A 72,089-nucleotide genomic window follows, 5' to 3' on the forward strand; every position below is an offset into this window, starting at 1 on the left:
GGAAGGTGTTGAAGTGGATGAACTGTTCAACCTCCTCGTGGGAGCATGAGGCGGCGCCGATGCAGTCATCGATGTAGCGGAGGAAAAGGTGGTGGGTGGGGCCAGTGTAGTTGTGGAAGATGGACTGTTCCACATAACCTACGAAGAGGCAGGCATAGCTGGGGCCCATGAGGGTGCTGATGGCTACTCCTTTAGTTTGGAGGAAGTGGGAGGATTGGAAAGAGAAGTTGTTCAGGGTGAGGACCAGTTCAGTCAGTCGAAGGAGGGTGTCAGTGGAAGGGTACTGGTTGGGACAGCGGGAAAGGAAGAAGCGGAGGGCTTTGAATCCTTCGTGAAGGGGGATGGAGGTGTACAGGGACTGGATGTCCATGGTGAAGATAAGGCGTTGGGGACTGGGGAAGCGAAAATCATGGAGGAGGTGGAGGGCATGGGTGGTGTCCTGAACGTAGGTGGGGAGTTCTTGGACTAAGGGGGACAGGACCGTGTCAAGGTATGCGGAGATGAGTTCGGTGGGGCAGGAGCAGGCGGAGACAATGGGTCGGCCGGGGCAGTCAGGTTTGTGGATTTTGGGCAGGAGGTAGAAGCGGGCGGTGTGGGGTTGTGGGACTATGAGGTTGGAGGCGGTGGATGGGAGATCCCCCGAAGTGATGAGGTTATGGATGGTCTGGGAGATGATGGTTTGGTGGTGGGGGGTGGGGTCATGGTAAAGGGGGCAGTAGGAGGAGGTATCTGCGAGCTGGCATTGGGCCTCAGCGGTGTAAAGGTCGGTGCGCCAAACTACTACCGCGCCTCCCTTGTCTGCTGGTTTGATAGTGAGGTTGGGGTTGCAACGGAGGGAGTGGAGGGCTGCACGTTCCGAGGGTGAGAGGTTGAAGTGGGTGAGAGGGGTGGGGGAGTTCAGGTGGCGGTTAATATCGTGGCGGCAGTTGGCTATGAAGAGGTCGAGGGCAGGTAGGAGGCCAGCACGAAGTGTCCAGGTGGATGGGGTGTGTTGGAGGCGTGAGAAAGGGTCGTCAGAGGGTGGGCGGGAGTCTTGGTTGGCGAAGGCGGCGGAAGAATTGTTCGATGTCATGCCGCGTGTTGAACTCATTAATCCGAGAGCGTAGGGGAATGAAGGTGAGGCCTCTGCTGAGGACTGATCCTGTGAGCATGTTAGGGTGTGCGTATATGAGAGAGGTATGAATAAAAGCAAGGGATTGCATTTTACTAAAACGAGGAAGGACAGGACTTGTATCGTTAAAACAGAGACCTGGGAGGGTTCAGATACATAGTTATGCAACCTGCAAAGAACTGGTAGACTGGATGGTTAAGAAGGCATTCAGCACCATTGCTACCCAGACCCACCCCCTTACTTCATATTTCTCATAGCTAATCCACCCTACCTTGCATATCCTGAACAATAAGGGTAATTTAGCATGGCCAATCCAGCCTAACCTACACCCTAATCTCAGAACTACCTTCTCAAGAATGTGATTTAAATGCACAACATTTCTAAGAAAAATGTCCATCTGACTCAACACTGGGACCCATACAGAATTCGCACCTATTGTTAGAAAAACTGTGCATTTGAATGACTTTCTTGCGAAGGTAATTAAAAACAAGTTCTGGAATTAACATGCCAAAGAGCAGAAACCCATTCTAAAAGATGAAAGATTTAATCTAAAATTGTTTAATATATCACATCTCCATGGCACTGGACTCCTTTGGCTATAAATGCCATGATCATGATCTCATTCTCCACAACCAACCTGATAAAAGAGTGGTGCTCCAAACGTTAGTGTTTCCAAATAAATCTGTTGGTTTATAACCTGGTGTTGTGAGATTTTTAACTTTGTCCAAGGAAACACGTGTTGTGGGACTGGTAACAGTTGTTATTTTGTGATCTGTTCCTCCTGAAATTTCTCCTCTGCGCAGGCACGGGTGAACAGTCTGTTTTTGTGCTTTGCGCGAGATCAGGCTAGCAGCTTTGAAATCCTTTAAAAGATAACTGTAGGTTAGCAATCGTATTTCGAGAATGGTACTTCCAGCTCTGGTAGTCCTGTTGGGTCACCAGAGAGGGATGGAGAGAAGATGTCACATCTAAAAAGCAAACGGAAAAGTTGTTTTGTTTGTTCCGTCAGTTGAGTTGGTTCTGCACTCCGATGAGACTGGAAACTGATTTTAATGGATCAGAATTGAACCCTACAATGGAACACCTTAAATTTCAAGAACGTTAAAAGGGCAAATCAAACTGTAACCTTGAAGAGAGATGCTTCCATTTCTAACCTTGGGTGATCCAAATGAGACATTGTTACTGATCACTCCATTTCAGAGTGCTGCTCTTTCATCAGGTGGTCGTGGACAGTAAGGTCATGATCACAGAATTTATAGCCAAAGGAGTCCACGGTCATGGAGATGTCCTTCACTAAACAATTTTAGATTAAATCTTTCATATTTTAGAATGGGCTTCTGTTCTTTGGTATGTTAATCCCAGAACTTGTTTCAAATTACCTTCAAGAATTTTACTTAAATGCAGAGCTTTTCGAACAACAATGTCAGTCTGACTCGATATTGGGACACAGACAGAATTCACACCTATTGTTAGAAAAGCTCTACATTTAAATGACATTCTGAAATGACTGATCTTTAACATTGAGAATAGTTACATTGATATATTCAGAAACATGGTGAAAGTCTGAAAGCATGTTCACTTTTTGAAAAGAGCTGCTGAAATCTTTCTGAAACTTGCATTGAAACGTGCGCAGTTAGCCCACAGCCCAAGACAGGCTGTAAAGGATGAATGGCCCAATCCTAGTTTTGTGAAATTGATTCTGACTATGTAGAAATAGAGTCACAGAGTTGTAGAGCACAGAAGCAAACCCTTCAGTCCAGACAACCAAATATCCTAAATTAATCTAGTGACCCATTTGCCAGCATTTGGTCCATAGCCCTCTGAATCTTTTCTATTCATGTCTCCAACCAGATGCATTTTTTTCTTCTTCAGCTAATTGAAGCTGGAGAAGCCTGAAATCTTTAAAGGATTTCCTGAAAAAAACTTTTATTCAAGATTTGGCTCAGTGGTGGATTTTCTAAAGCTTTGCTATTATAGTTTTCAATTTGTCAAAAAAACTTTGTTGTCCAAGGCAGAGTAAATATTCATTTAAGATATAATTGAGATATATACATTCTTTACAATGTTTTTCCATCATTACCAGTGATTGTCCATCATTTGGTACATTGAGCATCATCTTTTTGTGATTCAACAGATATGATTTGAAGTGAATTCTGCAAGATACTTTTGTATTTTATCTAACTTTGCTTTGTATGAAAGATTTCCTTTGTGACGTTTTAATTAAAATATCTCGATGAATAATAATGAAACAGCTAATTTATTCTGAAATTATTTCAATTAGTTGGTCGATTGCCAAATAATAGCTGCATAACTGTTGTAAATATTGACACCCAGGAAAGCTATTTTGTTTAATATATTTCCTTTGTAAAGATTTTATAAAATGATTGTATTTTCATATGAAATAAAATTTGCAGTGTTTTATTAAATGGTTGAAAGTAACTTTGCACTTAATTGCTCCATTTAGGATTAAACATAGATTATTTTTTATCAAAATCATTCACAATTTATGGTGAGTGTATTAACAAACAAATGTTGCCATTGAATTGCCTCAAACACAATTTGAAATTCTTGAATGAGTTGAATAAGGGGTACACTGTGAATATTTATTGTGCATTTTTGAAATTCTCTGCACCGCCATTGCATTTGGTTAAACAAGATATGTAACCCTCCTCATAACTTTGTATTTCTTTGATATTTCATTTGCTATTGCCCAAATAACTTCATCAAATGCCAAAACGTGTTTTAAGCTGTGAATTTTCGGTCTGGTAATGTCATTCAGTTGTGAACAATCTGAAGATTAATTTAAATACATATAAAAATGTCAAAGAGATTGTGATAATAGAAAGTCAACATGTCGAATTGCCAATGAAATGTAAACCAAGGCTGCTCTTAATTTGGTACAGACTAAATTGCAATCAAAATGATAAGAATAAGTAGAAATAACAGCATTGTGCACAAACTGTTTGTAGTGAGTTCAGAATTTTTCTGATCATTTAATTCTGACACATGCAGTGTGCAGCACTTATTTGTTCATGGAATGTGAGCAGCACTGGCAGAGCCAGTATTTTTCATCATCCCCTCTTTCCCTTGAAAACTTGACTGCTAAGCACCCATATGAATATTGGGTGAGGACACAATGAGGTTGAGTTGCAAGGCCTACTGTGGCATAACAAATTGTACTGGCTCAGACTGCACCCTGACAAGACAGATTTTTGGGAGGAGAACAAAAATTGGAATTCCTACTTAAATATTGATGCTCCCATTTCTATCTCTCAAAAAGATATTGTTTGCTCCATAAATTTGTAATGGCTCTTTTGTTGAATTATTTTCCTGCATCCGCATATATCTGGAATCATTTTCTTTTCAAGAATTTTGTATTAATGTTTGCCACTTACTGCTGCCATCATCCATTCAAGATCATTCCAAATCTTAATAACTTGCTTATTTTCTTAAAAATTAAATCTTACCCCCCCCCCCCCCCCCCGCTCCTTCTCCCCCACACCCCAGCCCAAATCCCTTTTCTTATAAAGTGGCTGCACTATTTCGAACATGGTCACGCTTTCTAAATATTACCATGTACATTAAATTATGAGATTTCAATGTGTCTTTTTAAATATAAAAATGCCCCTTCAAATGTAGTTATGCCCTTTAAATGTGTTATGTTCCTCTAAGCGCAATCTTGCCCCTCGATAATGTATCTTAACCCCTTTAGATATGACTGTCTCTTAAAGGGTCATTTCTATTTATAAATAGGGCAACGTCTCTTCGAAATGTAGACTCAATTAGATATGACTGCGTCATTTTGCATATTAAGATATCCCTTTGAATGTAATTTTGTCCATTTCAATCTATTTGCAGAAATAGCCCATTAAATCTCCACGTCCCTTTTAAAATGCAGATTTCCCGCTTCAGGTAGCAGCAGTTGTAGCGCGAGGTGGCTGTTGCTTGGTGACGGTGAGGATCCCCGGCCCGGACTATCCCCCCTGAGCTGACGTCACGCGAAGGCGGTTGGGAGGAGAAGGCGCTCGAGTGGCTGTGAGGAAAATGGCGCCGTGCGGCCCGGGGCAGACACCCGTCACTGGGCACCGCCGCCTTCCTGGCGCAGCTGCTGTGTCACGGCCACACCGGCCGGCTGTACAGCAGGCAGGAGCCGGTGAGCATTCTGGAGGCGGATGTTCCTCAGTCATTGAAGGGGTAGGACCTGTTGAGAATGGTTAGTGAAGTGTGTGGTGTACTGAGCCTTATTAACATGGCTATAGTTTGTAATTTGTCACAGTATACATTTTATTATTTAGAATGGTAGAGATGTACAGCACGGAAACAGACCGTTCGGTCCAACCCGTCCTTCCAACCAGATATCCTAAATTAATCCGGTCCCACTTGCCAGCACTTGGCTCATGCCTCTAAGCCCTTCCTAAACGTATACCCATCCAGAGACCTTTTAAGTGCTTTAATTGTAGCAGCCTCCACCACTTCCTCTGGCAGCACATTCCATTCACGCACCACCCTCTGCATGGAAACGTTGCCCCTTAGGTACCTTTTATATCTTTCTGCTCTCACCCTGAACCTAGGCCCTCTAGTGCAAACCTTCACCCCCTACACTAGGGAGAAGACAAAAGAAAGTTGAGCAGCCAGACAAGACGGAAAAGCCACAAAATATCGAACCAGATGGGGAAAAAAGTTGTGGTTCTATCTTTTTTTTCCTATTGGCATTTGGACACTTCAAAATCTGTCAATAATGCCAGCATCACCACTGAGCATATTGCATACGTTCCTCTGTGTCAACAAGCATTGCACATGTTCCTTGCTTTGGGTGTCACCCTTGTTCAGGACTGGGGGTGGGTGTTGGGAGAGCTGCAGAACAAAGGTGTGCTGGGAGCAGGGTGGTGAATTGGGGATAGGTGGAGACAAGTAGAAGGTACAAACTGGTTGGTCACTGGGAGGAAGGAATCTGGTTGGGGGCAGGGAGGGGTGAGGAGGACCCTGGGAAGGGATTTGAGGAGTGGGGAAGGAGGTTATTTGAAATTGGAGAACTCTGAGTCCTCCAGGCTGTAGGCTGCCCAGGTGGAAGATGTTGTGGTGTTCCTCCAATTTGTGGTTTGGTTTGTTGTGGCAATGGAGGCGGCCTAAGATGGGGTCATGTCAGAAAGGGAGTGGGAAGGGGAATTAAAATGGGTGGTGATTGGGAGGTCCGGTCGGCCTCTGTAGACCCAGCTGTGACGCTCGGCGAACCGTTCCCCACGTTTACCCTCTGTCTCCCGAATACCACAATTGGCAAACACATGGCAAATACAGTACCCCAATGTGAAGTTAGAGCCTTTGCTGTGTTTAAAAAAAAAGCAGAAAAGAGATGCATTGTTTAAATGGTGACATATTGGGATATGGAGAAAGTGAGGACAGCAGATGCTGGAGATCAGAATCGAAAGGTGTGGTGCTGGAAATGCTCAGTCAACACTCGATGAGCAGGAGAGTTGACGTTTCGGGCACAGGCCCTTCATCAGGAATGACGTGTAGATGTACAAAGGGGCCTCAGCGTCCTTCTACAACAGTCAATGCCAGTTGTCAGGTGCAGCGAGCAATGCAAGTGGTATATTAGCAAGTGGAAATGAGTTCAGAAGTCTGCAGTTAGGGGATCATTGAATATATTCAAGGCTGAGTTCATCTGATTTTTGAACAACAAAGAGGAGGATGTTTAGGGGGGGAAGGTGAGAAAATGGCTTTTAAGACCAGTACAGAATAGTTACAGAGTCATACAGCATAGAAACAGACCCTTCAGTCCAATTAATCCATGCTGACTATGTTCTCAAACTGAACTAGTCATACCTGCCTGTGTTTAGCCCATATCCCTCTGAACCTTTCCTCATGTACTTATCCAAATCTTTTAAATGTTGTTACTGTACCTGCATCCACCCCTGTGTCGGGATGTTCATTCCACACACAAACCCCTCTTTAAAAAAATAATGCTGCCCCTCAAGTCTTTTTAAAAATCTTTCTCCTCTCACCTTCAAAGTTTGCTCTCTAATCTTAAAATCCCTGCCCGTGGGGATTGACACCCACCATTCACCTTATTTACCCCCCTCATGATTTTATAAATCTCTAAGGTTACCTGTCAACCTCCTGTGCTCCAGTGAGAAAAGTCCCAGCCTATCCACCTAGATGTAGGTAGATTAATATCCAGTTATGTACGGGACTTTGGTGGAAAGTGGGAATTCACTGCACTGTCGGGATGAAACCCTACCCTATCCAGACATTTCTGCTGGTGGATGAGACTAGGCCACATAATTTGGAGAACTGGATTTCGGACAGAGATGAGGAGGAACTATTTTTCCTGGATAGTAGTCAATCTATGGAATTCTCTGCCCAAGGAAGCAGTAGAGACAGCCTCATTAAGTATATTGAAGACACAGTTGGTTAGGTTTTTGCACCGTAGGTTAATTAAGGATAGTTGGGATAATGCAGGGAGGAGGAGCTGAGACGATAGACAGTTTTACCAATATTTTAATGAATGGCGGAACAGGCTGGATGGGCCAAATGGCCTACTCCTGCTTCTATTACTATGAAACAATAACCCTGCATTTCCCATTGCTAACCCACCTAACCTGCACATCCCTGGACATGATGGGCAATTTTGCCTGGTCAATCCAAATCAAGGCTGGTGAGCAATGTAGTGATGTGGGAAATTAACATCAGAGAATGATAGAAAGGGACAAGGAGAGTAAATATACCAGCAATCAAAACTGGATTCTGAAGATCACAAAAATGGAAACAAAAAGTGGTGTTTCTGCATGTGTGCTGCACTGTAACAAAAGTAAATGAATTGCCTGCACACGTTGACGAGAATTATTATGATCTGAGACTCCTTACAGAAACATGGCTTCAGGATGACAAGGATTGGATCCTGAATATCGAGGTGGTAGTCAAATGGGAAGCTAGGTAAAGGTAGAGGGTTGCCACTGCTAATCAAAGCACTGACCACAGGGTAGTCTGGTGTCCGCTCTGATTTCAGGTCCTCATTTCTCTGTCCTCTGATCTCCCTGTTCCCACAGAATAAGATGTCAGTCTATTCTCAGTTCTACTGGATTTCTGCTGAAGCTTTGACCCCCACCCCCTCTTTGACTGACTTTACACCTTCTGGAACAATAAAATATTCAGTCAGTCAATCAAAGCCCAATGCACAATCTCCCAGTCTCCCAACCAACCAGACACAAAAGTGTAGTCATAGCAGGGAATCAAACAAGAAAAATGAAACAACATGAGAAACAAATAGGTGCTAGTGCTTAATGTCTGTTCATTAGGAAGCAAACCAGAAATAGGACTCTCCCAGGATTCTGATTGTGCCCAACTTGAGGATCCTCTCTCCCTTACATCGAACTGTTAGTACCCAGCTATGATTTACAATATTTACACCAGAAATGAAGCATCTTATCAAATAGAGATAGACACGTACAGCATGGAAGTAGACTTTCTCTCTCTCTCGCGCACGTACACACAAGTCCATGGGGGTGAAGTTTTATTTGCAGATACATCCTATTTTGCTTAAAAATGCACAATCTGCAGGCAGTCAATACGTATAATATTTTGTAAATTTGACTTTGGAAATAGAATCAGTTTGATTCAAGGTTTGAACTCTGACCTCACACATTTAATGCATTGTCTGAACTGAGATGTCATCTTTTGTTACAAAACCTTAAGTTATGTTGAGAAGTGCCTTACAGGAAGTTGTAAATTTACATATTAATGATGCCTGCAACCCATTTGAAAAGATGAAAGACTTAACAATCCAGGTTTGTTCAATATATCATTTCAGTGGCAGGACACTGCAATGTTTTTCCATAAATTCTGTCCCTTATGATCTTATTCTCCACAACCACTTGATGAAAGAGTTTCGTGCTGAAAGCCAGTGCTTCCAAATAGCTTGGTGTTATGTGATTTTTAACTTTGTCCAGGTTAGGGTGGATTGGCCATGCTCAAATTACCCATAGTGCCCAGGGATGTCCAGGTTAGGTGCATGAGTCAGGGGTGAATGTAGAGAAATGGGGGTAGGGGAGTTACTTTCTGGAGGGTCGGGTGGACTTGTTGGGTCGAGTAACCTGCTTCCAAACTGTGGGGATTCTCTGAAGAAAGAGATTTCTGCAAACTTGCAGGGCAGCACAGGTGTCTCCATGTGAGTTTGTGCGTGAGTGTGTTTTTGCATGTGTGCTTGCTTGGTGAAGTGAGTGTTATGGAGTATCAGCCTGTGCGAGGGTGAGTATTGGGGATGTGCGTGTGCCAGAGAGTATGTGCATAAGAGAAGTGTGGATAAAAGCCAGGGGTTGCATTTTGCTAAAACAAGGAAGGGCAAGAGGGTCTGCAGAGGCTGGCCAGATGTCCCAGTCACCACCTATTTTAATTCCTCTTCCCTCTCCCTTTCTGACATGACCAGCTTTGGCCTCCTTCATTGCCACAACGATCCAATCCACAAATTGGAGGAACAACACCTCATCTTCCACCTGGAGTTGTCTAATTTCTCCCCTCCCATCCCCCAACTCCCTTCATGGCCTCTGCCCCTCCCATTCACTCTTCCCTGCCACCAACCAGATTCCTTCCTCCCATCGACCATCAGGTTGTACCCTCTGTCTTCACCAATCCCCACTTCAACACCTTGCCCCCAGCACCCCTTTATCTGCATCTTGTTCTACACCCATCCGGCAGAAGGATTACACCTGAAACGTCGACTTCTCCACCTCCTGATGCTGCCTGGCTTGCTGTGTTCTTCCAGCCTCCTGACTGTCTATATTGTCAATCGAGACACAGACCTGGACCAACTGTTCCAGAGTCTGTCCCCTCCCTGGATTCACTCCCTTTCCATTCAGTTGCTGAAAGTCAACAATTGAACCCCAGAATTAAAATATAAATTGAAAAAGTGGGTGAGAAAAGAGAGTATTTTACTCACAGATGTTGGACAGAGGAAGAAAGTTGCAGTCTGGGGTGAAGCTCAATCTTCATTCAGAGAGAGGAGCAGCATCTGTAATCAAATAGACAGAGTCATAGATGTACAGCATAGAAACAGACCCTTCACTCGAACCTGTCCCACTTGCCAGCACCTGACCCATATCCCTCCAAACCCTTCCTATTCATAAACCCATCCAGATGCCTTTTAAATGTTGCAATTGTACGAGTGTCCACCACTTCCTCTGGCAGCTTACTCCTTAAATGCACCACACTCTGCGTGGAAAAGTTGCCCCTCAGAATTCTTATATCTTTCCCCTCTCACTGAAAACCTATGTCTCTAGTCCCCACCCCTCCGCCACTGACTCCAGGGAAACGACCTTGTCTATTTATCCTATCCTTGCTCTTCATAATTTTATAAACCTCTATAAGCCTCTGACCCTCCAGATAAAATATCCCTGGGCTACTCAGCCTTTCCTTGTAGCTGAAACCCTCCAACTCTGGCAACAGCCTTGTAAATCTTTTCTGATCCTTTTCAAAGTTTCACAACACCTTTCCGATAGAAAGGAGACAAGAGGTGGATGCAGCATTCCAAATGTGGCTTAACCAATGTCCTGCAAGTCACAACGTGACCTCCCAACTCCCATACTCAATGCTGTGACCAATAATGGAAAGTATACCAAACACTGCCTTCACTATTCTGTCTACCCGAGACTCCATTTTCAATGAAATATGAACCTGCACTTCAAGGTCTCTTTATTCTGCAACACTCCCCTGTCAGTCCTGCCTGGATTGCTTGACCAAAATGTATTTCTCTAAATTAAACTCCATCTCCCACTGGCCTAGCTGATCAATTCTAATTTATAGTGAACTCTTTTTCTTTCCTTCCACAGAAGCTGAAAGTCTCCATTCCTTCATACTCTCCCTTGATGCTGTTGTGCTTTTACAATACCACACTCTGATCTTCAGCATCTGCAGTAGTCGTTTTTCCAACATTTCCAGAGTCTGCCCCCCCTCCCCCCGATTCACTCTCTTCCGTTTCAGTTGCTGCAAGTCAACAACTGAAGCCCCGAATGAAAAATAAATGGAAAAAGAGGGTGAGAAAAGAGTGCCATACTCTCAGATGTTGGACAAAGGAAGGAAGTTAGTCTGGGGTGAAGCTCAATCTTCATTTAGAGAGAGAGGAACAGCAGCAGCTTCAGAAGGACATGGTCCACCTTCCACATTCAGGCAGTAGGGGGGGCTCTGATTGGCAGGAGGATAAGTTTCCTTCCAGTCTGCCAATGCTCCCCATTGGTCCATGAAGGTCGCGAGCCGTTTCCGGGGACAGTGATGAGCATGCAGTTTTTGCTGACACCGGCTAACCCGCACAGACCTTGCTGACACCGAGGAGCATGTGAAGTATGTTCTGGAGATGTTGCTGTTACTGACAGATTTTAAGTGGTCAAATGCCAATAGGGAAAAAAAAGAGTAGAGCCACAATTGTGTTCTCCTGTAGCTTGACGTAACCGTACATGCTTGTCGCTATTTTTGCTATTTGTCTTACCGACACCACTCATGATTTTCTAAGTCTCAATAAGGTCACCCCTCAACCTGCTGCACTCCATTGAAAAAAGTCCCAGTCTCTCCTTATAACTCAATCCCTCCAGTCCTGGCAACATCCTGGAAAATGTTTTCCAAACCCCCCCCAATAGTATTCTTCCTATTACAGGGTGACCAGAACTGTACTCAGTACTCAAAGTGGCTTCACCAACATCCTGGACATCCTCAACATGATGTCCCAAATCCTATCTCAACGGTGTGAACAATGAAGGCAATGCTGCTAAATGCCTTCTTAACCATCCTGTGTCCCAGCAATGCACCTTTCAAGAACAATGTACCTGAAAGCCACCATGGCTCTCTGTTCTACACGACCCAGTGCCCTACCATTACCTGTACAAGTCCTGCCCTTGTTTTAGCAAAATGCAACCCCTCGCTTTTATCCACAACTCTGTCATAAATATGCTGTCTCTCAGACACACACACATACGCACCACCCACCCCAGCCAAAATACTCACCCTCTTACAGACGTATACTCCAATCACACTCACACTTTACCAAGCATTCGGGGCAAACATATATATACACACACACGCAGATAATAGTCTATGGGGTGAATTTGCATTTGTAGATACATTGTGCACTTTTCGAGCAAAATACAATCTGCAGGCAGTTAATCCATGTAATATTTTATAAATTCCTACTTTGGAAATAGAACCAGTCTGATTTCAAGCAAGAGTGGGATACAGACAGACTTGAACCTCACACTTTTCATGCATTATATGAGCTGAGAGGTCACCTATTTTTATAAAACATTTGAGAATGGGGACTTAAAAGTAGTTCTGGGGTTTACATATGAATGAACTGAAACCTGCAACCCATTCTAAAAGATGAAAGACTTACTATCATTCTAGGTTTGTTCAATATATCCCATCAGTTGCACGACACAGTGATCTTTTGCTATAAATTGTGTCTTATGATCCTATTCTACAGCTACCCGATGAAGAGCAGCGCTCTGAAAGCGCGTGCTTCCAGATAAACCTATTGGACTATAACTGGTGTTGTGTTTTTAACTTTGTCTATCCCAGTCCAACACTGGCTCCTCCACATCATTTCTAGTGGAGACAGCCCATACCTCCCGGTGCTGTCTGTGAACATTATGATGCCGATGAAATGACACAGTAACCGCACTCCTGAAAAATTTACAATTTCAAATGATATTAGCTAGCCATTCACTGCTCCATCTGATACATGACATTGGAAACTTAGTGCAGGAGGCTGAAAGAAATGAGCAGCTTTAACACAAAAACCTCTTGGAGGTCAAAGCTTTCAACTGTACCATTCAAAATCAGAGACAATTACACAGAGTGGTGAACTTAGCCCAGACAATCACAAAGGTCAACCTCCCATCTATATAATCCATCTATCAGGCCCAATGTCAAGGAAAGGCCGCCAGCATTCTCAAAGACCCATCACAGCCGGGCAATGTTTTTCTTCAACCTCTACCATCGGGGTGGATAGTACAGAAACCTGAACACATGCACCAGCCGGTTTTGAAACAGTTCCTACCACACTGTCATTAGAATACTGAATGGACTCACAAACTCTTAACATTCACCTGGACTTTTGTTTTTGCAGCTGTTTATTTATTATTTACATATCTTTGCTACTTAACTCTGATCTGCCTGTACTGCTCACAAGACAAAGCTTTTCACTGTATCGCGGCGCACGTGACAATAAATTAATTCAATGAGAGTCTGAGCCCTTCAGTAAATTCAGGTAACCTTTACTGCGACCCAACTTTGTTACAACTGCAGATCCCCCCCAGCAAAAAAGGTGTTGAGAATGTAGCTTTTTCTTTTAAACAGCTCAAGGCCCAAGTGCTCACACTCCTCCCACCCCCCACTTTCTTTACTATTGGTCAGCACCAAGCTATCCCTTTGTAATTGGATCCTTGGTACAGCCTTAACCTGTATTGCCTCACTCAGCAATTTCAACCCACACCCTCTATCCAAGTACATTTACAGCAGGAAGGGCCTGTACACAACTGTGTGTGCAGCTGAAGCTTTAGCCATGAAGAAACCCGAGGAATCCCTCCCTGTGGAGAAACCGTGGAAGTGTGGCAACTGCGGGAAAGGCTTCTGTTTCCCATCTGTGTTGGAGACTCATTGGCACAGTCACACCGGGGAGAGGCCGTTCTCCTGCCCTGACGGAGTGAATCCTTTCCCACAACGGCAGTTTCCTTCCCTAAAAAGGACATGAGTGAATCAGATGGGGGTTTTCTCCAGCTCCCCCCACCCATGAAAACAGTTTCATCATTAGATTCTGAACCCAGATTTCTGACCAAATTCCAATTCCGCCATCTGACTCAGCGGGATTCGAACCCAGGAGTCTCCGGAACTGGGTTGATAATCCAGTCAATAACGGTACTGTTTCATCGCTCCTTTAATCCCCTGGCGATGGCACATGAACTCTCTGGTGCCTCCGCAGGTGGGAGGAGCGGGTGAAGCCTTTCTCAAAGTGAAAGCAGTTGAATGGCCTCTCCCTGGTGTGGACCCACCGGTGTTTCAGCAGGTTCGAGGAATCGCCGAAGGCCTTCCCACACTCGGGGCAACTGAAGGGCCTCTCCCCCGTGTGGACCCGCTGGTGTTTCAGCCTGTCTGAAGAATGGCTGAAGGCCTTCCCACACTTGGTGCAGGAGAAGGGCCTCTCCCCTGTGTGGACCCGCTGGTGGGTCAGTAGGTTGGAAGCCCAGATAAAGCCCTTCCTACCCATGGGGCAACTGAATGGCCTCTCCCTTGTGTGGACCCACTGGTGCCTCAGCAGGGCAGAGGCCTGGGTAAAGCCCTTTCTGCACGCGGGGCAGGTGAACGGCCTCTCCCCCGTGTGGACCCGCTGGTGAGTCAGTAGGTTGGAGGAATTGACGAAGCCCTTCTCACACTCAGGGCAGGAGAACGGCCTCTCCCTGGTGTGACTGTGCCGATGAGTCTCCAATACAGACAGGAAACAGAAGCCTTTCCCGCAGTTGCCACACTTCCACGGTTTCTCCACAGGGCAGGACTCCTTGGGTTTCTTCATGGCTAAAGCTTCAGCTGCACACAAAGTTGTGTACAGGCCCTTCCTGCTGTAAATTCCACTTTCCAGGCCCGTATAATCTGTTTCAGGCTGCACACTCAGTGCGCTGCAACAGTAGGGTCTCTCATCCAGTCCCACTGATACTGAAAACGCACTCAAGCAGGAACCAAAAGCTTTGCTCCTTCTCATAGATCCATAGTTGAAAATTGTTGCGGTCTCAATGACTGTCAGACATTGACATCAAAGTGAGGATTGAAGACACTGGATAGTCAGAGTCGGAAAGTGCGGCACTGGCAAAACACAGCAGGTCAGGCAGCATCTGAGCAGCAGCAAAGTCTGTTTCGGGCATAAGCTCTTCATCTGCTGCTGTTGAAATTTCCGTCTTCAGATCTTCAAATACTCTGTTAAAAGAGATTGCAAAAGTCGTCACTATCAGTCCAGGCTAGAAATTCAGAACAAGGAATTTTACTTGCCGTTGAACATTCTTTTCTTTTGTTATTTCATAAATTTGAAAGCACCATCCCATTCTCTCTCCCCTTCTGTTCTCACTCTGCTCTAACTAATTCTCCTGAAGGTGCTGATTCAGTATCTTACAGGGGCAGAAAAGCAAAAACGTCAGGACTGACATCACTGAATTTTGGATAACTCCACCTGAAAGTTAATATCTTTCACAACAACATTGGGATATTGCCGAGAGTGAGCAGGTCTGATTTTGGGGAGTAAAACAAGTGCAAATTCAGGTTGAACTTGCAATACAGCTTCTTGAGAAAAAAAAGACACAAAATGGTTAACATCCCGGGAAGTGGGAGTGGAATGAGATATTAAGGCTTTGACACCGACACCAGAGAGAGACTGAACATACAGACGTGGCAAATATCTAGTGGAAAGCCAGAGTCAGAGATATACAGCACAGAAACATTCCCCTCGGTCCAACTTGTCCATGCCGACCAGATATCCCAAATTAATATCGCCCCGTTTGCTAGCACATGGCCTCTATTCCTCTGTACCCTTCCAATTCATATACCCATCCAGATGCCTTTTAAATGCTGTAATTGTACCAGCCTCCACCACTTTCTCTGGTAGCTCATTCGTTGCAAGCACCACCCTCTGAATGAAAAAGATGCCCAAGGTCCCTTTTAAATCTGCACCCCCATCCCACAGCCCTCACCCTGAACCTGTTACCCTCTAGCTCTGGACTCTCCCATCCCAAGGAAAAGGCCTTGTCTATTTACCCTATCCATGCCTCTCATGATTTTATAAACATCTATAAGGTCACCTCTCAGCCTCCGGCGTGCAAGGGGAAATAGCCCCAGTCTGTTTGGCCTCTCGCTATCACTCAAACCCCCTGGCTACATCATTGTAAATCTTTTCTGAACCCTTTTCAGCTTCACAACATCTTTCCAATAGGAGGGAGACCCGAATTGCACACAATCTCCCAAAAATTGCAATGGTTCTGTTGGCCAATGGCAATTTAATTCCAAAATGTTAATTCCTTCATGAGAAGGGAATAATTAGCAATGTAGCTGTGAGAGGTCCCTTGAGGAAGAGTGAAGAACTGAATGAGAATTTTCCATTACGATGGAGATCAACAGAATTGATACTGAGACTGGGGACTTAAATCTAAAGCAAGGAAATTACAGGCACAAACAGGCTGCAACAAACGAGGGAACATTATTGAAAGAAATGACAAACATTTAGATAGCACCTGGAGCAACTGCAATCATTGTTCCATCCTGTCTGAAAAATAAAACACAAAAGGTGGCCCAGCCACCGCTAACAAGGGATATTATGGGCAGGACTGGATCCAAAGAAGTGGCATACAAATTAGCTAAAAAAAAAGCAGCTAATCTGAAGACTGGGAGCAGTTCAGGTTTCAACAAAAGGATTGATTAAAAGGGGAAAATGGGGTATGTGAAGAGGGAAAAAAAGGATTGGTGAAAACAGTTACAATTAGAAACCGGCAAAGTTCTCATGTGGAACAAAGATGGCAGACCAATTAACCACATATGTTGCTTATATAATCACAAAAGGAGGGCACAAGTAACGTCCCCAAAATGTTGGGGAACACATGGTCCATTGAGAGCAGAACTGAAGGAACTGAGTAGTCGTAGGGAAATGGTGTTGGAGAAATTGATGGGATTAAAGTTTACAAATCCCCAACACCTGGTAATCCACACCCCAGACTATGGCCCGAGATGCATCATGCAGTTGTCCAATTTAGGCTAATCTTAGCAGGACTTCAACACATAATGATAAGGTGTTTGGGAGTATTGCTTAACAAAGAGAACTTGGAGTCTAGGTTCATAGCTTCTTAAAAATACATTAGGAAGTGCGGTGGAGATGGTGGATTCATTAGTTATAATATTCCAAAGTTCTCTAGACGTGAGAAAGATTCATTGAGTTTATTTAAGACTGAGATAGGTAGGTTGTTGATTGTCAAGGTGATCAAAGGTTATGGGGAGAAAGTGGGAGAATGGGGTTGAGAAACCAGTCAACCATGGTGGAGCAGACTCGATGGGCTGAATGGCCGCATTTCTACTCCTATATCATATGGTACCAGTGGATTTGAAAAATGCTAATGTAACACCTGTATTCAAAAAGGGAGGGAGGCAACATGTGGGAAATTGCAGACCAGTTAGTTTAACACCTGCTGGTAGAATCAATTATCAAGGAAGCAATATCAGAACGTTTTGAAAGTCAAAACTCCATCCATCAGAGTCAGCATGGTTTTATGAAGGGCAAATCAGATTTGACTAAGTTCTTCAAAGATGTAACAAGCAAAGTGGATAATGGTGACCCTGTAGATGTAATATATCTGGCCTTTCAGAAGGCATTTGCTGAAGTGCCACACAAAAAGTTAATTCACAGGTGGGATCATATGGGATTAGGGGTAATTTATCAGCTTCAATAGGTGACTGGCTGATCGGCAGAAGACAGACAGTCTGAATCTGTGTCTTTTTTTCTGGATGGCAAGATGTAACTAGTCAGGTGCCACAGGGTTGGGCCCTTGGGCCCCAGCTATTTACAGTCCACATTAGCGACTTGGATACAGGGATAAAAGGCTCTTTTGCCAAATTTGTAAATGACACAAAAATAGGCGGGACGGTAAATTGCAATGAGGAAATAAGAACCTTACAAATAGATATAGATAGGTTAGGAGAGTGGGCCCAAATGTGACAGATGGAGTTTAAGGTGGATAAGTGTGAGTTCATGCATTTTGGTCAAAAAAAAGAGGTGACCTACTGTCTAAATGGGGAGAGACTTTGGGGTGCTCTGGTGCAGAGGGATCTGGGTATCCTCATTAATGAGTCACAGAAACCTAGCATGCAGGTATAGTAGATCAGAAAGAAAGTGAATGCAATGTTGGCTTTGATAGCTAAAGGAATAGAATACAAAAGGTAAGGAAATGTTGCTGCAACTATACATGGCATTGCTGAGGCCGGACCTGGAGGATTGTGCCCAGTTTTAGACCCTTATTTCCCTTTATATGGTTATGGTAGGGGATTTAACTGTCCAAACATAGACCAGGACTGCCATAGGTTTAAGGATTTTGTTGGAGAGGAATTTAAGTGTGTACAAGAAAATTTCTGATTCAGTATGTGGATGTACCTACTAGGCAAGGTGCAAAACTTGACTTACTCTTGGGAAATAAGGCAGGACAGGTGACAGAGGTGTCAGTGGGGGAGCACTTTGGGTCAGCAACCATAATTCTGTAGGTTTTAAAATAGTGATGGAAAAGGATAGACCAGATCTAAAAGTTGAAGTTCTAAATTGGAGGAAGCCTAATTCTGACAGTATTAGGCAAGAACTTTCAAAAGCTAATTGGGGCAGATGTTCGCAGGTAAAGGGACGGCTGGAAAATGGGAAGCCTTCAGAAATGAGATAATGAGGAGACCCGAGATGGTATATTCCTGTTGGGGTGAAAGGAAAGTCTGATAGGTGTAGGGAATGCTGGATGACTAGAGAAATTGAGGGTTTGATTCAAAAAATGAAGGAAGCTTATGTCAGGTATAGACAGGATAGATCGAGTGAATTCTTAGAAGAGTATAAAGGTACAAAGTATAAACAAGTATACTTAAGAGAGAAATCAGGAGGGCAAAAAGGGGACATGAGATAGCTTTGGAAAATAGGGTGAAGGAGAATCAAAAGGATTTTTACAAATACATTAAGGACAAGAGGGTAACTAGGGAGAGAATGGGGCACCTCAAAGATCAGCAAGGTGGATTGTGTGTGGAACCGCAGAAAATGGGGGAGATACTAAATGAGTATTTTGCATCAGTATTTACTGTGGAAAAGGTTATGGAAGATATAGACTGTAGGTGGTGACATCTTGAAAAATGTCCATATTACAGAGATGGTGGTGCTGGATGTCTCGAAACACAAAGGTGGATAAATACCTAGGACCTTATCAGGTGCCCCTAGAACTCTGGGAAGCTAGGGAAGTGATTGCTGGGCCCCTTGCTGAGATATCTGTAAATCAATAGTCACAGGAGAGGTACCAGAAGTCCAGAGGTTGGTTAACTTCTGAACTAAATTTTTCTTGCTAATGTACCATTGCCTTGCTGATTGCTTGTTGCTCCTGTCTGACAACTGGCATTGACTGGTGTAAGAGGACGCTGAGGCCCCTTTGTATGTCCATTCCTGATGAAAGACCCATGCCCAAATCGGCGACTCTCCTGCTCCTCCGTTGCTGTCTGACCTGCTGTTTTTCCAGCACCACATTTTTCGACTCTGATCTCCAGTTCTCACTTTATCCACATCCCAATATATCACCATTTAAATAATGCACCTCCTTTCTGCTTTTTTTTGGCAGCAAATGCTATAACTTCACATTGTGGTACTGTATTTGCCATGTGTTTGTCAACTGTGGACTTCTCTACATCGGGGAGACCAAGAGTAAACTTGAGGAACGGTTCGCCGAGCATCGCAGCCGGGTCCGCAGAGACTGACTGGTCCTCCCAGTCACCACCCATTTTAATGCCTCATCTACAGTTCCCCCTACACTCTCCCCCACCGCCCACTCCGCCACGAAGAAGGTTTACACCCAAAACATTGACTTGTCCACCCCCTTATACTGCCTGGCTTAGTGTGTTCTTGCAGTCTCCTGCCGATGTATTTTGCCAATTGAGACACAGACCTGGACCAACTTTTCCAGAGTATGTCTCTGCCTGGATTCACTCCTTTTCCTTTCAGTTACTGCAAACCAACAACTGACCCCCAAATTGAAAAAAAGTGAAATGGTAAAAGTGGGTGAGAAAAGAGACTACCATACACACAGATGTTGGACGGAGAAAGGAGGTTGGAGTCTGGGGTGAAGCTCAATCTAAATTCCAAAGAGAGGAGCACGACCAGCAGCTTCAGAAGCTCGTGGTCCAACTTCCGCATTCAGACAATGCGGTGGCTCTGATTGGCAGGAAGACCAAGCGCCTTCTGGTCCTCCAGGGCTCCCGATTGGTCCATCAAAAACAGGTCGCACGCCTTTCGTTTGGGCAGCGATGAGCATGCGCACTGCGTTGCTGACACCAGCAAATATTGGCAATATACTCTTGTGGGGTTCCAGTTTTACGGCCAGATTTTAAGTGTCCAAATGCAAATAGGAAAACAAAGGTAGTGCAACAATTTTGTTCCCCCGTGGCTCGACATTTTATTGCTTTTGCATTTTGTCTGGCTGATCAACTTTTGTATGTCTTTTCCGCATGTTTGGGGGAGGGGAGGGGAGGGGAGTCCAGAACTGGAGGGCATAGGTTGAGGATGAGAGGGGAAAGATTTCTGAGGATCTTAAGGGCCAACCTTTTTGCACAAAGGGTGGTATGTGTATGCAATGAAGTGGTGGAGGCTGGTACAGTTACAATATTTAAAATGCATTCTCATAGGGCTATGAATAGGAAGGATTCAGAGGGAAATGGGCCAAATGCTGGCAAATGGGTCACTAGATTAATTTAGTTTGTTTCTGTGCTATACAAATCTATAACTCTATTTTGACATAGTCAGAACCAATTTCATGAGACTAAGAATAGGCCATTCACCCCTTACAGCCTGTCCTCAGCTGTGGCCTAACTGCGCCTATTTCAATGCTAGTTTCAGAAGATTTCAGCAGCTCTTAAAAATTGAACATGCTTTCAGACTTTAATGATGTTTCTGAATGTATCATTTTAGCTATTCTCAATTTTAAAGATCGGCCATTTGTCACCCGTCCTGTCTCCTAGTTGAGTCATCACCATCTATTCTCTCTCTCTTCTGAAAAGGCCTTGATACAGTAATCAAAGAGGGCTCGAGGCATGAGAAAGGATGGGGAGAAAAGAGAGAGAATGGATGAGAGGGCAGAGGGTGGTGTGTAGAGAAACAGAAAATGGACAGAAACAGAGGGTGAGGTTAGAGAAAGATTGGGGGAGCAGAGGTTGGTGGGAGGGGGGAAAGAGAAAAACTTGCAGGGCAAAGGGTAGGGGGCAAAGTGAGAGAATGGACAGCAGAGAATAGTGGAGGGGGCCAAGAGAGAATGGGGTACAGAGCATTGTGGGGTAGAGAAAGAGTGGAGTGCAGAGTGTGAGGGGAGAGAGAATAGATGGGAGTCAGTGGATGGTAGGAGAATGAACAGAGAGCAGAACGTGGGTGGAGAAAGAGAATATATGGGGGAACAGAGGGATGGAGAGCAGAGGATTTGGGGGAGAGAGAAAATGCATGGGGAGTCAGAAGATGGGAAGAGGGACTGGACAGGGATGCAGAGGGTAGGGGTGAGAGAAAGAAAGAGAGAGAGAATGGACGGTGTGCCGGGGGTGGCGAGGGAATGGACAGGGGTGCCGTGGGTGGCACGGGGGAATGGAGAGGGGGGAGCCATGAATGGCGAGGGAGAATGTATGGGGGTGCTGTGGGTGCCACAGGGGAGAATGGGCAGGTCGTGCCATAGTTGGTGGGGGAGAATGGACAGGGTGCTGTGGGTGGCAGGGAGAATGGTCAGGGGATGCTGTGGGTGGCGGGGAGAATGGACAGGGAGGCGCTGTGGGTGGCGGGGAGAATGGACAGTGGCACTGTGGTTGGCAGGGGGTAAGGCCAGAGGCACTGTGGTGTTGGAGTAATGGACAGGTGGTGCTGTGGGGATGTTTGGGTCTTGGAGGGAGATGGTGGTGGTGAAAGCATCCCACTCACTCCCAGCATCCCCTTCTCTGCACACATGTGGTGTACATTTTTGTGAGTCTGGATGGGATGCTGTTTGGAGGGTCAGTGTTGACTCGATGGGTCAAATGGCCTGCTCCCACACTGTAGGGATTCTATGATTAGAAGAGCTGTCAAACCAACTTCTAATTGGTGAAGTAAAAGACCAGGAGCCAATCTTTAAGCAGTTTTCCATTTATTCACTCAAACTGCCCTTTCAATTGAATTCCTTGAATTTAATGTGTTCCGTTGTAGTTTAATTATGATCCATGAAAAGCAACATCCAGTCACATCTGAGGGCAGAACCAACTCAACTGACTGAACAAGTGTAACAACTCTTCTGTATGCACTTTAGATGTGACATCCTCTCCCTTTCTCTCTGTTGACCCAACGGGATTACCAGAGCTAGAATTACCACTCAAAATACAATTGCTGTTTGCTTCTGCTGCTTAACATAAGGATTTAAAAGCTGCTAGCCTGATCTCGCAGAAAGCACAAAAACAGACTGTTCACTTGTGCCTGCGCAGAGATAAAATTTCATTTGGAATAGATCACAAAATAACAACAGGTGCCAATCCCACAACTCTGTGTTACACATGGAGGGAGGGGAGGGGAAGTAAAGTGTTTTACTCTCAGACGTTAGAGGGGAGGGCAAAGTTTCAGCCGGTGGCAAGTTAAAATTAAACCCTGTGCTGTTTTCTGTTATAAAAACTCAAATCGCATGGATTTGGGGGAAATAAAAAATGAAGGAAAGGGAGCTTGCAAAGTTTCCAAGCCCCCACAACACACACACACAATTCCCACTGCTCAGCCGGAAACAGTGCTGACCCCCCTCTGTTTAGGAGTAAACTCTGGAATGGTGTTGGTATTGATAGTGAGGAGGATGGTCTCCGGCTACACTTTGATACCAATCAGCTGGTAAATGGGGCAGAGGGATGGAATTTAATCTCCAGGCATTCTGGGAAAAGTAATAATGGAAGAAAGTAATCAATAAATAGTAGGTCCCTACAGAGTGCTGAGGAACAAAGGAACCTTGCTGTCCAAGTCCAGAGATCCCCGAAGGTATCAGTACAGATAAAACGAGGGAGTGAGGAAGGCATAGATTTGTATTTTTTTCATACAGAGGGTGGTACGTGTGTGCAATGGGCTGCCAGAGGAAGTGATGGGAGCTGGTACCATTATAACATTTAAAAGGCATCTGGTTGGGTATATGTATTGGAAGGGTTGAGAGAGATATGGGTCAAATACTGGCAAATGGGTCACGAGATTAATTTAGGGTATCCAGTCAGCATGGGTGAGCTGGACTGCAGAGTCTGTTTCTGTGCTGTATGACTCTACCCGCCTAAATCAATGCAAGTTTCAGAAACATGTCTGCAGCTTTCTGCTTTTAGATTAACAATGTTTCTGAATATATCATTTCAGCTATTCTCAATTTTAAAGATCAGCCATTTCTTGTGCTCCCCTGTCTTCCAGGTTGAGTCATCACCATCCATTCTCTCTCTTTCCCGAGAAGGGCTTGATACAGCAATCAAAGAGGGCTCGAGGTACGAGAAAGGATAGGGGGAAAGTAGAAGGGAGAGAGAATGGACAGGGGTGCAGAGGGTGGGGGGGAAGAGAGAGAAAGAGAATGGATGGGGGAGCAGAGGGTAGGGGGAGAGAGAGAAAAAAAATGGACAGGGGACAGAGGGTGGAGGGGAGGAGAAAGACTTGGAGACAGAGAATGGGGGGGAGAGAGAGAATGGCTGGGCAGAGAGATTTGGTGTGTAGACTGTAAGGAGAGAGAGAGAATGCACGGGGACAGTGGGTTGGGGAAGTGACAGCTCAAATCCCACCTTACCCAGGAATGGTGTCAGTGTTCCATGAACTTGAACCCACTCCATCCACAGCAGACTTGGGGGCAGTCGTTTCTCAATAGACACATGGCTAAGACAGTAGATTCATATAATCCCTATGGGCCATTCGTGGTACTGTGAGGCAGTGGTGCTAACCACTGTGCCACCGTGCCACCCAGAGCTTTGAAGTTCTGCTTTGTCTTTGTAGCTTCTGACTTCTCATGCGCCCTCAGCAGCGGCTCTCTCCTCCTGACATTGTTAGACCATGCCCGCTGCAACTTCCCTTTTCCATTTCTCCAGCCCCGAGCACACCGGTTCCCAAATCCTGGCGCCAGGTAGACACTGATGCAACCTGGTCTTCTGCTGCCAACTGCAGAGAATGGTGACAATCCCTGCCACGATTCTCTCCCTGACCCCCACTGCCCCCTCCCCAACATTGTTGTTACTCCCACCACACAGCCAGTTAGCTCCTCGCTCGTACAGAGCTCTCTCAGGATCCCCTTTATTAGATTAGATTACTTACAGTGTGGAAACAGGCCCTTCGGCCCAACAAGTCCACACTGCCCCGCCGAAGCGCAACCCACCCATACATCTACCCCTTACCTCACACTACGGGCAATTTAGCATGGCTAATACACCTGACCTGCACATCTTTGGACTGTGGGAGGAAACCGGAGCACCCGGAGGAAACACACACAGACACGGGGAGAATGTGCAAACTCCACACAGTCAGTCGCCTGAGGTGGGAATTGAACCCGGATCTCTGGTGCTGTGAGGCAGCAGTGCTAACCACTGTGCCACCGTGCCACCCGTTCTGTCTGACTTGTGCTGACATCCTCCTGACCCTGTCCACTGACCCAGTCAGAAGGCTTTGTCCATAGAGGAAAGACCATCTCCCAGAATAAAGTGTCCAGTTAACTTTCCCCTTTTCCCCCAACATGTCTGCAGCCCAGCTTCCAGCTGCATCTTTCTGAGCCGAAGGTCCACCAGCCTGTGTTTGCCCTGGATCACAGTATCCAGAGCGTCTCAACTTCCGCAAATCGAAAGACAAGCCCCACCCTGCCCTCTCCAATGTGTGTTGTGTAACTGCTTAATCGTTTCTGGTAGCTGAGCAGAGGCTGATAGCTAAATTTGGAACCCCATGAGGGTGGTCTCAACTGGGACATTGGGTTCATGTCTCACTACAGGTGACTCCACTACGCTATACACTCTCTCTCTCTCACTCTCACACTCATGCTCGCTCTCAGACACACACACATGCACACACCTTCTCACAGGCTTATACTCCATTACTCACACACTTTACCAAGCACGCACATACACAGACACACACATCAGTCTATGGTGTGAATTTGCAATTGCAGGATTTTAATTGCAAGTACATTCTATTTTGCTCAAAAAACGCACAATCTTCAGACAGTCTGTCCATGTAATATGTTATAAATTCTACGATGGAAATAGAACCAGTCTGACTCAAAATTAGGATACAGACAGACTCTGACATGAGTGAATCTGATGGGATATTGTTTCCCCAGAAAATGGTTTCATCATTAGATTCTGAACCCCAGATTTCTGACTGAATTCCAATTCTGCCATCTGCCACAGTGTGATTCGAACCCAGGAGTCCCCAAAGCTGGGTTGATAGTCCAGTCGATAATGGCACTCGGCTGTCATTCCTTCAATCACCCTGCAATGGCCTCCACAGGTGGGAGGAGGGGGGTAAAGCCCTTCCCACACTGACAGCAGGTGAGCAGGCTGTCTCCGGTGCGGACCCACTGGTGCGTCTGCAGGCTGGAAGAATCAATGAATTTCTTCCTACATTCGGAGCAGGTGATTGGCCGCTTCCTGTTGTGGACCCGCTGGTGAGCTTCTAAAATCTGAAAACAAATAATCAAGAAAGAACCCACTCTATTCACTACCGCAGACTTACAGCAAGGTTACACATTAAAAACTATGCACTTATCTGTTTCTGTGCTGTGAGCTCTCCCACACAGATTCCACCAAGACCAGTTGTGAATTTTGTGTTTGTTAATTTTTCCTAGATGCACTCCAATGTCCAGAGATACATGATTTCAAACAACAAAGGCAGTAACTACATAGATTCACTGCTGTGTCAGCTAGCAGTGTAGGATTTTCTCTCTATCTCTCTCTTTCAGACCATGTGCTCGCTGCCATTAGCTGTCTTTCTGTCTTTTAAAAGTGCTGTTGACTTGATTTTTTTACTCCAAAGTTCCAAAACAATGCAACAGCATATAAAACAGTAATTGCTGCTCCTGGAATTCAAGGAAATCACCTCCAACACTGAAAATATCTTTAAAAAAGAGCAGCTCTTACAGCCACAAATTTTCTCAGCCTCCATCTTGGATTAGTTCTTGGTGAACATTCCCATCTCCCAGGTTACAGTTATTGAAATAATCTGCTTTTCTATTTTTACTACCAAAGTGGATAACCTCACATTTATTCCCACTAAACTGCACCTGCCATACATTTACCCACTCACTCAGCCTGTCCAAATAACATTGCATCCTCCTCACAGCTCACCCTTCCACCCAGCTTTGTGTCATCTGCAATTTGTGATATATTCCAATTAGTTTCTCATCTAAATCACTGACATATACTGTGAATACCTGGGGTCCTAGTCCCAATCCCTGCAGTTCCCCAATCATGAATCATTATACAACATCGATCTGACGGATCCTCCCTGACTGACCGTACAAAATAGCAGATGTTAGCCTTATACATGTAATTAACAGGACTAAGACCATTTATAATGCTGCCTCCCAAGACCTACATCACCTCAAAATTGCTGACTTTTGCCTGAAAAATGGGCGAGTTCTGAGAAATTTTACAAGGTAATAATCATACCCAGCCTGTAGTCCGGCACCCAGCAGAAACTATCAGATTGGATTATTACCTGTCTCCACCAAGCAGTGCATCGTGTAGTTGGTGTGGGTAAAGTCTTAACATGTGAACCTAGCTCAGGCGAAGAGGCTGAGGAGTTCCTTACCCGTTTTAAGGAATGCTATGGTGCTTCCTCTGGTGACGCTAACTATCTACAAGAGTGATCATCCCAATTTAATGCCCTATGTATGACTCTCTTACCTGATCAGGTACAGAAAGCTATTAAAACCCACAATATCCACTGGCAAGATGCTGAGATTGCACAATTCAGCTGATAGGTTTGGTACTTCTGAGAATGAAAGGATCCCAAGAGTAAGACAGAACTTGCCCAAACTACAGTGGCTAAACTTAAACCCAGGATTCAAAGTAGACCTTTTCGTCTGCAAGGTCAGTCAAGCTAACAAATGAAACCCTCATACTAACGTCCAGTATGGCAGGACAGTAGAAATGGTACTGTGTATTCACAACATCCCAATGGACCTTGCGGTCCTCCTATGTATCCTTCCCCAACAGTCCATGATGCCTCTATATATCCTCTCATTACTCTTCACTGCCTCCCCCACCCCCTAGAGTCCCCCAACAACTACACCTTTGTTTCAATTGCAATGAACCAGGACATTGGTCCAAGAACTGCCCTTTCCATAGCAGTCCCTGGTTCATCACCGCAGTAAAAACAACAGACAATCTCCTGGTCTCCCTCCCCAGTGACCTCAGCAGGTTGCCCCTTTTACTGCACAAAACCCTTTTCAAAATGATTCCCGGATATAGAGCAGCTTCCTGCTTTGAATTTTCCCATACTTACCGCTAGCCCAGAAGATGGACCTATGCTAATTCTTAACCATAATGGCCATGATATTGAATTTATGTTTGACACAGGAGCCACTGTTTCATCACTTCCCGTCCATCTTGCTAATGCTTTTGATTTTCAAATCTCGGACGATGATGAAATCCTGCAATGTTTTGATGGTTCCTCTAATAAACATGCATACGTTGTCCCTCTGACAGTGGTGTGGAAAAATTGTGTCACGCTCCCTTTTTGCTTTGTTGTAACTAATGGATTACGTATCCCTCTACTCGCTAGAGATCTCCTCTGTCCTCTAAATATTACTATTGAATGTCGTGATGATGGTATCCTGATTCAGGATCCACCTCATTTTGTTCAATGCATCAATACCAAAGTCTCCTCGATGGTGTCATTTGATTTGGATCCTTATGCTTTTGATCCTATTTTACATAACGTCCCTCACCCCAACATTTACTTTAGCTTATGATCTCAGGCTTGAACACACTATAATCCCTTACTGGTCACTACTCAGCACGCTTGGGTGATTGGTGAGATCAGGTCACCAGCTGGTGGCGTTCTTTTCCTGTCAGTTCCTCTTCATAGCTGGAAAACTGGCCCTATCATTTTCCCCTGTGTCACCACTCACTTGAACCCAAAACACAAAGCCCAAGAAGTAGGTTTTGACGCTAAGACTCTTTTTGACCATGCTGATCAAACTTGCCGTGAAATTCAGCTGCTCACTGAGATATCAATCCTATTTTATGCACAGCCTTAGTCAATTCACGGCAGCCTTCATCATCATTATGCCCACCCTCACCCGCAGGACGCAGTATACCCTGGAGTCTGGGTGGACTCTAAAACACAAGTGGGCCTTGCTAAGGTCCCACCCATCTCCATTCTGATCAAACCTAATTCTGTCCTCCTGTCTATACCTCAATACCCCCTGAAACCAGAAGGTGAAGCTGGCATTCAACCTGTGATTGATTCATTTCTACAGCAAGGCCTTCTAGTCCCATGCCATTCTTCTGTCAATACACCTATCTTTCCGATCCCTAAACCGGGATGTCCTGAATGTCGTTCACGACCTTCGTGAAGTAAATAAAATCATTGAGGCTCATAATCCTCCAGTTGCTATTCCTGCTACTATCCTCAGCCAAGTTCCAGTTGATGCCAAGCTCCAGTTGATGCCAAGCTCTTCACTATCGTTGACCTCCAACATGCATTCTTTTGTCTTCCTTTGCATCCAATAGCCCAATACATTTTTGCCGTCTTTTAAGGGCCACCAATATATGTGGACTTGCCTACCTCAGGGGTTTATTCAGTCGCCGACACCCTTTTCAGAGACTCTTCATGCCCAGCTTGAATTATTTGAATTTCCTGGAGACGTTACCCTAGTTCAATACATCGATGACCTCCTCGCTAGCCCTGACAAAGTGTCCAATCACACTGACTCCACTACCTTTCTCAACCATCCACATCAATGTGGCTATATTGTACCCCCCAGCAAAGTTAAGACTAATCAGAAAGAAGTTAAGTTCCTAGGTACTCTCATTTCTGAATTCGATCGGTGCTTGACACCTGAACGTATTGATCCTATTCTTTGTATTGCCCCTCCAACCACTCCTAAACAGATACGGTAGTTTCTCGACCTCATCAATTATTGCCGACAATGGATTCCTAATTGTGCCCTTCTGATCAAAAATTCTCTCCCCTGTCCTCGATTAATGAGCCTTAACGGTATGAACTCACCCCATAACAACAACAAGTCTTTACGGAGCTTAAAACTACCCTCTCTTTAGCACCCACGCTAGGCCGACGTTTGTATGACTGCCACTTTCATCTTTATGTTGCCATCCTTGATACCTGTGCTTCAGCTGTTCTCACCCAGCAGCATGGCTCCTCTTGGCGCCCTATTGCCTATTTTTCTACTAAGCTTGACCCCGTTGCTCAAGGTATGCCTTCCTGCACCCAGATTCTCTCTGCCATCCATACTATGGTAGTGGCTGCCTCTAATATAACTTTACATCAAAATGTAGAAGTCTGTACCTCACATTCTGCAGTATCCTTGCTGATTTCTAAATATACTCAACACCTCGTTAAGGTTCGTCTCAGTCGCTGTGAGGTTTCATTACTTCTGAATCCGTTTCTCTCCTTTCAATGCTGCTCTAACATTAACCCCCTACATTCCTGCAGGAAGAACCGCTTGAACTGCCTGATCCTCCCCATGATTGTGTTCTCATAAATGAACTTGTTACTAAACCATGTCCTGATCTTACGGACAACACCGATGTGATCAACAAAACGGATCAAGATGCAGGGAAGATACCTGCCCAACTGTCGTCTGATTCATATGGATGGAAGTTTACTTGCTGGCTATGATCGCTGTGTGGATGGATCGTGTGGATTGTACTGATAGTCCTTGGTCTCATCCTAGGAATATACACTGTCGTCCGCTTATGCGTGAAATGGACTGTACATTGTTTTTCACCTAAGCCAAAGAAGAGTCTGCTTAATTGACCCTTGTCTAGCCCTCTACCTCCATGCTCGAACTTCCATGCTGAAATCCAGTATCTTTCAGACTCTGCTCCTCTGGACGATGACCTGGCAGAGGAGGCACTTGACTTATTTGAAAATACAAATTGACTGAATGGACTAATTATAGTTATAAGCCAAGTAGTTGTCATGAAATAACAAAAGGAGGGAATAAGAAAGTCTATAGCCATAAAACTTGTCTTTAAACATTTAAACTAAAATATAATGTTGAATTATAGAGCACATTTGCTGCACACTAGAAAATAGACAGGCAGGGAGGCTTGGTAAAAGGGGAGAACTCAAGGTATGCAGAAGATAACCAAGTGATAACAGGATACCCTAAGGCAATTAAGTACATTTGCCTTAACAGTGAATCTGTGTAAACAGGACACAGAGTGATAACATTCATGGCTGTTCCCTTGTGAAATTAATGACAGCGTTTGATTCTGACCCCGAAACGAAACTGGGTACTGTTAAAAGCCTTGTAATTGACAGTCAGGTCCAGTTAATTATAATGGATTCTTATTACCCTTTGCAAGCTAGGCAAACAGAGGGAAAAACACCTTTGCTGTTAAAAGTCCCTGACTTGAGAGTTCAATAGGACAAGAGAGAGGAACCATTATAGCGCTGGGGCTCCCGAAGCCATTAAAAAAATTACCTGCGTTGGATTGAACGTAATTGCATTTTTGAGACTTTATGATGGTATTGAGTAGCCATTACCGGTTATTAAATATGAACTCTGTAAAAGGTAATGTTGACGAAGCTTTAACTTACTTGCTGTTCTTGCAGACCACTCTACAGACCTTTCAGACTGCCCCACTGTCAATTCCAACTAATCAGATCTTATGTCTTATTTGAATCACAACCCTGAAAAGAGAACATGTTTAATTCGAAGACTAATGAATCAGTTTAAATGCAACCTTTTGGTAACATCTCAGCCTCGGGTACAGTATGATTCAGTGCCTAAAAAGCAGGAGTCTGCTCCTAGCTTAGAAATTATTCTCGGCCTAACATTGAAGAGATTCAGGCACAATGTGTCAGGAAGCCATTTTATGGTCAAAAGTTTGCTCTCCTGCTAAGAAGCCGTTTTGGAAAACAGTTGTATCTGACTTGTGACCTGTGCAAGGTTAGGAACTCTCCAATTAGCTCAGACTGGTACCTCTTTATGATAGGAGTATCTCGCTAGCAGGCACCTAACTCGGCTGGATATGTTTTTCTCACCTGATGAATGGCTTAGGGCCTGTAGGAGTGATTAGTCAAGCGTACAGAGACCTGTCAATTAACTTTTCTTCCTTACGAATTAAGAACATACAAAGTTTTTGTAAACCTTTGTGTAAAGGAAACCACTTTGTAGCAGTACATCAGAGTAACCTGCCAGGGCACTTGAAGAGTTGGTCCCCTACTCTCCTAGGTTTCTAGAAACTAGTTAGTTTAGCTTATCGGTATCAGTGGAGCTATTGGTAAATAAAGGGATTAACTAAAATTAAACTAAACTGCCTGTAAGAGGATTTTTTTTTATTCCAGACTCTCAAAGAGTACGAACTCTGGGACAAATCGTGAACTCTGGGACAAATCGTGAGAGGCGACAGATCTGACTCCACAAGGGATTCCCTGGGCTGTCTCAAATCCCTACTTTAACACTCCAACTCGTCCATGTTGACCAGTTAGCCTAAACAGTCTAGACCCATTTGCTAGCACTTGGCCCATAACCCTCTAAACCCTTCCATCCAGATTCCATTCAAATGTTGTAATTATACCAGCCTTCATAACTTCCTCAAGCAGCTAATTCCATACCCACACCACCCTTTGCGTTAAAAGGTTGTCCCTTAAGTCCCTTTTATTTCTTTGCCCTCTCAGCCTAAATGTATGCCATCAAGTTCTAGACTCCTCCCAACTCAGGGAAAAGACCTTGTCTGTTTATCCTATCAATGTCCCTCATGATTTTATAAACCTCTATAAGGTTGCCTCTCAGCCTCCGACGCTCCAGGGAAAACAGCACCAACCTATTCAGCTTCTCCCAATAGCTCAAATCCTCCAATCCTGGCAACGTCCTTCCAAATCTTTTCTGAACCCGTTCAAGTTTCGTAACAACTTCTGACAGGAAGGAGACCAGAACTGCACACAATATTCCAAAAGTGGTCGAACCAATGCCCTGTACAGCTGCAACATCACCTCCCAACTTCAATACTTGATACTCTGACCAATAAAGGAAAGCATTCCAAATGCCGCCTTCATTATCCTATCTACCTGTGACTCCACTTTCAAGGAGCTATGAACCTGCTCTCCAAGGTCTCTTGTTCAGCAACACTCCCTTGGATCTTACCATTAAGTGTATAAGTCCTCCTCTGATATGCTTTTCCGAAATGCAGTGCCTCATATGTATCTAAATTAAACTCCATCTGCCACTTCTCAGCCCACTGGCCCATCTGATTAAGGTCCTGTTATCCTCTGAGCTAAGCATCTTTTTTATTCCTGATGAAGGGCTTTTGCCCAAAACATCGATTTCAAAGCTCCTTGGATGCTGCCTGAACTGCTGTGCTCTTCTAGCACCACTAATCCAGAATAAGCATCTTCACTGTCCACTACACCTCTAATTTTGGTGTCATCTGCAAACTTAGTAACTATACCTTATATATTGACATCCACAGCATTTATATAAATGATGAAAAGTAGTGGACCCAGCACCCATCCTTGTGGTATCCTACTGGTCACAGGCCTCCAGTCTGAAAAGCAACTCTCCACCACCACACTCTATCTTCCTGCCTGTGAGCTGGTTCTGCATCCAAATGGCTAGTTCTCACTGCATTCCATGATATCTAACCTTGCGAACCTGTCTCCCTTGGGGAATCTTGTCAAATGCCTTACTAAAGTCTATCTAGTACCCTGGCATGTCGGCCGTCAGGCCCAGGGGACTTGTCTGCCCTCAATCCTAATAGTTTGCTGTGTACCTTTTCCCTCTCAACGTGGATTGTTTAAGTTCTATCCTTTCTATCACCTCTGACTTGCCCGTTCCATTAGGAATGGTACTATTGTCCTCCAGCTTGAAAACTGAGGAAAAGGATTGACTTAGCATCTCTGCCATTTCAGTGTTCATCCTATTAACTCACCGGTTTCATTTTCCAAGGGACCATAGCAACTCTGTTCCCTTTAGCATGCCAACAGAAGCTTTTGCTATTCTTTTTGATATTTTGCGCTAGGGTTCTTTCGTAATTTATCTTTTTTTTAGTATCCCTTCGTTTTATGTTTGCAAATTTTCCAATGTTACAGCCTTCGAGGTCTGGAATAACATTTCGGAAAAGACTGAAAAGTTTTTAAAACAACGTTAAAACTTAAAGACAAACCCACCTTTCAGGTGGCTGGCGAGGGGAGCAGGGAACACATTCGCCCCGCCCCCATTGTCTCCGATTGGTTGGATGCCTCGTCGAACCGCGCCCACTACACGCGGGGTGACGTCACGGTCTGGTCACCCAGTCCCTGGTGAGTTGGCGCATGTGCAGTGTAGGTCATGTAGCGAGACAAAGGGAGTGTTACTGAGTGTGGGAGAGGAATGGCGCCGGTGGCTTAAGGAACAAGAACAGGACCCGCTGGGAAAGCTGAGCAGCCCTGGCTGCATGTGTCAAGAGAATCCGAGGAAACGTCGCGGGTCCAGTGATCCTCCTTCAGAACAGAAACCGGTTTCGGAAACATCCCGGAGAGGTCGCCAGGCCTGAGCGCCCGGGGAGAGGGGACAGTGAGGACCTACCTCGACACTGTCCTATTTCCCCCGAGTCCAGGAACTCCCCACATACGTTCGAGACACCACCCACGCCCTCCACCTCCTCCAAGACTTCCGTTTCCCCAGCCCCCAACGCCTCATCTTCACCATGGATACCCAATCCCTCTACACCTCCCTCCGCCATGACCAGGGCCTCAAAGCCCTCAGTTTCTGCCTCTCCCGACGTCCCCAACTCTCTCATTCATCTGGCTGAACTGGTCCTCACCCTTAACAATTTCTCCTTCGAATCCTCCCACTTCCTCCAGACCAAAGGGAAGCCATGGGCACCCGTATGGGCCCCAGCTATGCCTGTCTCTTTGTTGGCTACGTAGAACAGTCCATCTTCCGTAATTAAACCGGCACCACTCCCCACCTCTTTCTCCGCTACATTCATGACTGCATTGGCGCCATCTCGTGCACCCGCGAGGAGGTTGAGCAAACTTCACTGACACATTCCATCCTGACCTTAAATTTACCTCGACCATCTGACACCTCCCTCCCCTTACTTGATCTCTACATCTCCATTAATAACGACCGACTTGACACCGGCGTTTTATAAACCCACCGACTCCCACAGCTACCTGGATTACATCTCTTCCAACCCTACCTCCTACAAAAATGCCATCCCGTATTTCCTATTCCTTTACCTCCGCCGTATCTGCTCCCAGGAGGACCAGTTCCACCACAGAACACACCAGATGGCCTCCTCCTGAAGATACTGCAATTTCCCTTCCCACATGGTTAAAGATGGAAATGTGTTGCTGGAGAAGCGCAGCAGGTCAGGCAGCATCTAGGGAACAGGAGAATCGACGTTTCGGGCATTAGCCCTTCTTCAGGAAAGGCTAATGCCCGAAACATCGATTCTCCTGTTCCCTAGATGCTGCCTGACCTGCTGCGCTTCTCCAGCAACACACTTCCATCTCTGATCTCCAGCATCTGCAGACCTCATTTTCTCTTCACATGATTAAAGATGCCCTCCAAAGCATATTGTCCACATCCCGCACCTCCGCCCTCAGACCCCACCCCTCAAACCGTAACAAGGATAGAACGCCCCTGGTGCTCACCTTCCACCCTACCAACCTTCGCTTAAACCAAATCATCCGCCGATATTTCCGCCACCTCCAAACAGACCCCACCACCAGGGATATATTTCCCTCCCCATCCCTTTCCACCTTCCGCAAAGACCGTTCCCTCTGTGACTACCTGGTCAGGTCCATGCCCCCATACAACCCACCCTCCCATCCTGGCACCTTCCCCTACCACCGCAGGAATTGCAAAGCCTGCGTCCACACCTCCTCCCTCACCACCTCCCTCCTAAAGGAGCCTTCCACATCCGTCAAAGTTTTGCCTGCACATCCACCAATATCATTTATTGTATCCGTTGCTCCAGATGTGGAGACTGGACGCCTCCTAGCAGAGCCATTAGGGAACACCTCTGGGACACCTGCACCAATCAACCACACCGCCCTATGGCCCAACATTTCAACTCCCACTCACACTCTGCCGAGGACATGGAGGTCGTGGGCCTCCTTCACCACTGCTCCTTCACCACCAGATGCCTGGAGGAAGAACACCTCATCTTCAGCCTTGGAACACTTCAACCCCAGGGCATCAATGTGGACTTCAACAATTTCCTCATTTCCCCTTCCTCCACCTCACCCCACTTCCAAACTTCCAGCTTAGCACTGTCCCCATGACTTGTCCTACCTGCCTATCTTCTTTTCCACCTATCCACTCCACCAAACCCTCCCCCAAACCTATCACCTTCTTCCCACCCCCACTCACCTATTGTACTCTGTTACTTTCTCCCCACCCCCACCCTACTCTCATTTATCTCTCCACCCTTCAGGATCTCTGCCTGTATTCCTGATGAAGGGCTTTTGCCCGAAATGTCGATTTTACTGCTCCTCGGATGCAGCCTGAACTGCTGTGTTTTTCCAGCACCATTCTAATCTAGACTCTGATTTCCAGCATCTGCAGTCATTATTTTTACCGAGAGGAGACAGTGAGACAGGGGAGGATTGGGAACTGCGGGAGGAGGGAGACTGGGGATTTATAAAGTCCTAGGGGAGGCCTGAGGCTGCGAATAAAAGCTCCACAGGCCCAGTGTTTACTTTGCTTGGGGAAGGACCTCTGGGGGCAACTGGTCGCCATATTTGTGAGGGTAAGACGCATGTTGTCTTTGGGCGGGGAGCGCGAGCATTCATGTTGGTGTGGGCACCATCAACTGTCATTTCTGGGAGAGAATTCCAACTTTGTGGCAGCCTTTGTGTCAACTAGGATTTTCTCATTCTGTATGTAAGTTTGCTCGCTGAGCTGGAACATCATTTTCAGATGTTTCATCACCATACTTGGTAACAACATCAGTGAGTCGAGTGAAGCGCTGGCATTATGTCCTGCTTTCTATTTATGTCTTTTGGTTTTAGGATGGGTGATATCATTTCCGTTATTTTTCTCAGAGCATGGTAGATGGGGTCCAAATCAATAGATTTCCAGTTGGAATGACATGTTCCAAGGAATTCTTGTGTGTGTTTCTGGTTGGCTTATTGGATGGTGACTTGTCATAGGATGGATGTATGGTCCCAGTCAACATGGTGTCCTCCTTTGTCTGTATGTAAAGATACTAGTGATAGTGGAGCATGTGTTTTTGTGGCTAGTTGATGTTCATATATCCTGGTGGCTGGTTTTATTCCTGTTTGTCAGATGTAGTGTTTGTTACAGTCATAGAATCCCTATGTGTGGGAATATGCCCTTCGGCCCAACAGCTCCATACCGACCCTGTAGAGAGTATGCCAGCCAAGCCCATTCCTGTACAATTACCCCTGACTTATGTACCACTATGGGCAATTTTAGCATGTCCAATTCACTTCGCCTGCATATCTTTGGATTGTGGGAGGAAACCGGAGCATCCGGAGGAAACCAACACAGACACTGGGAGATTGTGCACATTCCACACAGACAGTCGCCCCAGGATGGGATTGAACCCGGGTCCCTGGTGCTGTGAGGCAGCAGTGCGAACCACTTGTATTTCAACAGTCTTTCAACTTTAAACACATTCATCACAGTCTTCCCAGAGGATTAGACTGTTCTCTCTCATTAGAGATGGCTGGTGGTGGTTTATCTTGAGGGTCACCACACCTCAGCCGAGGGGAAAGGCCGAGAAGGAGATCCTCACATTTCTCCAGCTTGGGTGCTACATAATGTGAAGCAACTTGGTATACTTTTGTTGAAATGTTATCATCAGTATTAGCTGCTGCTGTTGCTGTCATTTATTGGCAAGACTCATGTCAAGTGAAACAATTTCAGGAAGAAATTGGCAGCTGGCAGAGCTCCCCCACCCAATGCCAAAAAAGTGAATGCTTTTATTGTGAAAGAAAATTGGCAAAGAAAAGAAAATTAAAGTGTCATGTACTTTTAGAAAGAGTGGAAGGGTTGATTTTTCAAAATAAATAAAAACAACATTTATGAATTGGAGCAACAAACTAAATTAACAACTCAGGTTTCTTTTCACATAACTGCACTACCGCAAATGTCGTATTATGGGAAAATGTTATGTACTAAAATCTGTTCTTATTTTGTAAAGAGTCAGGTCAATAGGTTTAATTTTGTCAACAGTGATCAATAAGATCTTGATTTATACAGCATCTATGTGAGATACACTGGGAGTTAATATTTGATCGAGTAAGCCTCCAGTGACCACTACAAGAACAAAGTTTTTCCCTGTCTGAACTGTCAAAGATGTGCTTTCTTCACAAATTTTGACTTCTTGATGTGTTTGTATGTCTTGCAATATTTGATTTTAAAATATGTAATTTACAGTGAAAATGAATTGTTTGTGCTTTTTAATGTTGATTTTAAGGTACACTGATAAGAAACGATGTATGCATTTAGGCCGTCTAAAAATAGAATGCTTTTCATGCTCAAAGTTGCTGTGCAAACAAAACACAATTTGGGAGGTGATGGTTGTTCCCTATCTCAAAGCCAATATAAATAATACCTGTGGTGTCAACACATGCAACCACTGCCTTTCACTCTTTCTTTTTGAAAATCATTGGGAATTTAACACATCACACTACTACAGCAGTATCTGAGCACGTTACATCGGGCTTCCAATCAGGATGCTGTCACAAACCTCAACCTAATTTGGGATGTTGGGGAAAGTGCAAAATAAATGAATCACTAGTATATACCCTGTGGTTAAAGAGCGCTACAACAGTATTGTACGGACATGTCAGCTGTCTTGGTGAGACCTAACTTTACTCTGCGACACCTTGATTGGTTTTCGCTGACTGCATGTAAAACGAAACATTATGGAGTAAAGACATTTTTGCGACTGAAAATGTTTTATTTGGCCTTCAGCAGTCACACCTACAGTTTTACCATATATTTTGCTGCTTATTTTGATTTAACTTGATGATGATATGTAACCTCAGTTGCTAAACAACCCTCAGTGGAGCCTCAAGCGTTATTTGAGATCCAACACAAAAGCCAATTTCTTCCAAATACAAAATGTTGCTGACTACAAAGAAAAATCACACAAAAGCATTTATCAACACCCAGATCGATTTACCGCAAGAAATAGCAGTATTGGCCATTCTGCTCCACCATTCAATGAGATCATGTCTGATCTGATAACCCTCAATTCCATTTTCCTGCCTTTTCCCCAAAACCCTTGATTCCCCACTGATCTTCCTTTGACACCTTCAATTTTTCAGAAGTTTAACTTATCTAGAACTTTGAAGACTGAGACACTTGGACACACAGTACCAACATCAGTCCTTGTTAATTGTCCTTGCTTCTGTGCCATAGAAAATTGTTTTCTGGATCCTTGTTTGAGTCTACAAACTGCTCAATAAGCTCAAACAACCCTCTTCTGTTCTTCTCATGAGCCAATATCTCTGATAGCTCTATTTCAATGAAACTGAAAAAACCTCCTATCACTTTTGGTTGCAGCCAATAGGGCCAATATTAAAGATGATTCTCATTTTCCTAAATACTTGAAATAGATTCAATTAATTTTAAACAAGTTCTGACACATGTTCAGGTTCGTTTGAGAAGTTTAGCAGAATTGTTTTTCTCAGATGGGACAGTGAAACTTCTTTGGATTGTTTCCACTATTGGAGGTCTACCTCCAGTTCTTTTTCTTAGCACATTATAATGATCTTCTGAACTAGTTTTATTTCATTATATCCATCCCTTCAAACAAACCAATTCTTCCCATAAGTAAATTCATCCATCTCCAGCACATTCTAGGTGATATTGTTCCTTAAATTCCATTAAAATGTCCTATCTCTTTCCTTAAATCTATGCCCCCTAATTGCTGAAGCCGTCCACCAAGGGGAAAAGTTTCTTCCTATCTAGACCCTAAGTGTCTTATCTGTACAAACAGGTCCTCACCCATCCTTCTCTGCTCTAAGGAAAATACCCTCAGTCGATCTAATCACTCTCATAGCTGAAACCCACCAACATGCACCACCCTGGGTTAGTATTCCTTTCTGCACCCTTTCTAGTGCCATCACATCCTTCTAATAATGTGACGACCAGATCCAGTACTCCAGCTGTGGCCCAATGAATGTCTTGTACAGTTCCATCATGATCTCCTGGCTCTCATGTTCAATGCCTTAACTATTGAGGGCAAGTATTTCATCTGCCGCCTTCACCATTTCATCCACATGTCCTGTTGCCTTCAAGAATCTATGAACACATATGCCTTTTTCTGATCTTCAGTACATTCTAAGTTCTTGTGATTCATCATGTACTCCCCTGCCTGTTGATCCTCCTGAAATGTATCATCTCAATCTTTTCAGGATTGAGCTCCATCTGTCATTGTTCTGCCCATCTGACCAACCCATCTTTATTGTCCTGTAGTCTAAAACTTTCCTCCTTGCCATATATTAGTGTGGGTTCTGAATTTCTTTTGGGCCTGATTTATTTAGGTTGCTATGTGTTTATTTTGTGGGATATTTTAAGAAGATTGGGAGGACACTTGGATCCAGTATCTGTTTATACCCAAAGAAGAAACTCAAACCAGAATTTTTTTTATCCAATGTTTTCCCTGGTAACATTTTCACAATGACTTCAATTCCTGCAACACCCTTAGCTTAACTTAAACTATGTTCAAATCGAGACATTACTGAATGGAGATCATAACTTCTTGTACTATTAAATCTGTCTCCAGCAATGCTGCAAATTAGGTAACCTTGCATTATTATTTTATAACTGTGCTCAAAACCTTTTCTAAAAAGTGACCGGATGAAGATTGAAGTTGACTGAACTGCTTTCTTCATTTTAAAATGTTGCCAAAAAAAGTAAATGTTCAACATATGCAATATTTTTCTTTCTCTAAAATAGGTAATGAGGTGAAAGGGAATAATGGACAAAGCAATGAAAACAATGCTGACTCTAATTCAGCAAGTATGTTCTTTTCAATAAGTTTAATTCAATATTTACATTAATTAGTTATGTGAGTGACACAAATAACAATACTTTAAGGCTGTTACTTAAGTTTAGAAATTCAATCACACTCTGTGTAGATGGCTTAAAATCATTATATCAAAAGCTTAAAGCGCTTGCATAAAACACAACCTCAGTTATGTTCATTATTTCCCAAAATGGGTTATCAAGTAAAAGGGAAGTATTATTGGAGATTTGATGACAGCGGGCAAAATGGCAACTCTAATTTCGCAAGTATGCAAGGTTTAAGCTTAAAATGCATGACAGGTTTATTTATCCAAGAAATAAGCACCTTTACTCTCTCTAATATTAGCTCCAATTATCAATATTTGATATGAAATTAGAAGATCTAGCTTGAGAAATCTACAACGTATTGCCACATGCTTGCCATAAATACGACAGGAACACAGTAAACGTAGTGAAAATTAAGTCAGATCTTTGTGGTTACAGATCCATAAGATACAGAAGCAGAATCAGTCCATTCGACTTGTTGAGTCTGCTCCACCATTCGATCATGGCCAATGTTTCTCAACCCCATTCTCCTGCATCCTCCTTGATTTCCTTACTAATCAAGAGCCTATCTTTATCTGTTTTAAAAGCACTCAGTTACTTTCCTCATTTCAGTGGCAATGAGTTCCACAGAGTCAGCTCTTTCTGACTGAAAAAAATCTTCCTTATCTCATCCCAGCATTTCTTGCCACCGAGAACTATGGGGGCAGAATCCATGTCTATACTTCCTTGCATGGTAATTTGTAAATAACATTTGTTTTTTCAGGTTCATTAGCTGCTGCTTAAGTGTGTTGGCAGATTTGTGGGCTACCATGATGTGGAGAGGTTTGAGTTGTCTGGACATCATTTCACAGATTTCTTTGATGTAAGGTAATGTGGCTAGGGTTTCTTCGCGTGTGTCTGCTTGTTTGAGTTTGTTGTTGAGAAATCAGCGGACAGGGTTTATTGGGTACCGTTCTTCTTGAATATGCTGTATAAGTATTTATCTTCTGCTCTTCGTAGTTTCTGGGTGGTGCAGTGTGTAGTGGCTCGTTGAAATAGTGTTTTGATGCAGATTCGTTTGGGATGATTTGCTTCTGCATTAGGTACTTGAGTCTGTGTATGTTGTTTTCCTGTAGACGTTAGTCTGAAGTTCCCTATTGACTGTTCGCTCTACTGACATCTAGGAATGGCACGTTGTTGTTCTCCTCTTTTGTGAATTTTATGCCAGTAAGGATATTGTTGATGGTGTTGTAGGTTTCTTCTAATTTGTTTCATTTTCTGATGACAAAGGTGTCATCACTGTGGCGGACCCAAAATTTGAGTTGGAGCATTGGGAGGGCTGTTTGTTCGCGTCTCTGCATTATTGCTTCTGCTAGGAACCTTGATATTGGTGGTCTCATGGGTGTTCTGTTGATTTGTTTGTAGGTCTTGTTATTGAATATGAAGTGGGTAATAAGATACGGGTCCACAAGCTTGACAATGTTATCTTTGCTGATGAAGTTGGTGCTGTTTGGTGTTTGTGTCTTTGGTGGTTCTTGTAGTGTAGTCAGTGTTTCTTTGGCCACGTTGATGTTAATGGATGTGAACGGGGCTGTTATGTCAAAGGACAGCATAATTTCATCCTCTTCTATCTTGGTGTCTTTGGTGTTCAGGAATTCTTGGGTAGAGTGAATGGAGTGGCATGAATCTTCGACTTGGTGTTTTAGTCTTCACTGGAGGTCTTTGACTAGTCTGTATATTGGTGGTGTTCCGGGTAGTGAGACTATGGGCCTGAGGCGGGCGGGGGGCTCCTAGTTTGAAGAGGAGGAGAACAACAACAAAGTGCCATTTCCTAGATGTCACAGTAGAGCGAACAGTCAATGGGGAACTTCACACTAGCGTCTACAAGAAACAATACACACGGACCAAATACCTAACTACAGAAGCAATTATCCCAACACCCACAAACGAAGCTGCATCAGGAGATTATTTCAACGAGCCACCACACATTGCAGCACAGAGGAACTGCGAAGAGCAGAAGAGAAATATGTATACGTACTCAAGAACGGATACCCAATAAACCCAGTCCGCCGATTTCTCATTGATGCTTCCAAGCTGACCCTCAAATTTGGTTTGTCCCTGCATTCTTTCCTGGCTGTCTTTTGTGGGTTTTGAAAACTTTCCCAATCCTCTAACTGAGGATAAGAGTTGTGAAGTTGTGTTGTGGCTGTACAATATTCCACTTTTGGAATATTGCATGCAATTCTGGTCTCGCTCCTATCAGAATGATGTTGTGAAACTTGAAAGGGTTCAGAACGCATTTAAAAGGATGTTGCCAGGGTTTGAGCTGAATGGGCTGGGCTGTTTTTCCTCGTGCATCAGAGGCTGAGGGGTGACTGAGAGTCAATAATAAAATCATGAGAGGCATGGATAGGGTAAATAGACAAGGACATTTCCCTGGGTGAGAGAGTCCAGAACTAGAGGGTAAAAGGTTTAGGGTGGAGGAGGGCAAGTTTGAAAAGGGTCCTAAGGAGTAACCTTTTCATGCAGAGGGTGGTGTGTGTAAGGAATGAGCTGCCAGAGGAAGTGGTGGATGTTGATACAGCTATGACATTTAAAAGGCATCTGGATAGGTATATGAATAGGAAAGATTTAGAGGGATATAGGCCAAATGCTGGTAAATGGGACTAGATTAGGCTAGGATATCTGGTTGGCCCGAAGGGGCTGTTTCTGTGCTGTAGATCTGACTCTGGCTTGCCACTAACATTTGCCATGTCTGTATGTTTAGTTTCTCTCGGGTTGTCTGTGTCAATGCCTTAATGTCACATTCCACCCACCACATACCACCACCACCACAGGGACGATAACCAATTCATGTCTTTTTTTATCAAGAAGCTGTATTGCAGGTTCAACCTGAATTTACACTTGTTTTGCTTCCCAAAATCAGACTTGCTCACTCTCAGCAATATCCCAATATCCTGAAAGATATTAATTTTCACGTGGTGTTATCCAAAATTCGAAGGTGTCAGTCCTGACGTTTTTGCTTTTTCTGTCCCTGTAAGATCCTGAATCAGCAACTTCAGGAGAATTAATTTGAGGGAGTGAGAATAGAGGAAGAGAGAGAGTGTGGGATGCTTTCAATTTTGTGGAACAGCAAAAGAAAAAAATGTTCTGCAGAAAGTGGAGTAGCTTGTTCTGAATTTCTACCCAGGACTGATCGTGATGATTTTTGTAATCTTTTTCCAGAGTATTTGAAGATGTGAAGACTGAAGTTTAAAAATCAACAGATGAAGGGCCTATGCCTGAATCGTCGATTCTCCTGCTGTTTGGATGCTGCCTGACCTGCTGTGCTGTTCCAGCACCGCACTTTTCAACTCCTCTCCAGCGTCTTCAGTCCCCACTTTCACATCAATGTCTGACAGTCACTCAATCCATCGGGACCTCAACGATTTTGAACTATGATTCTGTGAGAAGGAGCAAAACATTTTGGTTCCTGTTTCAGACCATTTTCAGCATTAGTGGGACTGGATGAGAGTCTCTACTGTTACAGCGCACTGTGTGTAAAGCCTGAAACAGTTATCCAGCCAGGAAAAAGGAATTTACTGTGGGCAGGGGCTGTAGCTGCGGCCATGGTGAAACCAGAGGAATCCCACACCGTGGAGAAACCATGGAAGTGTTGCGACTGCGGGAGAGGCTTCCATGCACCATCTGTCCTGGAGATTCATCGGCGAAGTCACACTGGGGAAAGGCCGTTCTCCTGCCCCGAGTGCGGGAAAGGCTTTACTTGCTCCTCCCGCCTGCTGGACCACCGCCGACTCCACACTGGGGAGAAGCCATTCTCCTGCCCTGAGTGTGGGAAGGGCTTCACCTACTCCTCCCACCTGCTGGCCCACCAGCGCGTCCACGCTGGGGAGAGGCCCTTCCCTTGCTCTGAATGTGGGAAGGCCTTCAGCAAATCCTCGGACCTGCTGAAGCACCAGCGGGTCCACAGAGGGGAGAGGCCAATCGCTGCCCTGAGTGCGGGAAGGCCTTCAGTGATTCCTCTACCCTGCTGAGGCACCAGTGGGTCCACACAGGGAAAAGACCGTACTCGTGCCCTGAGTGCAGGAAGGGCTTCACCCGCTCTTCTGCTCTGCTGACCCATCTGCGGGTCCACACGGGTGAGAAGCCCTTTAGCTGCCCAGAGTGCAGGATGGCCTTCAGCAGGTCTTCCCACCTGCTGAGGCACCAGCGGGTCCACACTGGGGAGAGGCCCTTCTCCTGCCTCCAGTGCGGAAAGTGCTTTACCCAGCCCTCCAACCTGCTGACCCACCAGCGGATCCACACCTGCGAGAGACCGTTCTCCTGCCCCAAGTGCGGGAAGAGTTTTGCTGTTTCCTCTCACCTCGTGGCCCACCGGCGGGTCCACACAGGGGAGACGCTATTCAGTTGTCCCGAGTGCGGGAAGGCCTTCAGCAATTCCTCTGCCGTGCTTCGGCACCAGCGCGTCCACACTGGAGAGAAGCCGTTCTCCTGCCCCGAGTGCGGGAAGGGCTTTACCCGCTCCTCCACACTGCTGACCCACCGGCGGGTCCACACAGGGGAGAGGCCATTCAGCTGCCCCGAGTGCAGGAAGGCCTTCAGTGATTCCTCTGCCCTGCTGAAGCACCAGCGAGTCCACACCGGGGAGAGGCCCTTCAGCTGCCCTGAGTGCGGGAAGAGGTTTACATTTTCCCGCAACTTGCGGAAGCACCAGCGGGGGCACCAGCGCTCACAACAATCAGATTCCACCGCTGACATTGCCATGAGTCCCGCCCAGGACTGATTCTCCTGACAGTGGGTGCAGTGGGAGAGTTGGTGCACTGTATTTGTTTTCCATTGGACTGCAACCTCACGGCTCAGGGGTGGCATTGTGACTCAGTGATTAGCACTGCCTCATGGCACCAGGAACCAAGGATCAATTCCACCCTTGGGGCGACTGTCTGTGTGGAGTTTGTGGAGGGTAGGAGAATGGATGAGATAAGAAACCGCTGCCTTTCTTGAGACAAGTCTCCCGGAGAGAAGTTGCTGACTGACTGTCTGATCTGTTGATCCTCACAGTGCCCCATTGCCCTCAGATAATTGGAGGAGGTCCACACGGATGTACCGAAGCCCCTCTTTAGACAGTGGAAGGAAACCTGTGCAGACAGGGAAAACATGCAAACTCCACACAGTTACCTGAGGCTGGAATTGAACCTTGGTCCCTTATGCTGTGAGGTAGCAATGTTAAGCAGTGTGCCACCCCAATATGTTATAAAACTGGAATAAACCTAAGTTGGAAATGTGTCCATACCAAGAACTTACTGTAAATGTTTGGAAGCAAACGTCCATCGGAATTGTCTTTGGGATGGATCCAAATTTAACTTCGTTAATGATTGAAATTACTTTGACCTCTGGAACTGTCTGCCAGAGAGTGTGTTGGAGTCAGATTTAATTATGGATCATTAAACTGAAAAGGAAAGCAATTGCAGTGTTCAGTGAAGAATAGTACAAGGTACTGTAGTGGGCGGCACGGTGGCACAGTGGAGATCCGGGTTCAATTCCCGCCTCTGGTGAATGACTGTGTGGAGTTTGCACGTTCTCCCCGTGTCTGCATGGGTTTCCTCCGGGTGCTCCGGTTTCCTCCCACAGTCCAAAGATGTGCAGGTCAGGTGAATTGGCCATACTAAATTGCCCGTAGTGTTAGGTAAGGGGTAGATGTAGGGATATGGGTGGGTTGCGCTTCGGCGGGGCGGTGTGGACTTGTTGGGCCGAAGGGCCTGTTTCCACACTGTAAGTAAACTAATCTAATCTAATATGAGTTTCCTGATTGGGGCTGTTCACTTGCTCCTGTTACCATTTCAGGTTGCTAACTTTTCGTTAGCATCCTGCACATGTTGGGATTTTTTCTTCTTTCTATATCTCCTTGAGTGACTCAGTGACAAATCTAGTTTATGAATTGTTCCTATGATATCTCATGAGAGGGTTCATGATATTCACAGTGTGTCCAAGTGACGAAAAACAAACTGTTCACCTTAAATATTTGATTTTAAACAATGGAAATAAAATTAATGTTTGGAAAACACAACTTGCTGTGTAGTAAGATAATCAGAAATAGGAATGGGAGTAAGTAATTGACCGTTGAGATGCTCTGTCTTTCATTTGTCTAAATTCTCTTTCCTGCACTTGTTTTTTCATGACTTCATCTGCTGAAGTGACTACACTCCAAAAGCTTGTGATTTCAACATAAGAGCATAAGAACTAGGAGCAAGAGTCAGCCTTCCGGCCCTTCGAGTCTGCTCCACCACTCAATAAGATTATGACTAATCTTTTCGTGGACTATGCTGCACTTATCTGCGTTTTCACCATATCCTTAATTCTTTTATTTTTCAAAAACGTATCTACTGATACTAGTGATTGCTGAAGTAATGTCAAATACTTCCCTGGGCAAGGAATTCCATAGATTAACAACCCTCTGGGTGAAGAAGTTTCTTCTCAGTTCAGTTTTAAACCTGCTTCCTCTAATCTTGAGGCCATGCGCTTTTATCCTAGTCTCACCTACCAATGCAACATCCTACTTCTATTTCTTTCATAATGTAATATATTTCTGTAAGATCCCCTCCAAACAAACCTGCGGGACTATAACCTGGTGTCATGTGACTTATGACTAAAATATTTGTTATTACGCATCCTCATAGCTGTGGGATTTCAGGGCTCGAAGATAGGGACACTACCACTGCGCCATAAAAAAAACCTCTGCAGCAAATAGGCCTTCTTCTATTGAATGAATGGGCAGAGGTTCCTTCTCAACATGGGATACAAATATTATACCCTCAGAGCCCATTACACTAAATTGAGCCCTCTTCGGTTGAATGAATGGATGCGGAGGTGCCAGAGTTGAATTGGTTGAGAACGTTAAAAATCACATCTTCCCCCTGAATATGTGACACTACCGCTATAGCCCCAGAGCCCGTTGCAGTAAATTGGGTCAGCTGTTGAATGAATGAACGGGAATGAAAAGGGCGGATACACTGACGTGGTTGTGAAATTCCCAACTAATCCCAAAGCTTGTGGTCGGTACGGACTAATCGGAGAGAGAGATTACAGAAGGTTGGACCAACTCGACACAGAATGCCAGCTGCCATTGGTCAGGTGGAGTAAGGTGCGCTCTGATTGGAGGGGACGTGGATGACGAGCGTCACTGAAGGAGGAGACGGTAAGAAGAAGAAAAACAAAGATGGCGGCGCGAGGCTGCGGTTTTCTCATTGACTCAGCGGGCGGTTTCTGACGGAGGGAGGGGGCAGACAGGCACCGTTTACCTCAGAAAATACCTTTAAAATACATTTCAAATTAAAGTCGGACCTTTTCAAACAAAAGTTGTGAAAAAAAGGAGACAGTCCCCGGTGGGGTTTATTGTTTATTTGTGTATAATTCCCGGGGCCCGGGAAGGGGGAGGTGACGGTTACCGGGTGAACGAGAAAACAAATTAAAAATGTCGGTGGTGGAGGAGAGAGAGCCGGCGCCCGCGGCTTCGGCGGCGGCCGGAGCCCAGGAGCTCAACAACCCCCCCCCCGGAGCTGGAGGGAGGTCCGAGCTCCAAGAAGCGGGGGGCCCGGCTGGAGGCTGGATTTGCTCAAGGCTTGTATCTATTAACTTATTTAAATGGTACCTACTGTATGGGGCTATGGTTTATATTAAAACCGGAGGATCATGTCAGAGTGTTTGTTTATATTGAGCAGTTGTAGTTGGTAAAATACACTCCCTGGAGGAGCACCTTCTGTGATGCTGCATTTCTTGCCTTCTGCCCTTCCCCCATTTGTTATCTCCCATTTGATTTTACATTTTATTTGGTGAAATTTAATTTCATATTAATGAGACTTGGTATTCACTGTGTGTTATTAATTTGTTTGTTGGATTATTGTAAGAAAAAATTAATGGTGTCATGTCATTTCTGATGTCAGAGTTTGACATTGAATGTGCAGATGTGAATATCAGTAAGTTGTGAAAATAAATCAAGAACTTGTAGTTCTGACAAAAAGCAGTTCACTGATATTCATGGCATTGTCTCATTTGAGTCTGACCAACAAACCATTTCATGTAGTCACCCAATTTAATTAAAATTTTCTTTGACTTAATTGAAGAAAATAACCTTGGCAGGCTAAGATTTGTACAATTTGTTTATAAGATTTATTTATAGTCCCTTGCTCTCGATGTGGTCTCTGCCATATTGGGAGACTGGACACCAACTTGCAGAACATTTCAGGGAACAGCCCTGGGACACCTAAACTAAACGACCCCACTGCCTTGTTTCTGAACGCTTTAACTTCCCCTCCCAATCTGTCAAAGACACGCAAGTACTCTGCTGCCTCCCCCTTCAAGCTCTAGCTACCTGACACTTGTAGGAAGAACACCTCGTCTTCTGCCTTGGGACCCACTAACTACATGGGATCAATGTAAATTTCACCAGTTTCTTTATTCCCCCCCCCCCCCCCCCCCCCCATACCACACACCTTGTTCCAGATCCAGAGTTGAAAAATGTGGCGCTGGAAAAATGCCTAGAGGCCATGCCTCTAGGAATTCCCTGGCTGTTCTTTGGCATGGCACTCATCCACAGATTCTATCAACAAACACATTGACCTGGACCCATTATACCGGCCACTGCAGCAGACAGTTGGAACTGACAACCGGAAGTGGCAGAGACAAACCACTATAAATGCTGGAGGAAACATCACAGAAGCGCTTCACAAGAGGATCCCTAGCACTGAGGATGTCACCTAGACAGGGAATGAAACGTCTGCAACAAAAATTCCCAGCTCGGCGAACAGAACCACAACAATGAGCACCCGAGCTACAAATCTTCTCACAAACTTTGAATTGAGCATTGAAGTTGGGACATCCTGTTGCAACTGTCACACATGCCACACAACACAAGGCGTGGTCCTTCTCTGACTTACCATCCCTTTGAATATCAGGGGGAAGACACCCCCTTCAATTGTAACATTCAGGAAAGATGCCTTATTTCAACAAAAATGTGCTGTGCTCACAGATGTTTGGACAGAGAAAGGGAGTTGCAGTCTGAGGTGAAGCTCAATCTTCATTCAGAGAAAGAGAGGAGCAGCAGTAGCTTCAGAAGCTCATGGTCCAACTTGCGCATTCAGACAACAGGGGGGCTCTTCTGGGAATGAAGCAATGTCTCCCCCTTTCCATTCCTTATCCTGGGAGGGAAAGAGAAGGGGGGAAGCACTGTTCACTTGCAGCAACGGGAGGCAGAGAGTGTGAATCCAAGCACGGATCAGACTCTGCAAAAGTCAGTTTCAGTCGGCTTCTTCTGGAATATCGTGTGCAATTCTGGTCTCCCTCCTATAGGCAGGGTGTTGTGAAACTTGAAAGGATTCAGGGAAGAGTCACAAGGCTGTTGCCAGGGTAGGAGGGTTTGAACCACAAGGAGAGGCTGAATAAGCTGGGGCTGTTTTCCCGAGAGCATCGAAGGCTGAGTGTGTTTTTTAAATAGGCTTATGAAAATTGAGTGTGGATGGGGTGAATAGACAAGGTCTTTTCCCTGGGATATGGGGAGTGCAGAACTAGAGGGCATAGGTTTAGGGCGAGGGGGGGAAAATTTGAAAGGACCTTGCAGTCAACCTTTTTTTGCAGAGGGTGAAGCGTGTATGGAATGAGCTGCCAGAGGAAGTGGTGGAGGCATCTGGATGGGTATATGAAAAGGAAGGGTTTAGATGGATATGGACCAAGTGATGGCAAATGGAACTAGACTAATTTTGGATATCCGGTCGGCATGGACAAGTTAGATTGAAGGATCTGTTTCTGTGCTTTATGTCTCTGACTGTATGACTGGTGAAAAGCATTGACATTCGTCGAAACATTTATGCAACAGAAAATTATAAGAGGGTAAAGATAAACTTCACGTCATTGATCAATGAATCCTGGTGTGGTATGGCTGTATTTCCAGTAATAGTCAGTATGGCATGGAAGGAGTCCAAAACGACGGCTTCTTTTACAGAAACTCACACGTAAATCCGAGTCTTCTGGGAATCTAAGACAACCGTGCGTTAATATAAGACGGATAAGTCTGGGGTATATGGTACATATTTGATGGAATGTTTATGGCTCTAAAAGCCTGATTTTCAGTGTTTCTGGGCTCATAATATTGCACTGCAGCATATTGTATATCTTCAGTAAGAACGTCAATACCGCATGATATATGTCCATTCAGCAACTTGAGTGGACTCTTCATGGAGTATGCAATCCACCACATTACCCTGCTGTATACATTTACATATAGATCAGCACAAAGATCTTGGGTATTAAGAGAGGAAAGAATGTCCCACAGAAACTAGAATTGTGTGTTCTGATTTTCTATTGTGGACTGACAGCGATGACCTTTGCAATCTATTTCCACAGGAATATTACAAGAGAAGAATTTGGAGGCAGAAATCTCAGACCAAACATCACATCGAAGTCTGACAGTCGCTTGATTCACCAGGACTTGGATATTGATAGCCTTGAAAACAAAGGGGAGAAGGTCTGTCTGCTTAGTTAGGTTTTAAACGTCAGTGTGAATGGAAACTCAGAGTCTCACATACCCACACACCAGAGTAGTGACTGGAACATGCTTTACAGACTGAATGAGAGTCCTCCAATTACCAGTCCACCAGTAACACCACACCTATGCTGTAAGTGTGAGCGAGTTTCAACTGATTGTTGAACCTGGAGAAATAAGAGGACACCTGCACCATGGAGAAATCATGAAAATGCAGAGTGTAGGAACGGTTTTCCTTCCCCACCTGCCCGATATTCATCAGCATTTATACACAGGGCAGCGGCCATTCACCTACATTCAGCACAGGAAAGGATTCATTCAGTCGCATCACCTCCTGGTCCACATTGGGGAGAAACTGCTCATCTGCCCTGTATGCTGAAGCAGATGAAGGACATTTTTTTTTTATCCTGGATGGAGCATACTGCAGGTATACCTGAAATAGATACATTTGTCTCTGTCCCATTGAGTCTCCAGCACAGGGCCAGGCTGGGCTGCTCAATTGGTGTCTCAGTGTTTATTCTCCATCTGAGCCTCCATCTACCCCTCTTCATTGCTCCCCCATCTCCCCTCCATCAGCATAAAGATATCCCCCACTTTTCGAAAGTTCACTTTACACTACTTCACTTTTACAAAAGACCTACATTAATACCTGTTCTCACAAACCGAAAGAAATCCAAAGAGGATTGTCGCTTTTACAAAGAAAGGCATAATATAAATTAATTCATGGTAACTGCTTCTTCGCTTTAGGCCATTTCGGCTTATGAAAGGAACACTCTACTTTCAAATAGTGGGGGAAAGCTGTATCAATACAATACAGCACAGTCACAGGCCCTTCTCACTTAGTTTAGGCACACACACCCCCTCAAGCCTGTACTAATTCTTAATCCTTACTTAGACCTGCAATCTATTGCCCATGTGTGGTTTCTGTTCCTCTGTTCACCTCCCCTTCATGTGTCTATCAAGATACACCTTAAACATTGTTAAGGTGCCTGCTTCCACTACCTCCACTGGCAGTGCGTTCCAGAACCCCACCACCCCTCTGTATAAATTCCCCACCCCCACCACTTGTCCCCCAAACAGTCCCCCTCTCACCTTGAACCTGTGCCCTCTTTTAGTTGACCTTTCCACTTTGGAGGGAAAAAACGCCTCTATCATAGAATCCCTCCAGCGTGGAAACAGACAATTCAGCCCAACAAGTCAACACCGGCCCTCCAAAGATTAACATATAGAGACCCGTTCCCTTACCCCTGTGATCGACATTTACTCTTGACTAATGCACCGAACTTACACATCCCAGAAAATTGGGGCAATTTACATACAGACAATCCAACTGAACCTGCCTTTCCTTGGACACTATGGGTAATTTAGCTTCAGTAATCCACCCTAACCTATACACGTTTGGATTGTAGGAGGAAGCCGGAGCACCTGGAGCAAACCCACACAGATATGGGAGGTGGGGTGCAGGGACAATGTGCCAACTCCACACAGATAGACTAAAATCGAACGCAGGTCCCTGGCACTGTGAGGCGTCAGTGCGAACCACTGAGCTACCCTGCCACCCCTGTCCAGCCAATCTGTGTATCTCAGCATTTTGTCAAGGTCTCCTCTCAGCCTCTGTTTTTGCAAAGAAAACAATCTAGGTTTATGCCTCCTCTGCTCATAACGAGAGCCCTCCAGACTAGACAATGTCCTGGTGAACCTTGTCTGTACCCTCTGCCAGACCACACACATCCTTCCAGTAGCACAGTGACCAGAACTGCACACTATATTCTGAATGTGGCCATAATAAACAGCTGTAACGTAACTCTTACACTCAAGGAAGTGTGCTGTGTGCTTTTTTGACCACCGTGCCCACCTGCATTACCACTTCCACGGATCTATATGCCAAGATCTCTCTGTATGCCAGTGCTCCTATGTGTTCTGCCATTTATCATACAATTCTTATATTTCCTTCATCTCTATCGAGCTTCACCTTAACTGTCTTTCTCTCTTCATCTCTTTCCCTCCTTCTCATCCCTCCACTCATCAGCATATCATCAGACCATAGCAGCAGAAATTAGGCCATTCAGCCCATTGAGTCTGCTTCGCCATTCAATTATGGCTGATAAGTTTCTCAACCCCATTCTCTCCCTTAACCCTTGATCCTCACGAAACTATCTATCTCCGTCTTAAATATATTCAGTAACCTGGCCTCCACAGCCTTGTGGCAGTGAATTCCATAGACTCACCACACTCTGGCTGAAGGAGCCTCTCTTCCCTCTGTTCTAAAGGGTCTTCCCTTGACGCGAAGGCTGAGCCCTCAGGTTCTAGTCTGTCCTACCAATGGAAACACCTTCCCAACATCCACACCGTTCATTATTTTGTAGATTTCAATTAGATTCCCTCTCATCCTTCTGAACTCCATGAAGTATAAACCTAGAGTCCTCTAATGTTCTTCATATGTTAAATTTTTCATTCCTGGACCATTCTTGTGAACCTCCTCTGAACATGTTCCAGGGCCAGTACATCCTTCCTGAAATATGGTGCCCAAATCTACATACAGTACTCTAATTGTGGGCTGACCGGGGCCTTACTGAGCCTCAGAAGTACATCCCTGCATTTATATTCAAGTCTGATCAAAATAAATGCCATCATTGCATTTGCCTCTCCAACTACTGACTCAACCTGTAAGTTTACCTTGAGAGAATCCTGGAGTAGAACTCCATAGTCCCTTTGCACATCAGACTTCTGAATTTTCTCCCCATAATCCTTCTGTTCCAGAGTAGCAGCAGAGATTTCCAGACACCTCGATTGTTTTCAGGGATACCAAGGGATCTTGGGAATTGCCAGTATCTCAGGAGGAGGCAGAGGGGAATGTGGTGTGGTCCTGTAAACTGCAGAACTTTCCAACTCCCCGAGTTAGCAGAAACTCTTTCTGGACCAAGAAACAAAAGGGCCACTGAGAAACTGCTACATCAGGAGGCAGAAATTAGGCCATTCAGCCCATTGAATGTTGGAGCAGACTCAATCATTCTTAAGTATCAAGGGTTACAGGGAGAATTGGGGTGAGAAACGTATCAGCCACGATTGAATAGTAGAGCAGACGAAATAGGCTGAATGGCCTAATTTCTGGGAGTTAACCATCCCTGGGAAGAAGGACGCAAAACAACAAGCTGCTTCCTGGGACAGATGACCGAAGTGTTTAATAAGCTCATGTTAAAAGGACAATTAAGTTTGTCTGTGGAAGGAAGGCCCTGACGTAAAGGAGTTTTTTGCAGGAAACGCTGTATCAAACAAACCACTAAACCTCGAGGATAAGAAGGTAAGCTACAGACCGGAGATCTCCAGAAGTGTGGGGAGGTGGTGTTAGAATCTAAAGAAGCATCACATCACAGATTTGAAAGCGAGGAATCTACACCAGAATTCAACTCCAGAATGATGTAGCAGCAGTACTTGGAAGAAGAATGTTGCACTGAATCCCTGGACACTTCCAGAGACAGATACTGTTGGGGGAAACTCAGTTAAATTCTGCCATCAATTGGGTGATAGCCAAGTTGTGAGTGAGGTTGAACTTGGTTACATAGAAGAATACAGCGCAGTACAGGCCCTTTGGCCCTCGATGTTGCGCCGATCCAAGCCCACCTAACCTACACTAACCCACTATCCTCCATATGCCTATCCAATGCCTGCTTAAATGCCCATAAAGAGGGAGCGTCCACCACTGCTACTGGCAGGGCATTTCATGAACTCACTATTCACTGAGTAAAGAATCTACCCCTAACATCTGTCCTACACCGATCACCCCTTAATTTAAAGCTATGCCCCCTTGTAATAGCTGACTCCATACGTGGAAAAAGGTTCTCATGGTCAACCCTATCTAAACCTCTAATCATCTTGTACACCTCTATCAAGTCACCCCTAAACCTTCTTTTCTCAATGAAAACTTGAGGAGTTTTATTTTTGGTTGCTACATACAATAAAGTGTGAATCATTGTTTCAGCAGTTAATTGTGTGCAGTTTCTGAGTTAAGAGCCAAATTAAGACGATTCACCCATAACCACAGTGAGAGGCTGGGATTCATGTTGACTCCATTGCATTCAGCACTACATTACGTCAATACTTTTATAAAGCAAAGGCTGACAGCCACACCTATCTCAAACAGAAACACCCAGAGGAGCGTGTCACCCAATAATCTGTAAAATTAGCATGAAAAGTGGTGTAACCTGCTCTAGTGATAAGAATAAATCCCCAACACTTTAAAATCAACAATCAGCAATTTATTTATCCAACTCTCACGGTGAACAAATGAAGAAAAGTATTAACATACTGGATACAGGCCAGGAGCAGATGGGTGGCACTAGTTTAGTTGGGGATCATGGACTGGTTGGTCTGAAGGGTCTGTTTCCAGGCTGCATGACTCCATAGCACGGAATGAATGGGGATCCATCCCAAAGATGATAAAGGTTTCAAGCACCACCTTAGGCAAATGTGTGGACACCCCTCCAGATAACTGAGGGCAGTGGGACACTGAGGGTCAGTAGATCAGTCAGCCAGCCAGTTCTCTCCAGGAGATGTGTCTCTCAAGAAAGGAAGTGGTTTCCTGCCCCATCAGCCACATTATCCAGTTTGGATTAGGTCCTATATTTCCAACAAAATAGGTAGACAGGGCAGTGTCTATAACAAATATGTTATTCAACTTGGAAGAGTGCTGAAGACATATACAAGGATGTTACCAGGATTCAAGGGTCTGTGTAAAAGGGAGAGGTTGGGCAAGCTAAGATATTTTTATTTAGAGCATTAAGAGTCTGAGAGAGGCCCTTAGAGAAGTGAAGAGATCATGAGAGGGTGAATGCACGGGGTTGGGGAAGTGAGGGCTAGAGGACATCAGTTTAAGGTTAGAGGAAAAAGAATAAAAGGGAATGTGAGGGGCAACATTTCTTTTCACGCAGACGGTGGTACACATATGGAATGAGATGCCAGCGGAAGTGGTTGAGGTGGGTACATTAACAACATTTAAAAGGCATTTGGGCAAATACATGGATAGGAAAGGTATGGTAGGAAATGGGCTTAGTGTTGATGGACAGTTTGGTCGGTGTGGACCATGTTGGGCCGAAGGGCCTGTCTCCTGCTGTAGGACTCTATGATTTGCATCTCTTTGTTGGTCAGACAGTTTTGAGTTTCCAAATGGAACATCTCACAATCAGGCCGAATAAAATCCAATCTCATTCATCAACTCTGATGCGGAGGTGCTGGTGTTGAATTGGGGTGGACAAGGTCAGAAGTCACACGGCACCAGATGAAGTGATGAAGGAGCAGCACTCATGAAAGAGCAATGCTCCTAAAGCTTGTGATTTCAAATAAACTTGTTGCACTGTAACATGGTGTCGTGTCACTTCTGACTTCTTCAACTCAAACTTGATGGGATACTTTGTCCAACTCGGCAGATTTTATCAAGATTGCTTGGAGGAATTCTTTTTTTTAAAGATTAGATTCCCTACAGTATGGAAACAGGTCCTTTCGCCCAACAAGTCCACACTGGCCCTCCGCAGAGTAACCCAGCCATTCCCCTATCTCTATTCCTCTACATTTACCCCAACTAATGCACCACACCTACACATCCCTGAACACTATGGGACAATTTAGATGGGCCAATTCATCCTAACCTGCACACCTTTAGACCAGTGGAAGGAAACCAGAGCACTCACAGGTAACCCATACAGACGTGGTGCGTGCAATGTGAAAGCTACACACAGACTGTCTCCCCAAGGGTGGAATTGAACCCAGGTCAGCATCGTGAGGCAGTGGTACTAACCACAGAGTCACCATGCCACCCCTGAGCCACGTAGGTGGGCTTGGTGGGGGTGAGTCCAGCACAAAACACAAAAGCTCACTGCACCCACTGTCAGAATGGGCAGGAGGTTCAGCCCTGGGGGTGACCCACTGCAGCGTCACTGGTGGAATCTGATTGTTGGATGCACTGGTGCCTCCGCAAGTTGCAGGACAATGTGAACCTCCGCCCGCAGTCGGGGCAGGCAAACGGCCGTGTGGACCCATTGATGGGCCAGCAGTTTGGAGGAGTGGGTGAACCCCTTCCCGCACTCGGGGCAGCTGAATGGCCTTTCCCTGGTGTGGACCCGCTGGTGGGACAACAGGTCAGAGGAATTGCTGAAGGCCTTACCACACTCAGAGCAGGTGAAGGGCCTCTCTCCCGTGTGGATTCGCCGATGTCTCAGCAGGTCCGAGGATTTACTGAAGCCCTTCCCACACTCTGGGCAGCTGAAGGGCCTCTCCCCTGTGTGGACCTGCTGATGGGCCAGCAGGTTGGAGGACTTACTGAAGGCCTTCCCACACTCTGGGCAGCTGAAGGGCCTCTCCCCCGTGTGGACCCGCTGATGGGCCAGCAGATTGGAGGATTGACTGAAGGCCTTCCCGCATTCTGGGCAGCTGAAGGGCCTCTCCCCCGTGTGGACCCGCTGATGGGCCAGCAGGGAGGAGGAATTGCTGAAGGCCTTCCCACACTCTAGGCAGCTGAAGGGTCTCTCCCCCGTGTGGACCCACTGGTGCCTCAGCAGGTTGGAAGATTTGCTGAAGGCCTTCCCACACTCTGGGCAGCTGAAGGGCCTCTCCCCCGTGTGGATTCGCCGGTGGGTCAGCAGAGAGGAGGAATTGCTGAAGGCCTTCCCGCACTCTGGGCAGCTAAAGGGCCGCTCCCCCGTGTGGACCCGCTGATGGACCAGCAGGGAGGAGGAATTGCTGAAGACCTTCCCACACTCTGGGCAGCTGAAGGGCCTCTCCCCCGTGTGGACCCGCCGGTGCCTCAGCAGGTTGGAGGAATCGCTGAAGGCCTTCCCGCATTCAGGGCAGCTGAATGGCCTCTCCCCCGTGTGGACCCGCCGTGCGTCAGCAGGTTGGAGGAATTGCTGAAGGCTTTCCTGCACTCATGGCAACTAAAGAGCCTCTCCCCTGCATGGAATCGCTAGTGGGTCAGGAGGTTGTCCACCCAACTGAATCCTTTCCCGCACATGGAGCAGTAAAACTTCCTCTCACTAGTGTTTATATGCTGGTGGGCCAGCAGGACACAGGAGCAAGTAAAGCCCTTTGCCCGCTCGGGGCAGGAGAACGGCCTCTTCCCAGTGTGATTGCACTGATGAGCCGCCAGGACAGGTGGGACATGGAAGCCCTTCCCGCAGTCGCCACAACTCCATGGTTTCTCAACAGGGCGTGTTTCCTCAGGTTTCTCCATGGCCGAAGCTTCAGCTGCACACACACGTGTACAACCCTGCCATGAATTCTTCTTTCCAGGCAGTAGAGTTGTTTCAGGCTCCACACTCAGTGCGCTGCAATAGTAGGGTCTTTCAACCAGTGCCCCCATACTCAAACAGGGACCAAAAAGAAAGCTTTGCTCCTTCTCACAGAATCATAGTTAAAAATTGTTGCGGTCCTGATGGATTGAGTAACTATCAGACATTGATGTGAAAGTGAGGATTGGAGACGCTGGAGAGTCAGAGTCAAAAACTGCATCGCTGGAAAAGGGCAGCACGGCAAGCAGCATCAGAGAAGCAGGAGAATCAACATTTTGGACATAAGCCCTTTATCTGTTGACTTGAAACTTCTGTCTTCAGATAGTCTGTAAGAAAAGATTACAAAAGTCATCACTGCCAGTCCAGTTTTTTTTAATAGATATTTTTATTAGAAATTTAACATTTTAACAAGTTTACAAAAATAAACAAAACTCTCAGATATAAACATTGATATACAATTAACTCAAATATACAATAGTCAAAATTTAACAAAAAACATAAAAAAAACGAAAAAGAAGAAGAAAAAACAAACAAAACTCAACTATCTACTAATCTAACCTACAACTAACCAGAGTGTATATTTAAGTCTCTTACACGCTCGGAATATGTTAACATCAGATGTAATAAAACCCGTATTCGTGCGGGATTCCTCCCCCGAGGGGCCCCGGACCAGCCAGGTTTGTAATCTCAATTAAATAAAAGCCCTTGTGAGGATAGCCAAAATATCCGTATTTATGTAATTCAAAAAGGGTTGCCATATTTTATAAAATAATTCAGTCTTTTGGTGCACCATATTTGTAAGGAAGTCAAGGGGAATACATTCCATAATTAATCTGTGCCAATTTGAAAGTCCAGGGTGGCCCTCAGCCGCCCAGTTCACCAAAATATTTTTCCTTGCACGAAAGAAAGAATAGAAAATAGTCTCTTCCCGTAGGTGTCCAGGGAGGGATGGTTCGAAAAGCCCAAGAGGAGAGATACAGGGTCCACTTTAATTTCCGTTCCTAAAATTTCTGTCAGGGTACTTGCTACTTTAGTCCAATATCTACGGATCTTATGACAGGTCCATAGGCAATGTATAAGAGTGCCCACCTCTATTTTGCATTGAGGACACATTGGAGATGCTCCTGCCTTAAATTTTGCCAATCGAAACGGTGCGAAATGGGCCCTATGAAGTATCTTCAGCTGGATAGCCTGGGTTCTGTTACAGACAGTAATTCTTCTAGCATTTTCCTAAATATCATTCCACGTTTCTATAGAGATTTCTAGTCCCAAATCCTGATCCCATGTTTTAAGCAGATTATCCATATCTCCCGATACTTCATCATGTAGTAAATGATAAATAGTACTGATGGAAGATACCCCCACTGGTCGTAGGACACTACATTCTCTATCTGATTTATAAAGACTATCTAATAACGTGGTCTTCTTCTGTATATAATCTCGAATTTGGAAGTATCAAAAGAGGTCTCCATTAGGTAATCCGAATTTCTGACGCAGCTGTTCAAAAGACATCAGGACCCCATCTTTAAATAGATCCCCTCAACATGAGATACCCCTGGATCTCCAGAGTTTAAAAGTGGCATCTGTAAACCCCGGTTGGAATCCCCATGCTCCCACTATCGGTGCATAGGGGGATGTTTTATGTGAATTGCCCTCATTTTGCTGCATTATATTTCAAGTACTGCCAGTCCAGTGAAGAATGAGATATCAAGGAATTGACACTGACACCAGAGAGAAACTGTACATATAGATGTGGCAAATGTTAGTGGCAAGCCAGAGTGATAGAGATATGTAGCACAGAAACAGACCCTTCGGTCTAATTCATGCGTGCCAACTAGATAACCTAACCTAATCTCGGCCAATTTGCCAGCATTTGGGCCCATATCGTCTAAACCCTTCCTAATCGTATACCCATCCAGATGCCTTTTAATGTCATAATTGTACCAGCACACACCACTTCCTCTGACAGCTCTTTCCTTAAACACGCCACTTTCTGCATGAAAGACTTATCCCTTAGGTTCCTTTGTTGAGTTCTTTTGCTTGAGCTTCTTACACTGCAATATGCCAACTTCTGTGAACAACCAAACTTTATTAAGTACAGTACAAGCTGTCGAGAAACTCTTAACACTCTTCGCAATGCTGGTTCACAACAGTACGAAAAAAAAAAATAAATCCCTTAAACAAAGTAAAACTGAAACAGAGGCTTACAGTTGAAGTTAGAAGGGCAGAAGGAGACAGTGTTAGCAGCCTTTCTCCACATAGTCCACTGCTTAACTCACCCAAACGAGACTTCAGCTTTCAGGACTGACCACTCCCCTTTCATTGTACAGGTCACTTCTAAAACAAAAGCTTTGGCCTCAAGTCTCATCTGTTCACATATAACCAAAATTGCCTCCCAATACTGTTTTTCATCTCTGTACTAAACCAGTCACTTCGGACCCCGGGTTTTTTTTACCACCCCTCTGAAAAAAAACCAAGGACACAGCATCCTTGAGAAGAAGGACCAGCTTTTAGTAAAAGGACCAGCTTTTAGTAAAAAGGACCAGCTTTGTGACTGAGGGATATAGGCCAAACACTGGCAGATGGGATTAGATTAGTTTGAGAACATAGCATGGAGTAGTTGGACTGAAGGGACTGTTTCTGTGCTGTTTGACTCGGTAATTGTTCTGCAATGGTCTGAAAACCATTTCCTTGCCTTCCCCCATAAACATCCACTTCGTTGTTGTTCCAAAATCAGATGAACTCAGCCTTGAATATATTCAATGATCCCATAACTGCAGGAAGACATCCCCAATTCTGAACTCAATTCCTCTTGCTAAGATAACACCTGCTTTGCTCATTGCTTGCTGCACCTACCTCACAACTGGCATTAACTGGTATGGAAGGACGCTGAGGCCCCTTTATACACATTCCTGATGAAGGGCTCGTGCCTGTAACGCTGACTCTCCTGCTCCTCGGATGCTGCTTCATCTGCTGTGCTTTTCGAGCACCACACGTTTTGACTCTGATCTCCAACATTTGCGGTCCTCACTTTCTCCACATCCCAATATATCACCATTTAAACAATGCATCTCCTTTCTGCTCCCCCCCGCCCCCATTTTATTCCTTTTGCATTTTATTTGACTACTCATCTTTTCCTCAGGGTAGGGGATTCCCAAACTGGAGGGTATAGGTTAAAGGTGGGAGGGGAAAGATTTAAAAGGGACCTAAGGAGTAGAAAAAAAGTGTGAAAGTTAATTCCCCACAAGTGCCCTCTCCAAACCTGCACATCTTTGGATTGTGGGAAGAAACCGGAGCACCAAAGGAACCCCACGCAGACATGGGGAGAAGGTGCAAACTCCACTCAGACAGTTGCCCGAGACTGGGATCAAACCCGTGTCCCTAGCGCTATAAGGCAGCAATGCCAGCCACTGAGCCTGTCCAGAAAAAGCAGCAATTGATTTATATGAGGGTGAGAGGGGAAAGGACTAAAAGGGACCTAAAGGGCATCTATTTTACGCAGCGGGTGGTGCGTGGATTGAATGAGCTCCCAGAGGAAGTAGTGGAGGCTGGTACAATTACAATAATCAAAAGGCATCTGGATGGGTTTATGAACAGGAAGGTTTGGAGGGATATGGGCCAAGAGCTAGCAAATGGGCCTAGATTAATTTAGGATATCCGACTGGCACAGAACAAACAGTTTGTTTCCACGCTCCACTACTGTTTCTATATAGTCAGAATTGTTATGACACGGACTGCACCTCCCCCCCCCCCCCAACTAATTTAAACCCAAAAAAGATTTACCCCATGTGGTAATGTGAAAATTCAAGAGGTAAGGGACTGTTTCTAAAAGTCACTATTTAAAGTTTTATTTAATGATCTAGGACACTAACTTGCAAGTGTTTAAATCTGCTGGGATTTTTCGTACCGCCAAATCTATTCAAATCTGTCTAAACCAGTTCAAATCTCGGACGAAAGCCCCCAAATTTTACAACACTGGGTGCAACCTCCCCTACCTAATTTAAACCAGCAACATAGAGAAGGTTTAACCCATGTGGTAATCTGTGAAAATTCAAGAACCAAGAAACTATTCCCAAAGGTCAGTATTTAAAGTAAAAATCAACAACTTTATTTATTAAAATCTAACGGAGAATAATTAATTAACAACTATTTACAACTCCTGTCTCTAACCAATCTTCTACCTTCCCCTGTATGATACCAGCCCAATAAAAACCCCTGATTAAGATTTACCGAAAGATTCAAACTTTAAACCCAGCCAGCTGTTAAATCTTCTCTTTGTACCTTCCTCTGTAGATTTGGGCGGCACGGTGGCACAGTGGTTAGCACTGCTGCCTCACAGCGCCAGAGACCTGGGTTCAATTCCCGACTCAGGCGACTGACTGTGTGGAGTTTGCACAGTCTCCCCGTGTCTGCGTGGGTTTCCTCCGGGTGCTCCGGTTTCCTCCCACATTCCAAAGATATGCGGGTCAGGTGAATTGGCCATGCTAAATTGCCCGTAGTGTTAGGTTAAAGGGGTATGGGTGGGTTGTGCTTCGGCCGGTCGGTGTGGACTTGTTGGGCCGAAGGGCCTGTTTCCACACTGTAAGTAATCTAATCTAATCTAATCTAATTTGCTCTCCAGGTCAGTGTCGATGTTTTTTCTCTGTGCAGACTCCTTCTCTGGACAGGTACCTCTCAGGAGTTCTCACTAGCAGCCTACATTTATTGGTCTTTTGGCAGTTCTCCTGTAACTGTTCAACTTTTTGTTTTGATTTTGTACTCCAAAGCATCAAATCGTTTCATTGGTGTTAATATTAGATTGGATTAAATTCCCTACAGTGCGGAACCAGGCCCTTCGGCCCAACCAGTCCACACTGACACTCCAAAGAGTAACCCACCCAGACCCATTTCCCTCTGACGAATGCACCTAACACGACGGGCAATATAGCATAGTCACTTCACTTGACCTGCATATCTTTGGACTGTGGGAGGAAACTGGAGCACCCAGAGCACACCCACGCAGACACGGGGAGAATGTGCAAACTCCACACAATCAGTCACCCAAGGCTGGAATCGGCCCTGGTGGTGTGAGGCAGCAGTGCTAACCAATATTCTCAAAATACTAAATTCAAACTTGATTGGAATTCAGTATTTTGGGGCAAGATTTTAAATCGATTAGCCAAAATTGAGTATGTTTTTGTCTCCAGGCAACCCAGCTACTGAGCTGTTCGACCAAATGTTAAACTGTTACCTTGTTCAGAACGCTTGGTGCTACGTCAGGTGGTTCTGCTCGCTTTTCAACTCTCTTGAAGGTAGAATACACCTCTACACCTTCTAACAGAACCAATTTTTCAAGACTAGGGTTCGGCCATTCACCCCGAACAGGAGAAAGTGAGTACTGCAGATGCTGGAGATTAGAGTCAAGAATGTGGTGCTGGAAAAGCACAGCAGGTCAGTCAACATCCGAGAAGCAGGAAAATTGACATTTCGGGAAAATTGACATTTCGAGCAAAAGCCTCATTCACCCCGAACAGCCTGTCCTCAACTGCACATAGTTCAAAGCAAGTTTGAGAAAGATGGCTGCAGCTTTGTCTTCATATAAAATTGAACATGCATTCAAACTTTAATGCTGTTTCTGAATATATTATTTTAGCTATTCTCAATTTGAAAGATCAGCCATTTCTCATGCACCCCCATCTCCCAGGCAGTTTCATCACCAACCATTCTCTTTCTCTCTCTTCTAAGAGCTTGATACAGCGATCAAAGAGAGCTTGAGGCATGAGAAAGTTCAGTGGGAGTTGGAAGAGATACAGAATGGACAGGGTGACAGAGTGTGGGGGCCATTGCGAGACTGGGGGGAACAGAGGGTGGTGGGGGCTGAAAGGAAAGACTCGGGGGTCAAAGGGTGGAGGAAGAGAATGAGGGGGAGAGAGAGAAAATGGGGGGCAGAGAGTTGCGGGGTGAGAGAGAATGGATGGGGGAGGTGGGTGGGGAGAGAGACAGCACAATCCCCACCTTCCCCAGGACTGGGGCAGTGTCCTATTCCTCCCACAGCAGGTCATTTCTCAATCCACACATGGCTAAAGGAGAAGAATTATATAATCCCTGCAGGCCATTTCACCTATCAAATTCACACCGACCTTCCACACAGCATCCCACCCAGACTCATCAACTTACTCTACAGCCCTGCAGTTCCCCATGGCTAACCCACTCTAACCTGCACATCCCTGGACACTTTAGCACAGCCGATCCATCCGAAACTGCAGATCCTTGGACTGTGGAAGGAAACCGGAGCACCCAGAGGTAACCCGCGCAGACAGAAGGGGGAGAACATACCAAAGTTCACACAGACAGTCATGAGAAGGTGGAATCAAATCACTTCTAACAATTCTCCCACACCTGCAAAACCCTGAGCACCATGGGTAATTTAGCAGGGTCAATCCACCCTAATCTGGGCAAAGCTAAAAATCACATGACGCCAGTCCAACAGGTTTATTTGGAAGCACTAGCTTTCGGAGCACTGCTCCTTCATCAGGTGGTTGTGGAGTATAAGATCATAAGACACTGAGTTTACAGCAAAACATTACAGAGTCATGCCACTGAAATGATACATTGAAGAAACCTGGATTGTAAAGTCTTTCATCTTTAGAATGAGTTGCTGGTGTCATTAATATGTAAACCCCAGAACTTCTTATAAGACACCTACTCGAGATAACTTAAGGTTTTATAAGAAAAGATGACAACTCAGCTCAGACAATGCATTAAAGGTGTGAGGCCAGAGTCTGTCTGTATCCCATTTTTTGAGTCAGACTGGTTCTATTTCCAAAGTGGAATTTATAAAATATTCCATGTATTATCTGCCTGCAGATTGTGCATTTTTTGAGCAAAATAGATGGTATCTGCAAATACAAATTCACCCCATAGACCTCGGTGTGTGTGTGTACGTGCGCGCACACACGAGAGAGAGTAAAAGTCTAGTTCCATACTGTATATCTCTATGTCTATTGCATAACAGATGCTTTATTTCTGTTGATGTAAAGATTGTTATAAATCATAGCTGGGTACTAATACTTAGATGTAAGGGAGAGAGAATTCTTCAATCAGGGCACTATAAGAATCCTGGCAGACCCTTATTTCTAGTTTACTTGCCAATGAACAGACACAAGCACCTGTTTAATTCTAACTTTTCGCCTTTTTTGTTTTTTTTTCTGGTATGATACTGTGTGTCTGGATGGTTGACAGGCTGGGAGATTGTGGGTTGGACTTTGATTGACTTTTATTGTTCCGGAAGGTGTCAAAGGAGGTTAAAGCTTCAGCAGAAATGAAGCAGAGCTGAGAACGGACAACAACTGTGTGGGAACAGGGAGATCAATAGAGGACAAAGAAACCAGGACCTGAAATCCGAGCTGACACCAGACTACCCTGTGATGAGTGCTTTGATTAGCAGCGTCAACCCGCTACCTTTACCTAGCTTCCCATTCGACTTGAATGCCACATCTCCCCTCAATATAGAACATAGAACATAGAACATAGAACAATACAGCACAGAACAGAACAGGCCCTTCGGCCCACGATGTTGTGCCGAACTTCTAACCTAGATTAAGTACCCATCCATGTACCTATCCAAATGCCGCTGAAAGGTCGCCAATGATTCCGACTCTACCACTCCCACGGGCAGCGCATTCCATGCCCCCACCACTCTCTGGGTAAAGAACCCACCCCTGACATCTCCCCTATACCTTCCACCCTTCACCTTAAATTTATGTCCCCTTGTAACACTCTGTTGTACCCGGGGAAAAAGTTTCTGACTGTCTACTCTATCTATTCCTCTGATCATCTTATAAACCTCTATCAAGTCACCCCTCATCCTTCGCCGTTCCAATGAGAAAAGGCCGATAACTCTCAACCTATCCTCGTACGACTTCCTCTCCATTCCAGGCAACATCCTGGTAAATCTTCTCTGCACCCTCTCCAAAGCTTCCACATCTTTCCTAAAGTGAGGCGACCAGAACTGCACACAGTACTCCAACTGTGGCCTAACCAAAGTCCTGTACAGCTGCAACATCACTTCACGACTCTTGAATTCAATCCCTCTGCTAATGAACGATAATACTCCATAGGCCTTCTTACAAACTCTATCCACCTGAGTGGCAACCTTCAAAGATCTATGTACATAGACCCCAAGATCCCTCTGTTCCTCCACCTGACTAAGAACCCTACCATTAACCCTGTATTCCGCATTCTTTTTGTTCTTCCAAAATGGACAACCTCACACTTGGCAGGGTTGAACTCCATCTGCCACTCCTCAGCCCAGCTCTGCATCATATCTAAGTCCCTCTGCAGCCGACAACAGCCCTCCTCACTGTCCACAACTCCACCTATCTTCGTATCATCTGCAAACTTACTGACCCACCCTTCGACTCCCTCATCTAAGTCATTAATAAAAATTACAAACAGCAGAGGACCCAGAACTGATCCCTGCGGAACTCCACTTGTAACTGGGCTCCAGGCTGAATATTTACCATCTACACCACTCTCTGCCTTCGACCGGTTAGCCAGTTTTCTATCCAATTTGCCAAATTTCCCTCTATCCCATGCCTCCTGACTTTCCGCATAAGCCTACCATGGGGAAACTTATCAAATGCCTTACTAAAATCCATGTACACTACATCCACTGCTCTACCCTCATCCACATGCTTGGTCACCTCCTCGAAGAATTCAATCAGACTTGTAAGGCAAGACCTACCTTTCACAAATCCGTGCTGGCTGTCCCTAATCAAGCAGTGTCTTTCCAGATACTCATAAATCCTATCCCTCAGTACCCTTTCCATTACTTTGCCTACCACAGAAGTAAGACTAACAGGCCTGTAATTCCCGGGGTTATCCCTATTCCCTTTTTTGAACAGGGGCAGAACATTCGCTACTCTCCAGTCCCCTGGTACCACCCCCGTTGCCAGTGAAGACGAGAATATCATTGCCAACGGTACTGCAATTTCCTCTCTTGCTTCCCACATAATCCTAGGATATATCCCGTCAGGCCCGGGGGACTTGTCTATCCTCAAGTTGTTCAAAATGTCCAACACATCTTCCTTCCTAACAGGTATCTCTTCTAGCTTACCAGTCCATTTCACACTCTCCTCTTCTACAATACTGTCCCTCTCGTTCGTAAATACTGAAGAGAAGTACTTGTTCAAGACCTCTCCTATCTCTCCCGTCTCAATACACAGTCTCCCACTACTGTCCTTGATCGGACCTACCCTCGTTCTCGTCATTCTCAGGTTTCTCACATACGCATAAAATGCCTTGGGGTTATCCTTGATCCTATCCGCCAACGATTTTTCATGCCCTCTCTTAGCTCTCCTAATCCCTTTCTTCAGGTCCCTTCTGGCTATCCTGTATCCCTCCACTGCTCTGTCTGAATCCTGTTTCCTCAACCTTATGTAAGCCTCCTTCTTCCTCTTTACCAGACATTCAACCTCTCTCGTCAACCAAGGCTCCCTCACACGACCATTTCTTTCCTGCCTGATAGGTACATACATATCATGGACACGTCGTATCTGCTCTTTGAAAAAGTTCCACATTTCCACCACATCCTTCCCTAACAGCCTATGCTCCCAACGTATGCTCCTCAAATCCTGCCTTACAGCATCGTAATTTCCCTTCCCCCAATTATAAAATCTACCTTGTTGTGCGCACCTATCTCTCTCCATAACCAAGGTGAAAGTCACAGAATTGTGGTCACCATCACCAAAATGTTCACCCACTAACAAGCCCACCACTTGTCCCGGTTCATTACCGAGTCCCAAATCCAATATGGCCTCCCCTCTGGTTGGACAATCTACATACTGCGTTAGAAAAGCTTCCTGGACACACTGCACAAACACCGTCCCATCCAATCTACTTGATCTAAAGAGCTTCCAATCAATATTTGGGAAGTTGAAGTCGCCCAAGACTACGACCCTGTGGCTTCTGCACCTTTCCAAAATCTGTTTCCCAATCTGTTTCTCCACATCTCTGCTGCTATTGGGGGGCCTATAGTAAACACCCAACAAGGTGACTGCACCTTTCCTCTTTCTGACTTCAGCCCATACTACCTCCAGAGGCAGATCCCCCTCAAACTTCCTTTCTGCAGCCGTTATACCATTTCTAATTAGCAATGCCACCCCCCTCCTTTTTTCCCACCTTCCCTAATCTTACTGAAACACCTGTAACCAGGAACCTCCAACAGCCATTCCTGTCCCTCATCTATCCACGTTTCCGTGATGGCCACAACATCGTAGTCCCAGGTACCGATCCACGCCTTAAGTTCACCCACCTTATTTCTGATACTCCTTGCGTTGAAGTATACGCACTTGAGCCCGTCTCTGTGTCCGCAAGTAGTCCCTGTCAGTGCTACCTTCTCCACAGCCTCCCTACAGTCTTGGGCATCCTGACACACAGCTAGCTTACTTGCTGGACTACAAGTCCGGATCCCATCCCCCTGCCAAATTAGTTTAAACCCCCCCGAAGAGTGCTAGCAAACCTACCCCCCAGGATATTGGTGCCCTTCTGGTTCAGGTGCAACCCGTCCTGTTTGTACAGGTCCCACCTTCCCCAGAATGCAGTCCAATTGTCCAAATATCTGAAGCCCTCCCTCCTACACCAGCCTTGCAGCCACGTGTTCAACTGCACTCTCTCCCTATTCTTTGCCTCACTGTCACGTGGCACCGGCAACAACCCAGAGATGACGACTCTGTCTGTCCTAGCTTTTAGCTTCCAGCCTAACTCCTTGAGCTCTTGAATGACCTCCCCACCCCTCTTCCTACCTATGTCGTTGGTGCCAATGTGTACCACGACTTCTGGCTGCACACCCTTAAGGATTCTGAAGACACGTTCTGAGACGTCTCGGACCCTAGCACCCGGGAGGCAACAAACCATCCGTGAGTCTCGCCCATTTCCACAGAACCGCCTGTCCGTCCCTCTAACTAGAGAGTCCCCTATAACCAGCGCTCTCCTCCTCTCCCCCTTTCCCTTCTGAGTCTCAGAGCCACAGACCCCTTCACTGCAGCTTACACCTGCAACGCTGTCCCTCCCAACAGTTTCCAAAGCTGTATACTTATTTTTTAGGGGAACGACCACAGGGGAACCCTGCACTGCCTGCTTCTTCCCCTTCCCACCTCTAACTGTTCCCCAGCTACCTCTGTTCTCCGGCGTAACTATGTCCCTGTAGCTTCTATCAATCACCCTCTCAGCCTCTCGAATAATCCTCAGTTCATCCAACTCCAGTTCCAGTTCCCTAACTCGTTCGGTGAGGATCAGGATCTGACTGCATTTCCTGCAGACGAAGTCGGCAGGAGTATCGGTGGTCACCCCTACCTCAAACATCCTGCAGGAGGAACATTCCACCGCCTGCGCTGCCATGACTGTACACATTCTCCAAAAACAAGAACACTGAGTCAATAACACTGAGTCACTTACCTGTGGACTTTAAAGTTAGGTTAGAGGAGGAGGGTGGAGGGAGGCCCTACGGAAGTAGGACCTGGGGTCTAGAACACACCCACTCAAATACTAATCACTTACCTTCCCGTCCAGCTATGCGCTCCAACCTCACTTCCGCTGCTCCCACTCAAATGACCGTTGGTGATTAAAGGGTGAGTATTTATACTCACAGTTCTCCTTCCCGGCTGCCCCTCTGTTTTGTAATCTCTTTTTCCAGAGTATTTGAAGATCTGAAGACTGAAGTTTAAAAATCAACTGATGAAGGGCCTATTCCTGAATCGTTGATTCTCCTGCTGTTTGGATGCTGCCTGACCTGCTGTGCTGTTCCAGCACCGCACTTTTCAACTCCTCTCCAGCGTCTACAGTCCCCACTTTCACATCAATGTCTGACAGTCACTCAATCCATCGGGACCTCAACAATTTTGAACTATGATTCTGTGAGAAGGAGCAAAACATTTTGGTTCCTGTTTCAGACCATTTTCAGCATTAGTGGGACTGGATGAGTGTCTCTACTGTTACAGCGCACTGTGTGTAAAGCCTGAAACAGTTATACAGCCAGGAAAGAGGAATTTACTGTGGGCAGGGGCTGTAGCTGCGGCCATGGTGAAACCAGAGGAATCCCACACCGTGGAGAAACCATGGAAGTGTTGCGACTGCGAGAGAGGCTTCCATGCCCCATCTGTCCTGGAGATTCATCGGCGAAGTCACACTGGGGAAAGGCCATTCTCCTGCCCCGAGTGCGGGAAGGGCTTTACCCGCTCCTCCACACTGCTGACCCACCGGCGGGTCCACACGGGGGAGAGGCCATTCAGCTGCCCCGAGTGCAGGAAGGCCTTCAGTGATTCCTCTGCCCTGCTGAAGCACCAGCGAGTCCACACCGGGGAGAGGCCCTTCAGCTGCCCTGAGTGCGGGAAGAGGTTTACATTTTCCCGCAACTTGCGGAAGCACCAGAGGGGGCACCAGCGCTCACAACAATTAGATTCCAACGCTGACATTGCCATGAGTCCCCCCAGGACTGATTCTCCTGACAGTGGATGCAGTGGGAGAGTTGGTGCACTGTATTTGTTTTCCTTTGGACTGCAACCCCACGGTGGCTCAGGGGTGGCATGGTGGCTCAGTGATTAGCACTGCTGCCTCATGGCACCAGGAACCAAGGATCATTTCCACCCTTGGGGCGACTGTCTGTGTGGAGTTTGTGGAGGGTAGGAGAATGGATGAGATAAGAAACTGCTGCCTTTCTTGAGACAAGTCTCCCGGAGAGAAGTTGCTGACTGACTGTCTGATCTGTTGATCCTCACAGTGCCCCATTGCCCTCAGTTAATCGGAGGAGGTCCACACAGATGTACCGAAGCACCTCTTTAGACATTGGAAGGAAACCTGTGCAGACAGGGAAAACGTGCAAACTCCACACGACAGTTACCTGAGGCTGGAATTGAACCTGGGTTCCTTATGCTGTGAGGTAGCAATGCTAAGCAGTGTGCCACCCCAATATGTTATAAAACTGGAATAAACCTACTAAGTTGGAAATGTGTCCATACCAAGAACTTACTGTAAATGTTTGGAAGCAAAAGTCCATCGGAATTGTCTTTGGGATGGATCCAAAACTTACTTCGTTAATGATTGAAATTACTTTGACCTCTGGAACTGTCTGCCAGAGAGTGTGTTGGAGTCAGATTCAATTATGGATCATTAAACTGAAAAGGAAAGCAATTGCAGTGTTCAGTGAAGAATAGTACAAGGTACTGTAGTGGGCGGCATGGTGGCACAGTGGTTAGCACTGCTGCGTCACAGCGCCAGAGATCCGGGTTCAATTCCCGCCTCAGGCGACTGACTGTGTGGAGTTTGCACGTTCTCCCCGCGTGCTCCGGTTTCCTCCCACAGTCCAAAGATGTGCAGGTCAGGTGAATTGGCCATACTAAATTGCCCGCAATGTTAGGTTAGGGGTATGGGTGGGTTGCGCTTCGGCGGGGCGGTGTGGACTTGTTGGGCCGAAGGGCCTGTTTCCACACTGTAAGTAATCTAATCTAATATGAGTTTCCTGATTGGGGCTGTTCACTTGCTCCTGTTACCATTTCAGGTTGCTAACTTTTCGTTAGCATCCTGCACATGTTGGGATTTTTTCTTCTTTCTATATCTCCTTGAGTGACTCAGTGACAAATCTAGTTTATGAATTGTTCCTATGATATCTCATGAGAGGGTTTATGATATTCACAGTGTGTCCAAGTGACGAAAAACAAACTGTTAATCTTAAATATTTGATTTTAAACAATGGAAATAAAATTAATGTTTGGAAAACACAACTTGCTGTGTAGTAAGATAATCAGAAATAGGAATGGGAGTAAGTAATTGACCGTTGAGATGCTCTGTCTTTCATTTATCTAAATTCTCTTTCCTGCACTTGTTTTTTCATGACTTCATCTGCTGAAGTGACTACACTCCAAAAGCTTGTGATTTCAACATAAGAGCATAAGAACTAGGAGCAAGAGTCAGCCATCCGGCCCTTCGAGTCTGCTCCACCACTCAATAAGATTATGACTAATCTTTTCGTGGACTATGCTGCACTTACCTGCGTTTTCACCATATCCCTTAATTATTTTATTTTTCAAAAACGTATCTACTGCTTCTAGTGATTGCTGAAGTAATGTCAAATACTTCCCTGGGCAAGGAATTCCATTGATTAACAACCCTCTGGGTGAAGAAGTTTCTTCTCAGTTCAGTTTTAAACCTGCTTCCTCTAATCTTGAGGCCATGTGCTCTTATCCTAGTCTCAC

General features: G+C 45.3%; 2 pseudogenes across 1 annotated transcript; one reads left to right on the top strand and one right to left on the bottom strand.

Moving 5' to 3' along the window:
* Positions 1-14,024: 14,024 nt before the first annotated feature.
* Positions 14,025-57,584, bottom strand: LOC148142871 (uncharacterized; annotated as a pseudogene).
* Positions 38,542-46,114, top strand: LOC148142872 (uncharacterized; annotated as a pseudogene). Its single transcript, XR_015751034.1, has 2 exons — positions 38,542-40,020; positions 43,276-46,114. The product of XR_015751034.1 is annotated as an uncharacterized LOC148142872 (transcript).
* Positions 57,585-72,089: the final 14,505 nt, after the last annotated feature.

Source organism: Chiloscyllium plagiosum, unplaced genomic scaffold (assembly GCF_037043375.1).
Source record: "Chiloscyllium plagiosum isolate Xiang-an unplaced genomic scaffold, Cpla_swu_hap1 HiC_scaffold_27, whole genome shotgun sequence".
In the NCBI taxonomy this organism is placed as follows: Eukaryota; Metazoa; Chordata; class Chondrichthyes; order Orectolobiformes; family Hemiscylliidae; genus Chiloscyllium; species Chiloscyllium plagiosum.